At 50.1% G+C, this 51,651-nt stretch overlaps 1 protein-coding gene across 3 annotated transcripts; it reads right to left on the bottom strand.

Moving 5' to 3' along the window:
• Window positions 1-28,649: 28,649 nt before the first annotated feature.
• On the bottom strand, window positions 28,650-48,958 carry ABCB9 (ATP binding cassette subfamily B member 9; the record flags this gene model as incomplete). 3 transcript variants are annotated; one of them, XM_079717404.1, is made up of 11 exons in its annotated part: window positions 28,650-28,910; window positions 31,630-31,766; window positions 33,342-33,501; window positions 35,845-36,018; window positions 36,475-36,663; window positions 38,601-38,729; window positions 40,014-40,211; window positions 42,413-42,618; window positions 43,562-43,692; window positions 44,275-44,389; window positions 48,358-48,958. In XM_079717404.1, 11 exons carry the CDS (start codon window positions 48,956-48,958, stop codon window positions 28,650-28,652), a joined length of 2,301 nt encoding a protein of 766 aa, XP_079573530.1. The 3 variants fall into 3 exon arrangements, with proteins under 3 accessions (XP_079573530.1, XP_079573532.1, XP_079573531.1); XM_079717406.1 differs by lacking the exon at window positions 36,475-36,663; XM_079717405.1 differs by lacking the exon at window positions 38,601-38,729.
• Window positions 48,959-51,651: the final 2,693 nt, after the last annotated feature.

Genomic DNA, 51,651 nt, shown 5'->3' with positions numbered 1-51,651 from the left:
CTTTGTGTATAAAGATGTTTCTGCTCTGCCATCCATAGAACATAAGGTCTGAGTTTTCTGCCCATACATTAGACTGGGCTGCACTGACCTTTTCTTTCTCTCCTAGCCCCTGTGACTAAGGGCACACAATTGTAGAAAATGAGCAAAATTAGAGGAAGCATTTCATACTGTCCATAAACAAAAGTTTTTTTATGAAGTTCAAAAAAGGGCACACGGGACTTCCCTGGTGGTCCAGTGGTTAAGGCTCAGCGCTTCCAATGCAGGGGGCACGGGTTCTACCCCTGGTCGGGGAACTAAGATCCTGCATGCTGTGTCTCATGGCCAAAAAAAAAAAAAAGAAAAATGGGCACTCAGTTGTTTTCTTCCTTTGAGCTCCTGACACATGGTCCAAAAAGGTGGCTTTGAGGAAGAAAGACCACAATAAAGAGGAAGGGAATGTAGAAACTCAAGTTTATGGCCAGGGTAGTCACTCAGTTTTGTTTCGTTTTTTTTCTCTTCAGGAAAAGTATAAACCTGCCACACTGTGAATAGTAGCTATATTTCCAGGAAATTCTGATCCATGAGGCTTAAGACGTTGTCCAGAAATTTCTCAAATTCCCCACAGAAGGTAAGACTAAGGTTGGAGGGCAGGGCACTCCAGAACATAGAGGGATGAAGTAACTCATCCAAGGACACACACCAAGAAGAAGCCCGGTTCTGGATGGCACACCTGTATACAAGGGCCCCTAGAACGCGCAGTCCAGACCGGGTTCACAGCTCAGCCTTGCCCGGTCCTTCTATAAACCTTCTCAAACCTGCTTTCTGCCACCGACCTATTCGAGTCACACACCACTTCCTTTGTCAAATAGAGCAAACCACAGAAAAATCTTGTTTTCTCCTGCTCTAAAAATTTCTCGTGGCACTTAAAAGTGGTGGAGAGAAGAAACATAAGAAAATCACTGCATTGCTGTCAAACCCGTCGATTTAAATGCATGGGTGAGCTTGTACATCACCCCCCCTCCTTTTTTTCTTTTGTTAACTGATGTTGGGATTTCTCTGCAAACCTATGTCTGCCTGTAGTACTTGTGGGTTAACTAAGATTTTGCACCGGCAAATCAAGGGCAATGTATGTATGTGCCAAGGCTTCTGTCTCAACGGGAGCATTGTTACTACCTAGAAATGAGTCTCCTGTTGTACAACATGGGGAAATTGTTTGGAAAGCATACTCCAAAAAAAATACATAGACTTCACACAGTTGAAACTTAAGATCTTCTAGCCTTGAGATTAGAATTTTCTCTCTCTGATGGAAGTTAGTAGAATGATTCATAAATGTTTTCCAGTCTGAGGAGCTGGGAGAAAATATGCTGACTTGATGACAACGTATCCATAGCATATGCTATGCAGCTCTGTGTGGGCAGGAGAGGAATGATTCCCCGAGGATGCAGGTGGCACAGCCGTGCCCCTCTTAGGACACATAGCCTGATGGCACCACCACTGTCAGTGTCACCTACTGACACCTAAATGCCCAACGTGACCTAAGCACTACTCATCAAGAAGAAAAAAAAAATCATTTTAGACAGAGTCTCTACTTCGGAGAGTGAGGGAAGATATAAAAATATAGAGCAATACCTTTTTTTTTTTTTTTTTTTTGGCCGCATTGGGTCTTCACTGCTGCGCACGGGCTTTCTCCAGTTGCAGCGAGCGGGGGCTTCTCCTTGCAGTGGCTTTTCTTTTTGCGGAGCATGGGCTCTAGGCATGCGGGCTTCAGTAGTTGTGGCACGAGGGCTCAGTAGTTGTGGCGCATGGGCTTAGTTGCTCTGTGGCATGTGGGATCCTCCCAGATCAGGGCTCGAACCCCTGTCCCCTGCCTTGGCAGGCAGGTTCTTAACCACTGTGCCACCAGGGAAGCCCTAGAGCAGTACCTTTTAAATAATATTTAAAGTTGATGTTATTTTGGGGTGTTGTAAAGGTGGAGGATGCAGGAAGTTTGGTTATTTTAATTTGAAGTTTGCCTTTTTTTGGTTTTTGGATTTTTCTCTTATTTTTTGGTCCCATGTGGGGTTTATTTAATCAACTATTTCAGTCACACACACACACACACACACACACAAAAGAAGAAGGAGAGAGAAAAATATAACAAACACTCATGTGCTCACCTGATTAAAGACTAAACATCACAGGCACAATTGAAGCCCCTAGTGTCCTATCTCCCTTTCCAGAGGGTAGCTACTATCTTATTATTTTACCTTACATCTATATAGCCATAACCTTAATTTTACAATATACACATAATATGTGTGTATATATATACACACACGCACATATATATACACACACATTTGTAGAAAATGAGCAAAATTAGAGGAAGCATTTCATACTATCTGTAAATAAAAGTTTTTATCGAGTTCAAAAAAGGGCACATGGGACTTCCCTGGTGATCCAGTGGTTAAGACTCTGTGCTTTTTTGGATCAACAGTGAGTTTGTTTTGGGGTTGTTGTTTTTTTTCAGCCACACCTCACAGCTTGTGGGATCTTAGTTCCCCAAAGAGGGATTGAACCCGAGCCCATGGCAGTGAAAGCATGGAGTCCTAACCAGTGGGCCAGGGAATTCCCAACAGTGAGTTTCTGAAATGTATCCTTGCTGATTCCTATAGTTTGAAACATTCTTTTTTCACAACTGTATAGTGTGCCACTGTATACATGTATGACAATTTTTGAACTCCTTTCTTCTGTTGTTGAGGGTCATAGGGTATTCACATCTTCAGCTTTAATGGATGTTGCCAAATTGCTTTCCAAAATGGTTGTACCAGTAGTGTTTGTTTTATTGTGACCAAATATACATAAAATTTGCCATTTTAAATATTCTAAGTGTACGGTTCAGTGGCATTAAGTATATTCACACTGCAGTGCAGCCATCACCACCATCCATGTCCATGTCCACCATCCATGTCCAGAACTGAAACTCTGTGCCCATTCAGCAGTAATTCCTGTTTCCGCCTTCCTCCAGCCTCTCATAACCATCATTCTCTTTTCTGTCTCTATGAGTTTGACGACTCTAGGGACGTCACATTAAGTGGAGTCACACAATACTTGTCCTTTGGTGACTAATTTCACATAATGTCTTCAAGGTTCATCCGTGTTGTAGCATGTGTCAGCATTTCATTCCTTTTAAAGGATGAATAACATTCCCAGGTATGTATAGACCACATTTGTTCATCTGTTCATCTGTCAATGAACACTTGGGCTGTTGCCACCTTTTCTGTGTGTGAATAATGCCGCTGTGAACATTGGTATACAATTATCTGTTCAAGTCCCTGATTTCAGTCCTTTTGTGTATATACCCAGAAGTAAAATTACTGGATTATATGGTATTTAACTTTTTGAGGAACAACCATACTGTTTTACATACTGATTGCACCATCTTACATTCCCACCAGCCACGCACATGGGTTCCAGTTTCTCCTCATCCACATCAAAATTGTTTTCTGGAGTTTTAAAAAAATATATAACAGCCACCCCACGTTCTTTTGTTTCGCTTTCTAAAAAATATTTTGTGCCAAAAAAGTGAGCTTATATGCATCCCATCATCTTTCACTCAGTGCAGGTCAGATGTAGGATGTCTGAAAAGTTCCAGAAACCAATTATTATCTATAAAGATCACTTTTCTTTATCCCTACAAGCCAGGAGGTAACATGTAAAGAGGTTCTGGATGAGTAGAGAAATGAATGTTTTCAAATTCTCGGTCTTAAAATTAGCCACATCCTTTACATACAGAGACAATGAAAGAAGTGGGAAACAGATGGCTGTTAGAGACCAGAAAGGCACCTGGGGTAGCCAGCATCCTGATATTCACGCCCTCGAGTAGGCCTCTGTGGTTTTGTACCGGCGCTGGGCTCGGTCATCAGTAGAATATGGCAGTGATGCACATCACTTCCAAGGTTAGGTTTCTATTTCATGCTCTTCCTCTCTCACCTGACAAACTCTAGGGAAAGCCAGCTGTCATATCAGCAGGACATTCAAGAAGTACACATGATAAACTGAGCACTACCAGCAACCATCCCCAGGCGAGCCTCAGAGGACAGCAGCCTCATGAGAGACTCTGAGCCAGAATCACCCAGCTAAGCTGCTCCCAGGTTCCTGACCCTCAGAAACTATTTGTGAGATAACAAATGTTTGTTGGTGGGGGCTTCCCTGGTGGTGCAGTGGTTAAGAATCCACCTGCCAATGCAGGGGACACGGGCTCGAGCCCTGGTCTGGGAAGATCCCACGTGCCGCGGAGCAACTAAGTCCATGCGCCACAACTATCGAGCCTGCGCTCTAGAGCCTGCGAGCCACAACTAGTGAGCCCACGTGCCACAACTGCTGAACTCACGTGCCTAGAGCCCGTGCTCCGCAACGAGAAGCCACCACAGTGAGAAGTCTGCGCACCGCGACAAAGAGTAGCCCCTGCTCGCCGCAACTAGAGAAAGCCTGCGTGCAGCAAAGACCCGACTCAGCCCAAAATAAATAAATAAATTAATTAATTAATTTAAAAAAACAAATGTTTGTTGTTAAGCTGCTAAGTTTGGGTGTAATTTGTTCTGCAGCAAGAGATAACTAATGCGGCACATATAGAGTGGTCATAAGAGAGAAGGATGAATAAGGGACCATTATTATAACTTAAATGACCAACACTAAGAGAATGGGTAAGTCTGGGTGGTAAATCTGACCAATGGTATATTTAACAGCCATTCAAATAAGAAGCAGAAAGACTATGAAGCAACATGGAAGAACCAATAGGAGTTAATATTAAGCTACAAAGACAACATATAATCACATACTGTGATTATAACCATGAACAAGTCATGTTTGTATATAAACAAAGACTAGAAAGTCTTTTTTAAAAATTGTTGGTGGACAGGACAGACTAAAATTTTTTCTTATATGAGAGCTGGGTGTTGTTTTTTACAAGGATAATACTAATAAAAAAGATGACGTTCAACACACATTTATAACAATAATCATCAGTTAAATTTCATAGGAAACCAGGAATGGAAGAGACTTCCCTGACTCTGGAAAGGCTGCTTATCCCAAACCTACAGCAACACCCTACTGAATGCAGAAGTGTGAGCCTCCTCGTTTTATTTTTTAAGAAGCTGACCTGCACACCCAGGTCTGCCTGGCCCCAAATCTCACACTGTTTCCTGCAATGTCTAACAAAGGCTGAAGCATGGGCAGGCTCTAGGAGTTTTCTTTGGAGCAAAAGGTCCTTTCAGTTGATGAGAGTTACGTTAAACAAAACACTACTAGCACGTTGTCACCTTAACTAAAATAAAAGGGAGTGGGCTTCCCTGGTGGTGCAGTGGTTAAGAATCCGCCTGCCAATGCAGGGGACACGGGTTTGAGCCCTGGTCCGGGAGGATCCCACATGCCACGGAGCAACTAAGCCCGTGAGCCACAACTACTGAGCCTGCACTCTAGAGCCCATGAGCCACAAGTACTGAGCCCATGAGCCACAAGTACTGAAGCCCACAAACCTAGAGCCTGTGCTCTGCAACAAGATAAGCCACCACAATGAGAAGCCCGCGCACTGCAGCAAAGAGTAGCCCCCGCTCACCACAACTAGAGAAAAGCCCGCATACAGCAACGAAGACCCAACACAGCCAAAAATAAAATAAATAAATTTATTTTAAAAATAAATAAAAGGGAGAAAACTGATGTAGGTTCATTTTAGTAGCTACCGAAGACCTCAAAGTTTTACTGAACAATGGTACAAAGACCAAAATAATCACCAAAAACCTAATAAATTCCTCAAACCCAGACTTACTATGCTGAGCAAACCAACAACAAGTAAAAATGTGTTGGCTCATAAACCAGTTTTTACAGTCTGATTTCCTTTAAACTCTCTACTTTAGCATTGCTGAAATATTACTCTTCTCACTAATTATTTAAGAGGTTTTTTTAAAATGTTGTTTTTGCTTTTTGTACCTCTCACCAAAAACTGTTCTGCACCATTATTTCAAATTAAAACAGGAGGTAATAACGCTATTTTTTTTTAATAAGTTCATCCATTTTATTTATTTTATTTTTGGCTTCATTGGGTCTCCGTTGCTATGGGCGGGCTCTCTCTAGTTGCGGCGAGCGGGGGTCTCTCCTTGTTGCGGTGCGTGGACCTCTCATTGCGGCAGCTTCTCTTGTTGCGGAGCCCGGGCTCTAGAGTGCGGGCTCTAGAGTCCAGGCTCAGCAGTTGTGGCGCACGAGCCCAGCTGCTCCGTGGCATGTGGGATCCTCCCTGTCCAAGGATCGGACCCTCATCCCCTGCATTGGCAGGCGGACTCCTAACCACTGTGCCACCAGGGAAGCCCCAAAGCTATTTACTCTTCAACCTTCCCCTTCTGATCAATCTATTTCACAGGGAGGATTGCCTGTAAGATTACTTAACTTTTGCTTCCCTCAAGAACAATTTCACAGATTGTCCCTGGAGAGGACTCTAAATGTTTTCAAATTCCAGAACTTTGTTTTCCTCACCAAAATGGCCTTCAGAGGGACTCCCCTGGTGGCACAGTGGTTAAGAATCCACCAGGGGACATGAGTTCGAGCCCTGGTCCAGGAAGATCCCACATGCAGCACAGCAACTTAGCCCGTTGCACCACAACTACTGAGCCCGCGAGCCACAACTACTGAAGCCCATGCACCTAGAGCCCGTGCTCCGCAACAAGAGAAGCCTCCACAATGAGAAACCTGCACACCACAACGAAGAGTAGCCCCTGCTCACCGCAACTAGAGAAAGCCCGCATGCAGCAACGAAGACCCAATGCAGCCAAAACTAAGTAAATGAATAAATAAATAAAAATACAATCTTTAAAAAAAATGGCCTTCAGAAAGTGGTCAATGTTTTGCCCTGTTTTTCCTTGACACTGCAGCTAAACCACAGAGGCAATGAACAGTCTGTTCTGTGCATGTATACACTGCAATAAGCTTGACAACTTCAAAAACATTAAGTTCATGAAATTAATTCAGCTCTAAATTTCACTTCCAGCCCTGACAAGGTTTGAAAAACCTAACATATGAGCAGTGGTTATGACATTTAAGTTGATTTACATGTAGGTAAACTTAGAGAGACATGATTTCCAGGCAATGTGCTTGCAAATTCTCTAGGAAGAAACTGAAACTTTCTCAAGGTGGTATTTTCAAAAGGACCTTTTCAGGTTTGGGTTTGGGTTTTTTTTTCTTTAAAGTTATAAAAGTCACTTGCATCTTTCATTTCTTAACTGGGTGATGGGTTTATTATATTATTCTCTCTTTTGGCAAATTCGAAATACTTCGTAACAATATATACAAATTAACATTCAGATACTTAAAAATACTATTTGTCTACTGTGAAAACTTTCTGAATAGTAAAGATGTAAACTGTAATGTTAAAAAGAAATCCCATGGTGCTTCCCCGGTGGCACAGTAGTTGAGAATCCGCCTGCCAATGCAGGGGACACAGGTTCAAGCCCTGGTCCGGGAAGATCCCACATGCCGTGGAGCAACTAAGCCCATGCGCCACAATTACTGAGCCCATGCACTGCATCTACTGAAGCCTGCGCGCCTAGGCCTGGCTCCACAACAAGAGAAGCCACCACATTGAGAAGCCGGCGCACCGCAATGAAGAGGAGACCCCACTCGCCGCGACTAGAGAAAGCCCACGCGCAGCAATGAAGACCCAATACAGACAAAAATAATAAATAAATAAAAATAAAATAAATTTTAAAAAAATCCCATCAATCTCATATCCCAGAGGTAACCACAATGAGCAGTTTTGTGTTTTGTTTTCTAGAATTTCTCTAAATCCAGATAAACACACACACATGTAACATTTCATTGAGCACAAACGGGAGCTTACTACGTACTCTGCAACTGGAAGTTTAGTACTTTTAGCTACACCACATTCTTTTCAATGGCTATATAGTGTTCCAGAGGGCCTGTTGTGGGCCTCTAGGTTTCTAGTTGTCCACACAGTATGATGCAGTGAACTCTCTCATATACACATCTTTGCATACTTCTGTGAGTGTATATGGAGGAGAATTTCCTCTAAATTGAAATGGAACCACTTTTTAATTTTTTAATAGATTTTTAAAGAACAGTTTTAGATTTACAGAAAAAATGAGACAATAGTTCAAAAAGTTCCCATATTTTCCCTCATCCAGTTTTCCCTGTTATTAACAACTTATATTAGTATGGTACATTTGCCACAATTAATCAACCAATATTGATACCTTGTTTGTAACTAAAGTCATTATTTAGATGTCCTTTGTTTTTATCTAATGTCCTTTTTCTGTCCCAGGATCCCATCCAGGACACCCACCATGCTAGATTTAATCATCGTATCTCCTTAGGCCCCTCTTGACTGTGGCAATTTCTCAGACTTCCTTTGGTTTTGATGACCTTGATGGATTTGAGGAGTACAGATATTTTAGGTTATCTTCTGTTAGAATTTGTCTAGTGTTTTTCTTATGATTAGACTGGGGTTCTAGGTTTTGGGGAGGAAGGCCACTCTCATCACATCACATCAAGAGTATAGATGACCAGACATGATTTATCACTGCTGATGCTAACCTTGATCACCTGTGTAGCCAGTGGTTGTCAAGTGTCTCCCCTGTGGAGTTACTCTATTTGCCTGCTTTCCACACTGTCCTCTTTGGAAGAAAGTCACCAGCCACAGCCCACACCTAAGATGTTATGCTCCCTTTTTTTTTTTTTTTTTTTTTTTGTGGTACGCGGGCCTCTCACTGTTGTGGCCTCTCCCATTGCGGAACACAGGCTCCGGACGCGCAGGCCCAGTGGCCATGGCTCACGGGCCCAGCCACTACGCGGCATGTGGGATCTTCCCGGACCAGGGCACGAACCCGCTTCCCCTGCATCAGCAGGCGGACTCTCAACCACTGCGCCACCAGGGAAGCCCTATGCTCCCATTTTTAAAGTCATAAAATGTTATAAAAATCAAATTTAAACAGTTGACAAGGAGGCAAAACAAAAAACCATTGTTAACAGCCTTGTGTTTCCTTCCTAGAATTTTTTCAAGGGATAGTCAAGCAACTATGTTCTTGTCCACACTCCCATTCACTCCCTGCTCCCTTTTTTTAAAAAAGGGGGTTCATGTTCGACTTACATGGAATCTGTCATTTTGAAATCACGTCGCTAAAGAAGATAAATCAACGTGACTCTCTAATAACATTATCTGATCCGCAGATCCTTCCAGAAGCAATTGAAGCTCCCTCAGCAGACACTGCCTCCATTTCCATTTCCTCTATCAGCACTGAAAATGGTTTGAGTGGCTCTTTTTTTCTTTTAATTCCATGCTTTTTTAAAAAAGATTCTTCTCCGGCAGAAGGTGTTAACTCAGGCACTAAATCTGGAACATTCTAATCCTGTGAAGTTTTGCATGTCTCATCTTTGGCAGAAAATGTGTGAAGATGAGAGCTTATTCCTTACCCCACACAGCTCCCAAGGCGGCTCTGCGCAAGTTAATCGCCTTACATCCTCCCACATTTCAGATGCCTCCCACCTCCCGACCTCGGGTCCCTAAGCTTTGGTATTTCCAGAAGCTCACCTAGGTTCCCTCTCTTCTTTCAAGAGGGGCTGTCTTGGGCTTCCCTGGTGGCGCAGTGGTTGAGAGTCCGCCTGCCGATGCAGGGGACACGGGTTCGTGCCCTGGTCCGCGAAGATCCCACATGCCGCGGAGCGGCTGGGCCCGTGAGCCATGACCGCTGAGCCTGCGCGTCCGGAGCCTGTGCTCCGCAACGGGAGAGGCCACAACAGTGAGAGGCCCGCGTACCACAAAAAAAAAAAAAAAAAAAAAGGGAAGGAGGGGCTGCCTCAGCTGATGCCCCCCAAGTCTGCCTTCTCCTCCCAAGTCTCTCTCCTTTCACACATGTAATTTTCGGAATGTTGAACTGCACGAGTCGTGTGTGAGTCCTTCTGTATTCGTTTCCTTTGGCCACTTTAACGAACCACCACCAGCTTTAACACAAATTCATTCTCTTACCGTTCTGGACGTCAGGAGTCTGAAGTCAGGAAGTCCTAAGGTGAAGGTGTTGGTAGAACTGCCCCCTTCTGCAGGCTGGGAGGGGAGAATCCGCCTCCTTGCCTTTCTTGCAGCTTCTAGAAGCCGCCCGCTTCCCTTGGCTGGGGGTCACCTTCCTTTTCCAAGCGGATCACTCAGAGTTCTGATCCTGCTCTCACTGTTTCCTCCCTGACTCTGACCCTCCTGCCTCCCTCTCATAAGGACCCTGTGATGACATTGGCCTCACCTGGATGACCCAGGAGGCTCCCCATCTCAAGGGCCTGAACCGAACACACCCGCCAAGCCCCTTTGGCCTCATAAGGCAACATGACAGGTGCTGAGCATTAGGCTGTGGGTTTACTTGGGGGATTATGATTCAGCACGCCACACCACCCTCCTTTAAACATACATAAATCAGAACCTAAAGGCTCCTTTGACCACCTAACTCTGGTCCATCCTGTCTCCCAGGAGAGACCACTATTAATTCAACTTGGGGTGTCTTTTTCGAGACCATTTTTATTCTTTAACGTATGTACATATATTCACATAGCGTATTTATTTAGTATTGTTGTTGGTGGATTTTTTTAATTAAAAAAACCCAAGTGGCATCATATTATTCAACATACTTCTCTGTTTTAAGACCCAGCTCTATTAATATATATAGAACTAGTTCAGCTGCCACCATTTCAAACTATTTGCGTATCGTAGTAAAATATAGATAAATACATAAAATTTACCATTTTAACCACTTTTAAATCTGCAGTTCAGTGGCATTAAGTACATTCACTTTGTTGTGCAATCATCACCCCCATGCAACTCCAGACACTTTTCATCATCACAAACTGAAACTCTGTCCCCCTTTAAACAACTCCCCGTTTCCCCATCCCTCCACCCTGGCGACCTCTCTTCTACTTTCTATCTCTGTGAATTTGCCTCTTCCAGATACTTCATAGAAGAGGCATGCACACAGTATTGGTGCTCTCGTGGCTGACTTTGTTTCACTTTGTATGATTTTTTTCAAGCTTCCTTCACGTCCTAGCACATTATCAGCACTTCATCTGGCATTCCACGCCTTCAGTTTGCTCTCAATCAACCTGCACCTGTTTGCATTCTCTTTTGCAAGCCGTCTGCAACCTTTTCCACCTGGGTTTCATCTGTCCCTGCCAATGAACTGTAAACTAGGATCAGAAAAACCAGATGACCGTCCCCTCCAGAGTCTGCTGGCACAATGTCCACAACAGGGACTTGGGTGCTGATGTACTGTTTGAATGAGAACCGCCCGGTCTGGGTAACCGAGGCACCTGGGTTCTGGCAATTGCTAGGAGGAACAAATGACTTCCCTTCTTAGACCTCACTTTTCCCATCTGGAAAATGGGGCTAATTCCCGTTTCAGTTCCTTCCCTGCAAAATAGGGCATCATCTCTATAGAAAAGCCTGCAGGGGGCAGTTGTTGCCTCCTTGACAAGCCAGCGCCCCCGGCAGTTTGGTCTGGGTGGCCCGCGGTTCCCCTGATGCCTGGCAGGGGCTCGACTGAGGGAATAAAAACTACACAAACCCTTTCTAACCCTCTTTCCTCTTTCCCTCTCAGCGGGAGGGGCTCTTGGATGGTTTTCCTGGGCTTGAGATATTTGTCTTTGTTCCAGGAGAGAAAGACGGCTAAGCAGCTTGAGCTACTCCTCTTCCCTGAGGGGACAGTTTTGGAGAATCTCTGGGGTTGCAAGCTGGGCCTGTCACAGCTCAGTAGCTGGGCAGCATTCCTCCCCCTGGCTGTCTATTTTAGACCACACAGATAACCAGGGAGGCGAGGCAAGACGACAAAGGCTGAACAGTGGGTGAAGGGCATCTGGCACCAGCAGCCGGCAGCAGGCTGACGGGCTTTCAGTGACGTGGCCCGGCTCCCGCTGCCTGTGTGCGAGCCTGGGAGAGGAGCGTGGCGGGGCCTGGGAGGTGCAGGGGGAGCTCCCCATCCCTCCCTCCCTTCCCCTCCCAGCCATGCAGCTCACATGTGAGGGGAGGGCGGGGGCAGGGCACACTTATCAAGGAATCTTTCATTCACTTGTTCACTCATTCAACAAATATTTGGCCTCTTCTAGTCTGTTGACATCTTTTTATCAGTTCTGGATAACTTCCAGCCATTCTCTCCTAAAATGGTTTCCTACCCCATTCTCTCTTGCCTCTCTGTCTGAAACTCCAAACAAATGTATAACAAAACCCCCCGGAATCCTCACATTCTCATTTTTCTCTCTCTGGTATTTTCTATATTTTTGTCTCTCTCTGTTGCAGTTCTGGATCATTTCTTCTGATAGCTCACTAATCTTTCTGCTGTGTCCAATCTTCTGTCCAATACAATTGAGTTTATTATTATTATATATTTTTTTGATCAGTTCTGTTTAGTTCTTCATCAAATCTGCTGTGTTGCTTTTTAGAGCTTTCTATTCCTTGTAGCATTGTCAAGCTTGCTGATGATTTTGCTTTAACCAGGACCGATAAGCGTAAGTGTTTTAGACTCTGGATAATTGCACTCCCTGAGGCATCTGTGGGTCTGTTTCTGCCGCCTCTTGTTTCTGCTGGTTCTTGCTCATGATGTTCTGCTTCCTTGTGAGCTAGGTTTTCTTCCGCTGCGTGTCAGTCTTTGCCCTCGGAAAATTATTTGTGGGGATTCTCTGCAGCCTGGAATGAATGAGCTGTCCTCCGAAGAAGATTTACGCTGCTTCTGCTGGGCTCCTAAGGCACCAGCAGCTGGAGCCACTGCAGAGCAAGCTCCCTGGGCACTGATGTGTATCCATGGGCAGGTGAGCCTATAGCAGCGACTTCTTAGGAATTATTTTCTCTCTCTGCTCCTTTTTCTTTTTCCGGCTTGCTCAGCATCAAGACAGGCCATTCCCTGGGGTTGGGGTCGGTCATGTCCCCCAGTGCTGTCCGGGTCAATGTTGAGTAGTCAGCTATCAGGGAGGGAAAAAGCCCTGATTTGTAGCACCTGCTGCTCTCTGTGGTATAAATACTCTCAGCGTGGTTGGTTTCAGGTCACCAGCATGAAGTCACGAGAGTGGCATTTGGAAGACACCGTGAGCCCCCGACCCTCACAAGTCTAAACGGCCGGCTCCAGCTCATCACGCTTTGTTCTTAGCTGCTCTCTGCAAGGCCACTGCGCTGCAGGCTGTGTGTGTGGGATGCCAAATGCCCTTGGGATGAAAAAGGCTTTGGTGAACTTTTGTGGGTTCAGGGTTTCCCCCAGAGGAAGTGAACTTCAGCTGAGACAGTCCTGAATGAGAAGGGGGCGGCCAGGAGAGGACGGGTGAGGAGAAAGGGTGCAGGCAGAGGTAAGAGCCCTGCATGGGCCCAGAGGTGGAGACAACATTGGCATGCTTGAGGGAAAGCCAGAGGCCAGTGTGGCTGGCGTGGTGAGCTGGGGGAGGGGGGAGGGCCAGGCCACCCAGACCAGGGTGGCCAGCTTCATTCCAAGGGCAGGAGAGGTCACTGCAGGGTTTGAACCAGAGGAGTGAGAGGATCTGATTTAGAGGGGTTTTTTTTCTTTTTTTTTTTCTTTGGCTGCACCGTGCGGCTTGTGGGATCTTAGTTCCCTGACCAGGGATCGAACCCGTGTCCCCTGCAGTGGAAGCACAGAGTCTTAACCACTGACCTCCATGACTCCTGGGCTGTGCATAGAGGCTTCCTTCCAGAGAGAACAGTGTGGAAGGGGGGTAAAGAGTAACTTCATCGCGGTGATGTCACGTTGATAGTACGTACCTTTGACATGAGGTGACGACAGTGGCACTTGGTCTCTGTGTTTCCCCCCAACCACAGTCTGATCGTGAGAAAAACATCAGACAAATCCCAAGGAACATTCTACAAAATACCTGCCCAGTTCTCGAAACTGTCAAGATCATGAAAAACAAGGAAAGTCAGAAACTGTCACAGCCAAGAGGAGCCTAAAGAGATGTGACGGCTACATGTAACGTGGTCTCCTGGAGGGAGTCCTGGAGGAGAAAGAGGATATTAGGGGAAAATGGAGGAAATCTAAATAAAGCATAAACTTTAGTTAATGCTATATCAATATTAGTTCATTCACTGTAACATGCCATACTGATGTCAGATGTTAGTAATAGGGGAAACTGGCTATCTGTACTACATTCCCAATTTCTGTACTATGGTTCCAATTTTTCTGTAAATCTAAAACTGTTCTGGGAATTCCCTGGCAGTCCAGTGGTTAGGACTCTGCTTTCACTGCTGTGGGCCCGGGTTCAATCCCTGGTCAGGAAACTAAGATCCTGCAAGATGTGTGATGCGGCAAAAAAAAAAAAAAAAAAAAAAAAAAACTTGTGAAAAATAAAGTCTCGTTAAAAAAAAGAAAAGGAAGATCTTACTGGCTATTGTATGGAGAATGGATCATAAGGGCGGGGCAAGATGGGAGCTGAAAGATTTTTATGTTTTTTTTTTAATTAATTGTATTTTATTTTTGGCTGCGTTGGGTCTTCGTTACTGTGCACAGGCTTTCTCTAGTTTGGCAAGCGGGGTCTACTCTTCGTTGTGGTGCATGGGCTTCTCATTGCAATGGCTTCTCTTGTTGCAGAGCACAGGCTCTAGGCACGTGGGCTTCAGTAGTTGTGGTTTGGCTCTGGAGTGCAGGCTCAGTAGTTGTGGCACGTGGGCTCAGTAGTTGTGGCACATGGGCTCTAGAGCGCAGGCTCAGTAGTTGTGGCGCACGGGCTTAGTTGCTCCGCGGCATGTGGAATCTTCCCGGACCAGGGCTCGAACCTGTGTCCCCTGCATTGGCAGGCAGATTCTTAACCACTGCACCACCAGGGAAGCCTGGGAGCAGAGAGATTATTATCACAGCCCTGCAGGTAAGATGTAGCTTGGGTCTCCGTGGGGCAAAACAGATGGAGAAATAGAATCCTACTGGGCAGGTCGAACTGAGAGCCTGACAGGTAGGGATAAAGAAAGGGAGGAGTCAGTTATGACGCACAGATAGCACAGATATTTGGACTCGAGTGACTGGCAGATGGTGTTGTTAACTAAGGTGGAGTATATGTGAAAAAAAGAAGAAAAAACAGGTTTGGGAGGAAAATCTCCAGAGGCTGCATTTCCACCATGATGAGTCTAAGGTGGCTCTGGGACATCAGAAAGGAAGTATCGAGTAGGCTGGGAGATGTACGAATTCCTCTGGTGGTTAGGGTTAGAGCACCTGCTGTGAGCAAGGAGCACACCTACTATGTGGGGACCCAGGTATGAGAAGGCACAGGTCCTGCCTTTAAGAAGTTTCTAGTATGTTCGAAGAACAAGCAACCTGCCAGGGAAGCTTGACAAGTTAAATAAATGAGGATGAGTAGTAGTGAGAAATCCTGGAAGACTGCCTGGAGGCAGCAGCGGGGGGGGGGGCACAAAGGATGCCCCCGAAGCAGCCGTATTCTGGTTCTGGAAAAGCCTGATCTTGACCAGAGCCAGTCCACATCAGTCCAGACTTCCAGCCAGGCTCCCATTTGGAAATAGCCTACTCTTTCCCTAGGCTAATATCCAGAAAAGCCAGATAATTGAGGGTCAGAGGTGAGGGAGCTCACACCTGGCAGCTGACCAGGCCTCAGGGCTCATGTAACTGCCCTGAGTCAGTCCTTGAAGTCCTGGAGTCTCTAATTGCCTCCGAGCTTGTGCTGGATTGATGGATCCGGGCCAGGAAAGGTGAAGAGCCTCAACCGCTGTCTCTCTGGGGCTTGTATTGCTGCCCCAGGGCCTTTGCTGCCCCAGCAGAGCAGAAAACTCCTTGAAGTGTTTCTTGAAGGCCCACAACCCCTTCAGTTATGAATACCAGCAGGACATGCTGAACAAGGCCTACAGGAAGGCCCCATGATGAAACAATGGCTGCACCCCCCGTCCAAGGCTACAGAGTTGGGTGATCCCAGGCCTGGCTGCCTCGGGAAGGTGGGGGGCACCTGCCGCCTCCCTTGGCCCTGTCCACACGGAGCCAGAGGGTCAGTCATGTCACGCCCCCATCACAACCCTCCCGTGCTCTCCACCCTTTGCAGAGTCAGTCACACACCTCCCGAGAAGCCACACGATCCGTCCCTTCCTCCTCCTCCTTCACCTTCTCCACGTTCCGTCCCACTGCCCATTTCCTGCTGGGCCAACGTCCAAGCTTCTGCCTGCTTCGTGGTCTTGATACCCGCTCCTCCTTTGCCTGGGTCAGTCTTTTCCACCCGCTAATTTTTTTTTGTCTTTTAAAGAGGTGAAATTCACATAACATGCAATTAACCTTTTTTTGGCGGGGGTGGGCAGGTCCACACTAAGTCATGCAGGATCTTGGTTCCCCAACCAGGGATTGAACTCGTGCCCTCTGCAGTGGAAGTGAGGCGTCCTAACCACTAGACCGCCACGGAATTCCCCACAATTAACCATTATAAAGCATGCAAATTCATTGGTATTACTGTATTCACAATGTAATCATCGCCCGGTCTCGGTCTCGGGAGTTTCAAAACTTTCTCATCCTCCCATAAAATCCCCCCTCACCGTGTGAAGCAGTCACTGCCCATTGTTCCCGCTCCTGTGCCCTGCTAACCGCTAACCTGCTTTCTGTCTAGCGATTTGCTTATTCTGAGAATATCTTATAAAAGTAATCATACTTTTATACTTCTGTGACTGTCTTCTTTCATTAGGGTAATGTTTTCAACATTCATCCACATTGTGGCCTGTGTCAGTGCTTCATTCCTTTTTATGGCGGAATAATAGTCCACCGTCTGCATACACCACAGTTGGTTTATTCTTCTGTTAGTAGATGGACACTTGGGTTGTTTCCACATTTTGGCGATTGTAAATAGAGCTGTTATAAACATTCATGGACAAGTTTCTGTGTGGACACCCATTTTCATTTCTTTGGGGTCTGTACCTAGGGGTGGGATTGCTGGGTCACATGGTAACTCCATGGTCAACTTTTTGAGGAACCACCAGACTCATTCTTTGCCCCAGACATCCGGGGCCGGCCCTTCCTCCTCACTCAGCCCTCAGCTCAGACGTGACCTCCTCAGATCACCCCAGCTCAAATAGCGTCCCTCTCCCAAATCACTCTTGTCTTTTCACCATTTGGGGTTCATGATCCATTAGAATGTAGGCGATCCCGCACCTCCTATTTTCCGTGGTGACCCGCAGCCCCACACAGTGCCCGGCACTCAGTAAATGATAATCAGTTGTCGCTCAACAAGGCATTTGACCAACAGTCTTGGAAGCTGGACAAGACAGAGAATGTAGGTCAGGTAAATGTAACGTTAGGGAAATCCTCCGCTACATAAGGAATACTGATCCCTGCAGGTTTGACACTATATTGAGGTGATAGACCTCATGGCTCTATTCTTTGATCTGTGTATAATCAGTCACTGTGTAAAGATTTAAAAGGCATGTTTTCTAAAAAAAAAATAATAATAATAATCAGTCATTGCTGAATGACTGATCTCAGGTTGTCAAAGGTGAGGACTGCAACAAGGTGACGCATGTCAGTGTCATTCTAAGTCTGTTGGAACCACCCAGGGTGACTCAGCTCTTTTAGGGGACTACTTCCTCCTGCCCCGAGGGAAAAACTAAAAGCAGTGGAAGGAAGTCACTGCTGATGTTCTGTTCCTCCATCCCTCCTTGTTGGTGACTCAACACAGACATGTCTTCAGCAAGCCACAACTCCTTGGGCTGGAACAAGTAACCCTCAGCGACTAATTGCAAAGGGGAAAAAAAGACAAAGGTGGAAAAGAATATGGGTGGGAAATTGGTCATATCTATAATCTTATAGTCAGCCTGGTGAAATGGTTAAGGGCTCCAGCTGGGGGTTCAGGCTGCCAGGGTTCAAATCCCAGCTTTGTAAATTTCTGCAGGTTATTTAATCTCACTTTTCCTTTTTTTTTTTTTTTTTTTTTTTTTTTGCGGTACGCGGGCCTCTCACTGTTGCGGCCTCTCCCGTTGCGGAGCACAGGCTCCAGACGCGCAGGCCCAGCGGCCATGGCTCACGGGCCCAGCTGCTCCACGGCATGTGGGATCCTCCCGGACCGGGGCACGAACCCGCGTCCCCTGCATCGGCAGGCGGACTCTCAACCACTGCGCCACCAGGAAGCCCTCACTTTTCCTTTTTTTGAAAAATAGGGTTAATAGTAGTAGCTGCCTCATAGGCTTGTTGTGAGGATTAAAAGAGTTAATATTATATAAAGTGCTTAGAAAGCGCTTGTTGTGTTGAAAATGCTTTATACCAGAATAGTCATCATCACTATCATCCATCTCAGTACTGATATCTGCAGCTGGGCATTCAGATGAAAGGAGATAATAAATGGGCTTTTAAAAAGTTAAAGGGGGGCCCTTCCCTGCTGGCACAGTGGCTAAGACTCCGTGCTCCCAATGCAGGGGGCCCGGGTTCGATCCCTCGTCAGGAAACTAGATCCCACATGCTGCAACTAAGAGTTTGCATGCCGCAACTAAGGAGCCTGCCTGCCACAACTAAGACCCGGTGCAACCAAATAAATAAATAAATATTAAAAAAATAAAATAAACCTATTCTTATCCTCTTAAAAAAAAAAAGTTAAAGGGGGACTTCCCTGGCAGCCCAGTGGTTAGGACTCAGTGCTTCCAGGGCAGGGGGCGTGGGTTCAATCCCTGGTTGGGGAACTAAGATCCCGCATGCCGCACAGCGTGGCAAAAAAAAAAAAAAAAGTTAAAGGAAAATTATGAGTATGCTTAATGCCTCTGGGCAGTAAAATTTTAAATAGTTAAAATGATCAATTTTATGTTATGTGTATTGTACCACAATTTTAAAAAGTAAATGTAAACAACCTCTTTCTGAGCCACCTGCCAAAAAAAAAAAGGTAAGGAATTTCTCTGTATTATTATTTGAAATTATAATAGTTCTCCTACCTGGGGCCAGAAATAACCACCTCAGCAGAAATGGCTGTTTGGGTGCTGCATTCCAGAGTCCCTGCTCTGTGGAATTTTCTAGAATTTCAGGCCCTGGAGGAGGGCAGGATTACAGAGTGGATGGAGCTGCCATCAGTAGACGCTCAGGTCTGGGAGAGCTTCTCGGGCCGGACAGACCGGCTGGCTGTCGGGCTTTTCAACTTCTGTTTTCAGTAAATAGAAGTCAGAACAGCTGCTTTCCATCTTGTCCCAGGAAGTCTTCCGGGGCCCCTTTGGCGCTTGTCACTGGAGGGTCGGGTTAGTTTGTTCTGAGTGTTCCATCCCCCCACCCCCGGGGAAAACGTACACGCAATCATAAAACAAACACACGTGTGCCCACCGCTCAGAACCGACCATCATTAACCTTTTCTTCTATGTGCTTTGAATCTTGCTTTTATGCTTAACAAAAGAGTAAAGCATTGCATGTTTGTGGCCTTCTGTCTCCAATCAACAGAGACAAACTCCAGCATGAATGGAGCCTGTAGCCTCCCAGTCTACTAATAAACTTTGCACACATATTTATAGATCCAAGAAATAGATTTCATACTGTTTTGTGTGTATTAATTAGCACAAACAACTCAATCATAATATCTATTGACATCTTTCTGCAGCGTGCTTTCCTTTTTATGTTTTTGAGATCTTTCCAAGTTAACATGTATGGATTCAATTTATGCCTTTTCCTCCCACATAATATTCCACCATATGTCCTGTAACATAATTTTTACAACCAAATTAAAGACGTATCAGTTGTTTCTAGTGTTTGCAAATGCGAACCAGGTGGCTACAAACGTCCTTGGGCTAATTGCTCCAGAACAGTGTTTTTCAAATTGCCTGAGGCATGACTAGGTCATGAAATCAGATTTTTCTTAAATAATATAGGATAGAATAACTTGTAATGAATACTATTCCTTGGTGAAGCTTGTGTTTTGTGTGCACGTGTACTTGGTAGGGAGGTAAAAGCGCTTTTCTTACTAAGGATTGTAGTGAAAGCAAAGTTTAAAAAACATTCCTCACCCAGCGATTCTACCCAAGAGAAATGCAATGTATAGCCAAAGTACAAAAACGTGTACACAGATGTTCACAGAAGCTCTATTCACAACAGCCGAAAGGTGGAAACAACCCAAATGTCCATCGACAGATGAAGGGAAAAACAAAATGGGATCTAGCCATAAAATAGAAAATTATTCCACCATAATAAAGGATAAAGTACTGACACATGTTCCAACATAGATGAAGCTTGAAAACATGATGCTAAATGAAAGAGGCCAGACACAAAAGGCCACAGACTGTCTGATTCCATTAATATGAAATGTCCAGAATAGACAAATCCACAGAGATGGAAGGCAGATCAGTGGTTGCCAAGGGCTGGGGGTTGGAATGCAGAGTGACTGCTTAATAGGTACGGATTTCCTTTCGGGGTGATGAAAGCGTTCTGGAACCAGATAGTGATGATAGTTTCACAACATTGCAAATTTACGAAAAGCCACTGAATTCTATGCTTTAAAATGGTTTAAATGATGAATTTTTGGTTATGTGAATTTTACTTCAATTTTTTTAAAAAAGGAAAGCCACTCCTGCAAGGCATACTAAGAGCAGAATTGTGGGACGTAGAGTTTGCTCTTTTCAACTTTTTTACTAGACGTGGCAAATAGCTCTCCAAAGCAGTTGCCGCAGTTTGCACTCTTACCACAGTGAATGAGCGCTTCTGTCTCTTTACATCCACACCAACACCTCATACCCAAGAGAAGAATAAGAGAGAGAATAACTCAGAGTTGAATTGTGGGTATAAACCAGAGGTCACAATCTAGAGGCCCAAGGACTTGTTTTGTTTGGCTTGTTTGTATTTTTTAAAGTTTGAACTAGATACCTACTGTTAAAGTTGACAGATCACAAAATGTGGTTTGCCCACTTCCTTTGCAACATTGGAAGGCCTGGCCCCATTTCATACACATTTCCTTGTGGTGACAGCGGCGAGATGAGCCCCAGGTGCCCTCTTTAAAGGAGGAATGAGGTCTTCATTTCACCACAGTCCCCACCGCTCCCCAAAGTCTTACAGCTGGTCCCATTTACTGTTTATGTTTCCCCTCTGGCCCATGTACTCCTCTGAATGCACGCAGCCTGGTGTAAAGCTTTGAGCTCCATCTGGGGGCTCACCCTCACAGCTTGTGCAGGCCACAACCTGCAAAACTGTACCAGGACAACCCTGATGAAGAGGAGGAGGAGAGATGATTTCCAAGCCCATCACCTGTGGATGTTTCCTGAGATAGGCGAGGTCTCAGCCAGACATGGGGAGAAAAGCAAACGTGGGCGCTTGAGGGGGAAGGTGGGGTCAGCGCCCTGGGATAGCCACCACGCAGGGGATAGGGGAACAGGCCATGGAGGGGCCATCATTCCAGCGTCCACTTGAGGATTCTCGGCCTCAACGAGCCTGCCTTCAGAATCCTCTCCAGCTCTGCATCCAGTGAGCAACCTCCCGAGTTCCTGCGTTTCTGTCCTTGGAGCTGTCAGCTCTGACCGTGACCCCAAATCAGATTAACAGCCTCCTCCCAACACACACAGGCTCTGGGTCAGAGTCTGCGGAGACCAGCCGCTTGGAAGAGCCCATCTGCTGACTAATGCACTCAATTCTGCTTCAGGGGCCAGCTTGGAAGAGGGAGGGGGCAGCGGGAGGGGAGGGGGTGACCTGCAGCAGGTGGCTCTGGGGGTGAGAAATGCCCAGGGTGAAGATCTAGGGTGGCGGGTGCTGGTCACAGAATTCTCCGTGTTTTTTTTTTTTTTTTTTAGAAGATGTTGGGGGTAGGAGTTTTTATTAATTTATTATTTTTTTTAAATTTATTTTGGCTGTGTTGGGTCTTCGTTTCTGTGCGAGGGCTTTCTCTAGTTGTGGCAAGCGGGGGCCACTCTTCATCGCGGTGCGCGGGCCTCTCACTATCGCAACCTCTCTTGTTGCGGAGCACAGGCTCCAGACACGCAGGCTCAGTAGTTGTGGCTCATGGGCCTAGTTGCTCCGCGGCATGTGGGATCCTCCCAGACCAGAGCTCGAACCCGTGTCCCCTGCATTGGTAGGCAGATTCTCAACCACTGTGCCACCAGGGAAGCCCCTCCGTGTTTTTTTAAATATTTAAAAAAAAAAAGCCCCTTCCCCCAGATGCCGAAGATGCAGCTGTGGAGGGAGGCTTCCCTAGACCCCGCCTCCAGCGCAACAACTACCTAGGACCAGCTCCATAATTTGCAGGGCCCGGAGCAAAGTGAAAATGCAGGACCCCTTGTTCAAAAATTAAGAATTTTCAGATGGCGGCCACAGAGCTTTAAACCAAGTGCAGGACCCTACTGTGCCCTACTGTGCCTGGAGCCCCCGTGGGACTGTCTGGGTCGCACCGCCGTGAAGCCAGCACTGCCTCTAACCCTCTCACTGCCCCCAGATCCCCGCGCCAGGATTAAGCCTGCTCGGGATACCCATGGCCCCCATGCTGTCTCCGCTGTGTCTCATTCTTGCTTGTTTCCTTGCCTGTTATACGCCCCCCAGAATATGCTTTTCCCAAGGGCCCAACTGCCATGCTTTGCCCCTGATTGCCTAGCAGAGCGCCTGGGACAGAGGAGGGCAGCTATATTTGCTAAATGAATTGTAACAGAGAAAAAGTCCCCTTCAACAATGATGGCTCTCCACTTTATACCCACTAGGATGGCTATAATCAAAAATAAATAAATAAAAACAGAAAATAACAAGTGTTGGTGAGGATGTGGAGAAATAAGAACCCTCATACTTTGCTGTTGGGAATTTAAAATGGTGCAGTCGCTGTGGAAGGTAGTTTGATAGTTCCTCAAAGTGTTAAATACAGAGTGATCATATGACCCAGCAATTCTGCTCCTAGGTATAAACCCCAGAGAATTGAAAACATGTCCACACAAAAGCATGAATATTCATAGCAGCATTATCCACAAGAGCCAAAATGTGTCAACAACCCAAGTGTCCATCAATGGATGAATGAATTAACAGAATGGGGTCCATCCATACAATGGAATAGTACCCAGACATAAAAAGGAATGAAGCACTAACACAGGCTACAATGTGGATGAACCTTGAAAACATGATGCTAAGTGAAAGAAGCCAGACTCAAAAGGCCACATAGTCTATGATTCCATTTATATGAAATGTCCAGAACTGGCAAATTTATAGAGACAGAAAGTAGACTGGTGGTTGCCAGGGGCTGGGGGAGGGGGCGTGGAGGGTGACTGTTACTGGGGACAGGGTTTTGGGAGGGGGTGATAAAATGTCCTGGAACGAGATAATGGTGACAGTTGTACCACACTGTGAATGTACTAAATGTCGTTAGTGGTAAATGTTATGTATATTTTATCACAGTGAAAACAATTTTAAAAACCTGTCTTTAAATGCAATGTGGTACCCTGAATTGGATCTTGGAACAGAAAAAGGACATAGTGGGAAAACTGGTGAAATCCAAAACAAGCTTGGCATTTCATTGCCAGCGCTGTGCGAGTGTAGGTTTCTTAGTCGTGACAAATGTGTCACGAACACGTGAGATGTTAACATAAGAGAAGCTGGGTGAGGGTATATAGCAACGCCCTCTACCATCATTGCAACTTTTCTGTAAATCTAAAATGATTCCAAAATGAAACATGTATTTTCAAAAATCATATATGCCTTCTAAAAAGGGTCTTGCTTGGTCTCCCGAAGGTTCTTTTGTCTAACTAGGGCCCACTTTGCCTGCCTAGGGCCCACTTTGCAATTCAGGGAGCTGGAGCTGACTCTTTGGCATGGGAGAGGGAGAAGAATCTGGAGCTCCCAGCTGGGAGGGGAGGGATGAGGTGAAGAGAGGGGCAGGTGGGAGGGGTGAGGGAGGCACCTGGGCTGGAACGGGGTTGGGCCGGGGGGTCCCCCACGGCAAGTGGAACCGCTTTGCTGGGGAAGCTCCAAGGACTGTGGAGAACAGGAATGTCCAACACAGAGGCTGCAAATGGATGATCCACAGGCTGAAGACTAGAGATGCGTTATATTTACCCTTACTTTTGTAAAAATAATTGAGTCAATCTCACATTAAAATTGGAAATTTCCAACTTCTCTGGAAACATCCGAAGATCTGCTGACTCAAGGCCACCTTCCTGCATGGCCCCAAAGGGCCAGAGCCAAGTCCCAGGCAACCCCTTGAAGCGGGTGTGAGCTCTCCCATTTGCCACGGTCCCCACCAGCCCCTGTTGTCACCAGCTACTGACACCGGGCCTCGGTTGCTATTTATCCTCAAGTTTGCACCATATTCTACTTCTAACGGAACAGATTTTCTTTGCACCATGTCAAAAGTGGAAAAGAGAAACCAAGATATTGTCTGACTTTTCTTACACCTGGCTGGCTTCACTCGCCTATGATATCTACCTGGTTCCTAGAGGCACTTTTTTTTTTTTAACATCCTTATTGGAGTATAATTGCTTTACAATGGTGTGTTAGTTTCTGCTTTACAACAAAGTGAATCAGTTATACATATACATATGTTCCCATATCTCTTCTCTCTGTCTCCCTCCCTCCCACCCTCCCTATCCCACCCCTCTAGGTGGTCACCCTAGAGGCACTTATGTTCGAGAACTCAAGTCTAATGTTTGACCTGCAGCCTTTGCTGCAATGTCAACATACCCTCCCCAACCCATGCCCTTAAATCTTCACTCTCACGGGTATTCTGTGGTTGGGGTCAAACACACACACTAATTCTTGGGTGTGAATCCTGGTTCTACCCCTTACTAGCTGGGTGGTCTTGGCCAAGTCACTTAACTGCTCTGTGCCTCAGTTTCTCCAGCTGTAAAACGGGCATGACATTGTACCTACCTTTCAGGGGTTTTGTGAGGATTAGGTGACGTAGCCCATGCAAAGCATGTAGACCTGAGCCTGGAACAGAACAAAAGAGGCAGAGATTTCAGGGGGTGACAAGTGCTGTGATTAACAGATCCGGGTGACTAGGGGAAACCCCACCTTCAGTACTTGTTGAGGAGGAGGGGACATGTGAGCTGAAAGAGGGATGAGAAGGAACCAGCTGGGAACCGAGGGGAAGGAACAGTGTGTCAGGCAGAAGGAACAGTCAGTGTAAGGTTTCAGAGGCAAGACTGAGCTTGGCTTGCTCGAGGACCGGAAGGAAGAAGCGCAGTGTGGCTAGAGCACAGCAACCGAGGGTCACATGTAAGGCTGGAAGGCAGGCAGAGGCCTTGCAGCCACGGGACGCCGGGGGAGGGTTCTCAGCAGCCAGAGGCCAGACTCTGACCGACGAAGGGGCGCGTGAGCCTGGCAGAGGCGGGCCAGTCCAGCCCGGAGCCTCTACTTCCAGTTCCACGATCCCCATCACAACCAGCCTGACCCAAGCCTGGCTGTCCTTGCCCTCCGAGCATCGAATCCCCCCACCCCCCAAAAAAACAAACAGGAAGTCTTGAGGTGGTCCTGGGCCAGCTCAGTGGCCCCCGGGTAGTGGCAGCGCAAGGGATGCAAAGCCACTCGGATGAAAGGCTGCAGGGTCCCCCGCAAGAGAGACCCACGTCAAATCCCTGGAACCTGTGAGTGAGAACTTACTTGGAAAAAGGGCCTTTGCAGATAAGATTCAGAAGCTCAAGACGAGATCATTCTGGATTATCCACATGGGCTTAAAACCCAATGACAAATGTCCTTATGAGAGAAAGGCAGAGGGAGTTTTTTTTTTTTTTTTTTTTTTTGCGGTACGCGGGCCTCTCACTGTTGTGGCCTCTCCCGCTGCGGAGCACAGGCTCCGGACGCCCAGGCCCAGCGGCCATGGCTCACGGGCCCAGCCACCCCGCGGCACGAGCCCGTGTCCCCTGCATCGGCAGGCGGACTCCCAACCACTGTGTCACCAGGGAAGCCCAAGAGGGAGATTTAAGACGCACAGGGAAGAAGCCCACGTGAAGACGGAGGCAGAGACAGGAGGGATGCGGCCACAAGCAAGGAATACCTGGAGCCGCCAGAAGCTGGAAGACGCCAGGAAGGAATCTCCCCTAGAGCCTTCGGAGGGAGCGCGGCCCTGCCGACACCTCAATGTCAGACTTCCGGTCTCCAGAACTGGGAGAGAATACGTTTCCGCTGTTTTAAGGCACTCAGTTTGTGGTCATTTGTTATAGCGGCCGCAGGAAACCAATACTCGTCCGCCAAGCCCCCGCCCGCCCCGCCCCGCCCCGCCCCGCCCCGCCCCCGCCCCAGGCAGGAGGTTCAATCTCTCCTTCCATCCTTGCAGCACATGCCCCTTTCCAGGTGAGAACACTGAGGCCCAGAGAGGGGACGATAAATGGGGAAAGCCCCTTACAGCGGTCTCAACTTTCCTCCTGCCTGAATTGAACTCACCTATGTATCTTGTTGGGTTTTTCACAGCATTTTAAAATTTGTATTTATTTTTATTATGGAATGGTTAGCACAGAAAGAGTCCCCATAGCAAAGCCCCGCAACTTTTTCATTCCCTACTCTTGGGGGTTTAGCTGTGGGGTCTTGGCGGTGTGGCATAGGGAAAAGTAACCTCTCTGAGCTTCGGATTCCTCAACTTTAAAATGGGGAGAGGGACTTCCCTGGTGGTCCAGTGGTTAGGACTCCGTGCTTCCACTGCAGGGGGTACGGGTTTGATGCCTGGTCGGGGAACAAAGATCCCGCATGCCACACGACACGGCCTAAATAAATAAATAAATAAATAAATAAATTTAAAATGGGGACAGAACCGGTTGTTGTGAGGATTAAATGAGAATGGATGAGAAACACCTGGTGTCTCTCCGGTTCCACCTGAAACCCCAGCCTGGGCCCGAGCAGGTTCTTGCTGTGGGACCCAGTTCTCAGGCTCATGATGGCTTCTTCAGGTGGGGAGCCAGAGGGTCCTCGATAAATAAGATGCTCCAGGCAGGCCCAAGCCCCTGAGGGCAAGCAGGGGACCCAGCTGGCAACAGTCTGGGTCTCAGGCCTTGGTTTAATTGGCAGGAAAACGGGTACACGGCAGACATGGAGCTGGTATATGCAGTGTGGCTGTACCAGTAGTTAAAATATTGAAATACTGCTCTACCAGTTGGTAAAAGCCACTGCCCGCCCCCCTCCCGGGACCCCAGACTTCCACACAACCCAGCAAGTTAGAACCACCACCAGGAGGACTTCCTGTGTCCCGTCCTAAGCCTCTCTTCTGATTGAGCTGTTCTGCTGGGTAATATTTCTCGGCGCCATGGGCTGGTGGGCGTGGGGCGCCCCGTCCCTGATGGAAAAAAACAGGTGGCATTTGCTGGGTCTCGGCTTTCCCGGGAGGTACAGAAGCCCCAGGGATTTAGAGGAGACAGGTCTCTGTTATCCCGCACAAGCCCCATGGAGGCAGACAGACAGACATAGATGTCTGCGCTGGGGTCCTGGGGATGTGAAGGGGCTCCTGGACACTGGGCCGAGGCCCTAGACCACCCAAAGTCTCCCTACAACTACACCAGGCAGGGCCGGGGGGAGAGTTAGTGGATGGAGAAACCTAACCAGGCGATGAGGCAGACGGCCCAGGAAGAGGTCAGAAGTCAGGGGTCAGAGGTAGTCTACTTTATTGACCGGGTTCTCCCAACATCTCGCAACCCCACTACAAAGCCAGACCTGGGCTTTGCCCGTGTCCCGTCCACTGGACACGGAAGAGAACGCGACTCCCAAACGTCCAAAGGGCCTCAGAAGAGCAGAGCGGCAGGGTGGGTGTGGGAAGGGGCCGCCAGCCAGGGGCGGGGCAGGGGGAGGGGCTAGCGCTGGGCGCTGGGCCAGGGACACCCCGAGGCTCCGCCAGGCCTGGCCAGCCCCTCACTCTCCCACTTAAGGGCCGTAGTGGTTCACAGTGAGACTGGCTTAGATTTGGGAGGGCGGAAGGGGTGGGGCAGGCAGGTGCCTTCCACTCCCCACCCACCTTGGCCTGACTCACAAAGCTGGGAAGAGGGAGAGACAGGAAGTCCCCTCCCCGTGTCCCCCCACCCGCACCCCGGGACAGGGAAGCCCCTTCTCTCCAGCGGCAAAGGGTAGAGGCCTAGTTCTCCCTGACATCCCCCAGGCTCTTAGGAAGGGTCATTCGCTCCCGGCTCAGAAGTCTCTAGAACATCTCAGTGAACTCGCCCATCATTGCTCCCAATTAGAAAAATGTTTTTGAAATCTAGGAGATTGGGGCCCATCAGAACCAAGCGGTAAAAAACCTGGTTAAGATCTTGGTTTAAAAAGGTAAGCTCTGGGCTTCCCTGGTGGTGCAGTGGTTGAGAGTCCGCCTGCCGATGCAGGGGACACGGGTTCGTGCCCCGGTCAGGGAGGATCCCACATGCCGCGGAGCGGCTGGGCCCGTGAGCCATGGCTGCTGAGCCTGCGCATCCAGAGCCTGTGCTCCGCAATGGGAGAGGCCACAACAGTGAGAGGCCCGCGTATCACAAAAAAAAAAAAAAAAAAAAAAAAGGTAAGCTCTACCTTCACTTAGAAACCTTGGGAGACCAGCTGGAGATACCAGTGGTGTCTCCACTGCCCAGACTGGAGGGGGTCGCTCATGGCAGCAGGGGTCTGGTGGTGGCCCGGGGAACAGGGTGGGAACCGGGGGCGAGACGCAGGAAGCGGGGACACGTGGGACAGGGCAGCTGGCCCTCCAGTGCCGTGGACCTGGGCTCAGAGGGCAGCGGGGGTGGCCGGGGGGCCCCCGTGGGTACATCTGCCAGGTGGGCAATGGAGCCTCTGCCCCACCGGGAGAGGCAGGGCCCACGGTCAGGCCTTGTGACCGCCGTTGCCCGGCGGCTCCCTGTGGCCGGCTGTGCAGTCCGAGGCGGGCTCAAGCCCCAGCATCTGCCGCTGCACCAGCCTGGCATAGAGGCCGCCCTGGGCCAGCAGCTGCTGGTGTGTGCCCTGCTGCACCACGCGGCCCTTGTCCAGCACCACGATGAGGTGCGCCCGCTCCACCGTGCTCAGCCGGTGCGCGATGATGAGCACCGTGTGCTTCTGCAGGTTGCCGTGGATGGCCTGCTGGATCTGTGGAAACAGAGAGCAGGGCCGGAAAGTTGCAGGCTCCAGGAGGGCGCCGGCTCGCACGGGCGTCTCCGCCGCCACCCACTGCCCCGCCCGGGCCTGGCGGGGACCCCAGATCCACTGCGTCCTACGGATGCTCAGGCTCTCTGAGGCTTCCTCACTTGTAAAGCAAGCACAGGACCTGCTTCCTGGTTTTTGTCCACGGGGGATGGAGCTCAGAGCCTGACACAGGGCAGCGCCCGGCGAATGACAGAGGGGCCCCTAATGTGGTCGTCTTCTGGTCTTCCTGCTCCTTCCCCTAACCTTGGCCTTGGTTAACGGTCTCACCGTCAGCCCCGAAGCTCATGCCGACAAACCCAGGCATCACCTGGTTCCTCATCCTTCCCATATCACCCGAATCCAACCCCTCGGCAAGTCCTGTAGCTCCATCCCCCCGGCGTGTCTCTGTGCCATCTCTCCACCTCTGTCACCATTCCTTCTTGCCTGGAGCCTGCGGCTTTCCTGCCCTGCTGCCATCCGTTCCCCACGTGGATTTAACATTTTTAATCAGTTCTTGTTGAACTCATGCTCCAAGCCCTCCAAGAGCTTCTTGTCCCATTCAGGATAAAATCCAAACTCCTGGGGAAGTTTTAGGGCCGTGCAACTATTCTGCATAACATGACATTCTGCATTTGTCAAAACCCATAGAAGGGGCCTCCCTGGTGGCGCAGTGGTTGAGAGTCCGCCTGCTGATGCAGGGGATACGGGTTCGTGCCCCGGTCTGGGAGGATCCCATATGCCGCGGAGCGGCTGGGCCCGTGAGCCATGGCCGCTGAGCCTGCGCATCCGGAGCCTGTGCTCCGCAACGGGAGAGGCCACAACAGTGAGAGGCCCGCGTACCGCAAAAAAAAAAAAAAAAAAAAAAAAAAAAAAAAAAAAAAAAACCCATAGAAGGCGCAACACAAACAGTGACCCCTTATATGAACTGTGGCCTTGAGTTAGAAATAACGCATCAATGCCAGCTTGTCAACTGGAACCAAGGTACCGCTAATGCAAGATGTTAATAACAGGCGACACTGTTCGTGGTGCGGGGAGGGAGATATACGGGAACTCTCTGTACTTTCTGCTTAATTTTCTTTAAACCTAAACCTGCTCTAAAAAAATAAAATAAAAATCTATTAATGGAAAACAATCCAAACTCCCTTCCAGGGCCTGAGCGGCTTGTGTCCCCCTGTGACTGTGTCCTTGCCTCACCCCACCGCCAGCCACGCTGGCCTTGGGGCTTGGCTGTGGACCTGCTCTGGGACTTTGCCCCCACTGCCCCCTCTCCCTGGGACTCTCTTACCCAGCCCCCCTCTGGCTGCCTCCTTTCCCTTCTGGTCTCAGCTCAAGTGGGACCTGATGACCCTGGTTCTGTTGGCATGAACTGCAGGATTCTTGGCACGTGTGACCCCATCCAAACTCCGCACCAAGATGGCCACACTCCAGGGGGCTTCTGCAGCTCAAGGCCTTGTTGCTAGGATGACCCCAGCCCCTAAATGCCCAGTGCTGTCAGGAGAATTGACTTCTAGACATCACCTGATGGTGGGCCCCAGAGCTCCCTTTCTTAGAGCCTTGACCAAAAAGGGCTTATAACTGTAAAACCTTCCCCTGTCCCCTGGAGATATATATGCAGATCTCCTAAAACTCAGGAATGTTTTTCTCTGGGACCTGAATGCCATCTCATTGTAATCATGGGAAGGAGAGGGCCCCCGTAACCGCTGCTGGCCAGCAGCCATGGGGACTGATCACACTTGCACTGCCCAGCCCTTTGTGAGTTTCTCCTGGTCCCCCACTCTTGCGCCCTCCCTACATCCTCAATCTCCCTGTGAAAGGCTCCGTCACCACTGTCACCCCTGCACAGGCATGGGGCTCAGCTCTTTTCCCTACTGACAGTAGCTACTAATAAAATCTGTTTTCCCAGCTTTAACTAATGTCCAGCAGTGTTTCTTTGACAGTAGTGACCCTTCCCTCAATCTCTCTATCACATGACTGTTTCTTCTTCTTCTTTTGTTTTTTCTTTTGGCCGCACTGTGCGGCATCTGGGATCTTAGTTCCCCAACCAGGGATCGAACCTGCATCCCCTGCCCTGGCCAGGGCAGCACGGAGTCTTAACTGCTGGGCCGCCAGGGAAGTCCCCACATGACGGTTCCATTTTCTACATAGCACAGGCCCCAGGGTGAACTCATGCTTATCTCCTTGTCATCTGTCTCCCCCCTCTGGACTGGAAACACCTCGGGAGCAGGGGCCGCTGTAACCCTGGTGCCTAGAACAGCGCCTGGTGCCCGGGAGGTGCACATTAAATACCTGTGTAGTAAATGAATTGATCCATGGATGGACTGAGGTAGCTGGTCCTCTTCAAATACACTGTGGGGCCCTTCTTTCTTTACCAATGAAATGAGACTCAGGGGGTAAGAGACACGCGCAAGCCACGAGCTGCAGGGCGGAGCTCCTATCCACGTCCCACACCTCCTGACCCCTAACCCAATTCCATATAATTTCAACACCTAGAGCCAGAGGCTGGGCCAGGGTGGCCAGGCCCTGGGCCTCCTCTGCCCCTGCTCCCTGCCCTCAGCTCCGGAACACCCTAGTCCAGGAAGCTGACGGCCTGGGAGAGCCCCGGCAGCCGTCTGCGGGGGGAGGGAGGGCTCTGGCCACCTGGAGCTGCTACTGCTCCAGCATCGCCCGTTACCCCGCGACTCACCAGGAACTCGCTCTCTGCATCCAGGGCGCTGGTGGCTTCGTCCAGGATGAGAACGGGTGGGTTCCGCACCAGAGCCCGGGCCATGGCCACCCGCTGCTTCTGGCCGCCTGACAGCTGGGCACCCTTCTCCCCCGTCTCTGCATGGCAGAGACACAGGGGCAAGTGAGCGGGAGGTGAGGCCGGTGGCCCTGGGGAGCAGCGAGCAACCCCCGCCTCCGCCTTTCCCTGCTGCCACAGGAGCTCTGTTCCCCAGGAAAAGGTGGGGCTAAAAGGGCCCCAGGCTGGAAACCTCATGAAAGGATGCTCTTCCTCCCTGTTTGTAAGAGGCATGCAAATTACAGCTATGTGCGATTGGTACCAAGATACCAACTTTTACCTATTAATCTGGCACAAATCCACACGTTTGATAGCACACTGTGCCGGTGTGGCCGAGGGGAAAGGGCACTCCCTCCCCTGCCTGAGGTGCTGCTGGCGCGGGCCCTGTGCTGCTGTGCACACACCGCTGTGTCTATCCGGTTGTGCTGTACAAGTCTACAGAGCACAATTACAGAGGCACAACCCTTGGACCAGCAAACCCATCTCTGTGAATATTTCTTACAGATTCACCTTCTCATGCACAGTGACTCACAGCGCTGTTATTGCAAAAAAAAATCCACAAAGAAACAAACAAACAACCAAATATCCATCAACAGGAAACCAGTTATTTTTGAGTAAATTATAAAGCCACACAACAGAATACTATGCAGTAGTTAAAAAAAGAGCAGCTTTCTAGGTATCAATATGGACAGGTCACTTAAAAAAGCCAGGGGGCAGAATAGAATGTGCTGGGTTTTTTTCTGTAAAAGGGTGGGAGGGAATAAAAATACATATTCATATTTGCATAAAGAAACTCCAAAAGGACATGTAAGAAAATAATGAAAGATGTTTTGGTGGGGGCAGGGGGGACCTGGCAGTGACCAGGATGAAATAAAACTTTGCATTGGATATCGTTATGTCTATTTTTTTAGTTTTGAATTGTATGAATAGTCCCATTGCGAGAGTTAAAATTTTTTAATATGTTAAATAAAACCTATAAGGTAATATATTGTTCAACTTATTAAATTAAAATATTTACTAATATAAAATTAAGTCACTATAATTAATGAATATAATACATATATTATTTTTAAATAATAATATTTCGGGGACTTCCCTGGTGGCGCAGTGGTTAAGAATCCACCTGCCAATGCAGGGGACATGGGTTCGAGCCCTGGTCCGGGAAGATGCCACATGCTGCGGAGCAACTAAGCCTGTGCGCCACAACTACTGAGCCTGTGTTCCACAACTACTGAGCCTGCGCTCTAGAGCCCATGCTCTGCAACAAGAGAAGCCACTGCAATGAGAAGCCCCCGCTTGCCACAACTAGAGAAAGCCTGTGCGCAGCAACGAAGACCCAACGTGGCCAAAAAATTAAAAATTAAACTAATTAATTAATTTTTAAAAATAAAGAAAAAAGTGTCTTTTTAAAAAAAATAATGTTTTGGAACTAAACAGCGGTGGTAGTTGTAAAGCATTGTGAATGTACTAAATGCTGCTGAATTGTTCACTTAAAATACAGTGGTTAAGTTTATGTTATGTGAGTTTCAGCTGGCAGAGGGCAGTGCATAACTCAGGGTTGCATCCCTGAGGGTGGACCTCCAGGCACGGTGGAGGTGATGCCCTGGGCTCTGTACCTGTATTGTAGCCATCCTGGAGTTCCATGATGAAGCCGTGGGCATTTGCCTTCTGTGCGGCCTCCACCACCACCTCGAAGGGCACGGTGGGCAGGCCGTAGGAGATGTTGTCTGTGATGGAGCGCGCGAACAGCACTGGCTCCTGGCTCACCAGGGAGATCTGCGGAGGAGGAAGGATGGGCTGTGAGAGGCCTGGAGCACGTCTATCCAGCTGTCACCAGGAACCTCGCGAGCCCTGGGCCTGAGTGACGCCGGGAGCCTTGGGTCTGAAATCTGATCAGGGCCCGCGGCCGGCAGCTGCATTCAGCTGCCCCTCTTCTTTCCGAACAGCAGAGTCCACTTTCTGCACAAGCTCTCAGCCTCCCTGACCAGCAAACTGGGGCCCCGCTAACCTTGCCGCTCTGGGCCCAGTCAAGCTCCCTGACCTCCAAGACGGAGCTCACTGGCTGCCCCTGACCTGGAAAAAAAGAGCAAGAGCGTGGAGTGTAACTCTGTGAGTCAGCCTGTCCCTGGCAGGAGGCAAGAGGGCACAGCAGACCCAGGCCACAAGGACCTCCCTGGCTGGTGCCCCCTCCCTGTAAGAGAAAAAATGAAAGGAGCTATTGTCTCATGGTCTCAGTTTTAGGAATTTGTATGTAGTTGGAGGATATCATTGCAACACTGTAAATAGCAAAAAAGGAAAAAGGAAAACAAAACAAAACAATCTAATTCTCCATAAATAGAGGATTGGTTAAATGATTACAGTGCACCCATAAAATCAAACTGTAATATATATATCATATTTCTATTTTTGTTTCAAAAAAGCATACGTGCCTTTATATATAGATATGTTTATATAAAAGTAGGAAACACGTTGGAAAGGATATTGACTAAACTGCCAATGCTGGTTCCCGACACGGAGTGGAATTCAAAAGGTGAGGTGGAGTCACCTCAGGTCTTTGCTATAAAATTCTCTGAATATATGGGAATACGGTTAGGTTGTTGAGTTTTACTGCTTTGGGTTTATGAAAATTAAAAATTTAAATTTATAGAGAAGGTATTCACAAAAGAGGAAATCCAAATAACCAATAAACATATGAAAAGGGACTTAATATCTTTAGTCACCAGGAAAATGCAAAAGACCTCTACACTGAACTATCTCTAAATACCAACTGGTACAGATTCAGGACTGGCAATATTAACAGTCTGAGAAGATTAAGTGTCTGAGTATGTTAACTAGTGCAAAGCCTAAACAGCTCTTTCTAGGAGCCACTTCCAGAACTCTAGTGGGCAGCACCCTGGTGGGGGCAAACCTGGGACCACTTCTCCACCATCTGTCCCTGGTTATATACACATAGGTGGGAAGATTTCACAATCTGTGGCCTCCACCAGCATCTACAACTGGCCAGAAGTTCTGGAATCTCTGTGCCAACTCTCAGGCTCCCATATATCTTAATGTATGTAGATAATGCAAATAGTGTCTGCTTAATAGTCAGTGTTTCTTGTATAGTGTGCAGCCTGAACAACCGTCCAGGGAATCCCTGCTCTTATGCCAGCACAGGATCAGGTGTCAAGTCTACTTTTCTGAGAGTATTACCCAAAACTGTAAGGTCATGAATAGCCTCCTTTAAATACTGGAGATAACTTAAATGCGGAACAACCTGAACTCTCATCCACAGCTAGTGGGAATGTAATGTGTAAAAAAAAAAAAAAAAAAAGTAAACCACCTTAATGGCAGTAACTACTAAAGCTGAGGCTCTGGGAGAACCTACCCATCCATGGGCACCGTGATATGGACTAAACTGTCCATATCGGTATTGCTGGTAATAGTAAAAAAACAGGAAACAACCGAAATATCCATCAAGAACAGAATGTATAAACGGACTGTGCCATGTTTACACAGTGGATTATCTTCCAGAAATGAAAATGAGTGAACTACAAACACAGCCTCAACCTGGAAAACTCACAAATAACACTGAGTGGAAGGAACAAGACACAAAGAATACACACGTTACGGTTCCAGCCAGACGGAGTTTAAAACTAGCAAAACACAGCTGCGCTGTTCGGGGAGGCGCAGAGATGGGAACAAAAGAAAAGCACGGAAATGACGATCGTGAGCGTCAGGCAAGACATTGCTTCTTGGGGGGAGAGTGCTGGAATGTTCCACTTCTTGAACTGGTGATAATTCTTTGAAATGTATGTGTGTCTTTTTTTTTTTTTTTTTTGCGGTACACGGGCCTCTCACTGTTGTGGCCTCTCCCGCTGCGGAGCACAGGCTCCGGACGCGCAGGCTCAGCGGCCATGGCTGACGGGCCCAGCCGCTCCGCGGCATGTGGGATCTTCCCGGACCGGGGCACGAACCCGTGTCCCCTGCATCGGCAGGCGGACTCTCAACCACTGCGCCACCAGGGAAGCCCTGTATGTGTATCTTGAGCCCTCTTCCCTGCACCTGTGTGCGTGCTCGCGGGAGAGAAGGTCAGACAAGGAAAGGGCGGAGGAGGGCAGCAAAGGCCCACGCACGTACCACTCGGTGCAAGTACTTGTGGTCATAGGCGCTGATGGGCTTCCCATCCAGCAGCACGCGACCCCCTTCCAGGGGGTAGAAGTTCTCCAGGATGTTGACACAGGAGCTCTTCCCACTGCCCGACGGCCCCACGAGCGCTGTCACCTTTCCTGGGGACAGGCTGAAGGAGACATTCTGCAAGGAACACGCAGACACGGTGTGGGGCCCCTGGCTCATATGCTCTGGCCTCAGACGCAGGCGGGCATCCTTCCCAGCCTGCCCCACTGCCGGCCCCCAGAATGCTCTCCTTTCTAGGATTTGGCAGCACTTTTATACTTGTCTCCTTTGCCTGGAATGTTCTTTCTGCAGAGAGCCGTCGGCTGGCTCCTGCTCCTTGTTTAGGTCTCATATCAAATGTCACCTCCTCCGAGAAGCCCTCCTTGACTGCTAATACCATCTCTGCAGACTACCCCTGACTTATTGCCTTCCTAGCACTTCTCCGGGAATCCTTTTGTTAATGATCTGTCTTCAGTGTTCCTGGCCTTTCATGTTCCTGGCTGCACTGCCATGGCCTGGCCTGTAGGAGGTGCGTGAGAGATGGGATGAGGGAAAGGATGACTTGGGGAGCGGGGGGCTTGGGCCCTCTCTCACCTGCAAGACTTGGGTGTGGGGCCGAGTGCGGTAGGTGAAAGTCACGTTCTCAAAGTCCACCCGGCCCTCCAGGTGGTCGGGGGCCAAGCTCCCATCATGCACCATGGTTGGCTGCCGGTCAATGAACTCGAACACCTTCTCCGCAGCCCCCACTCCTTGCATCAGGCCGCTGTAGACGGAGCCCACGGACTGCGGGGGGAGTAGACACACGTTCCTGACCCATCGACGTCCCGATCCTGGGACACCCCTCCCCCCGCCACGGTGCCAGAGAGCTGAAGCGGGTGAGGAGAGAGCCAAGAACACAGCAGCAGTTCTGGGGGCGGGGTGCCCACAGGAGGCTGCTGGAGCCCCACCTGCTAGTACAGCAGACCATGACGACAATGAAAAAATGAGGACAGCAATAAAAAATACTGGTGCCTTGTGTGTTATAGCTAAACCTCACCACCGTCCAGCAGGGTAGGTGTTATCACCCCCCAGAAGAGGAAACGGAAGCACAGAGAAGTTAAATGAACTAAGCAGAATGTGGCAGAACAGCAATCGGACCTTCCTCTTTCAGCTGTCACAGAATTTTTAAATTTCAATTTTAAAAATGGCCCTTCATTTATACTATACACCTCCTTGGGTAAAAATATACACAAGTATAAGCGTGAATAATGACTCATTTTACTGAGTACTTATATACGTTACGAGGTAGGTTCTATCATTATCTCCTTTCTGGTGATACGGAAACTGAGGCACAGAGAGCTCAAGTAACTTCCCCCAGGTCACACAGCCAGGAAGTGGCAGAGCCGGGATTCGAACCCAGGCGCATCTGGCTCCCGAGTTCAGGCCCTTACGAGCTGTGACTGCGGGTCCTGGTTGATGAAGTGGGGGTGATATTAGTACCATTGTCATGGTTCCGCGAAGACAGTGCTCAGCACATAGTAAACCCCCAACACACCACAGCTACGGCTATCATCGTAACATCTGGATATAATTATTTCTATTAAGATACACGTGCTGTGTGTAAGTTGTCTTTCTTGCTTCATCCCAGAGGTGGCCCCGGTTATCCGAGCACTGTGTCTTTCGAGTCCTTTCTCTGTGCTTTTACAAACACATGCACATGTGTAATTAAATCATTTTGAGATGAAAAAAAAAACCCACAGGTGGGATCAGACCATCCTTATGACTCGGGGATTAGCTTTTTCCAAACAGCACGTCTTAGGGTTCTCTCCATGCCAGTGCACACAGCTTTACCTCATCTTTGTGGCTGCTGCGTAGTTTTCATAGCACAGATGGATTGGATTGTTTCTAGAATACAGATGTACTGTATTCACCCAATCGCTGGTTGACAGGCACTTGACTTTTCACCATTATAAACGATGCCGCACTGAACATTCTGGGACACATGTCTTTGCCCACTAGTGTGGGTATTTCTGAAGCACGGATTCTGAGACGCTGATTCAAATGACACTGCATGGATGACGGTAGCGAACGCAAAGTGCCATCTGCAGCAGAGGCTAACCCGCCCCTCCGCTGCTGCATCTTTGAGCTTTATCACTGCAGGACACAGAGGCTCAACCTCAGTGCCGGAGGGCTTTGTGGGGGGAGGGAGGCAGACCAGAGAAGCACTCCAAGCATCCTCCAGCAGTGACTGATCGCAGCATCATCGGCACAGGCACGCCAGCTCCCTAGCCTCGGGACCTGCTGGTGGGGGCAGCCGAATTAAGACATAATCTATTAAAAAAAAAAAGAAACCCACTCTGTTCTTTTTCCATGGAGCTACTCTTTAAAGTGGGTTAAAATAAAGTCAGACCATCTGGCTCTGAATTCGGTTCCCTTACAAACATGGTGGGCAAGTCGTTTAACCCCTCTGAGCCTCAGCTTCTTTATCTGGGAAATGGGGACTGGAGTAGCACTGACTGCGCACAGTGTGCTCAGGAGAACCTTCTGAAATAATTGCTGTCGTTGCCACTTTGCTCCATAAACGGAGTTGCTGCCACTTGTCTGTAGTACTCTCTTTATTAGTATTATTGGTATTGTCACGTTCTTTAGACAGAAATACCGCCTCCCGTGAACCCTGGAGCACCCCATTTAGATGCCCCTCCCTCCTCCCCGGGGCCCCCCTGCCCCCGCCGGCCCCTCACCTCCATACAATCTCCCAGGACAAACTCGTAGATAATGAAGGAGATGAGATTGCCGCTGGTCATCTGCCCTGAGATGACGAGGTGGCCCCCGTAGTAGAGGATACTGACCTGGACCACCAGCAGCGTGAGCTGGAGGGAAGCGGGAAAGGGGCATCTGAGTCGTGGGGGCCTTGGCTCAGACCTTCCCCCCAGCCCCGCAGGGGAGGTGAGAGCAGCTGTGGGCGCCTCACTCACAGCCACAGGCTGAAACTCCAGCCCGCAGCAGGGATGGCCTCCCACAAGCTGGGGCCCTTCTGTCACTCATGCCCTCCCCGCCCCCGCCATGGAGTTTTTCCCTGCATAAGGCCCCCAGCTGGAACAGGCCATGAGCCTGGCTGGGAACAAGGCTTGCTTTGTAAGGCCCTGGCACACATACACAGCCCCCAAGCGCCTCAGCGAGGCCAAACTGGAGCTATTAGTCTTCTCCTTATTGGGAAGAGCATGGTTCAGAGAGGCTGAGTCCACTGGCTCAGGTCACACAGCAAGCCAGGCAAAGCAGACGAGGTCTGTGTTTCCATGAAGGAGGGGCTGTGTCCAGGGTGTGCTTGCCTCCAGCCCCCTCTGGTGTCTGGGGGAGTGGTCTGCGAGAGGAGTGGGACCTGCGTACCCATGACAACCCACTGGGTCCCTATTTGCCCCTCCCCATCCCAAGCCAGCGACGCTGGGTCAGAACTAGATCAATGGCTGGACCACAGTGCCTTTGCACAAGCGGCAAGAGGCGCCCCTGCTGGTGGGCAGATTGCCAAGAGGCTTGGCTAGCTGAGCTGGATTTCAGGCCCTTCCTCTCCTTGGTTGGGCACTTCTGAGGGGTGGCCCACCCTGGGGGGACCCAGAAGGTCCTTATTCCCTGCTTTCCCTGTAGGCCACCCTCTCATTCCTCCCCCTAAACTCCAAACCCTCCTCATTCCTACCCCAGCTGTTCCCCAACAGCCCACCCCCAGATGTGGCCAGCACACAGTGACAGGACCCAAGTGTTTCTTCTCCAGGAGGGGCTATAACTCACCCCCAGGGAGTGAGCTGGACACTCTAATGGGGGAATGTGTGTGGTTGTGACACAGGACCTGCAGGGAAGCGTCCGAGGATGGGTCCCAGCTGGCCTTGGGGTGACTCCCTACCTTGGCAGGGACGCTTCCCTAGCTGGGAAAAGAAAGCTCCTACCCTGCCACCCCACGCCCAGGAGAGAGGGAGAGAGGAGGTGCCCTGTTTGAGGACATGCCCCGAGAGGCTGAATTCCTTTCCAGAAAGATTCTCTGAGGACAAGCAGAAAGTTGGGACAAAGTCAAGTGTCACATCAGCATGCCTGGACCTGGGCTAATGTCCTGATCTAGGGGTCCCCCATCTTTGTGTCAGATCTGCCCGGGACGGGGCACGTACCCCGCTGCCCCAGACGTAGTACATGTAGGCCGCAGCCTCCTTCCTGTTCAGCTTGTAGACCTGCTGCAGCTTCCGTGAGTACACGTCCGCCTCCTCCTCCTCGTTGGCAAAGCTCCGGACTGTCTTCATGGCGCTGATGGTCTCCTCGGCCGTGCTGCTGGCTCTGGCCAGGGCATTCTGGACCTCTTTGGAGAGCCTCTATGGGTGGGAGGGGCGACAAGAAGGAAGAGACCCCAAAACAGACAGTCTCACCCTCTGCCTGAGCCCCCAGGCCTCTCTGGTGTTTTCTATCTTTAGTTGGTGCCAGCTCTGTGCAGGGAGTTCCAGGGACAAGGGGACAAGGCCCAGCCCCCCTCCTCCCCCATTCCCTTCTAGCTTGATTTGCTGAACTCAGAGAACAGACTCCAGCTGGGCTCTTAGGGTGAGCTCCTGAGGCTCTAGCTCCTGAGGCTCTAGCTCCTGAGGCATGGGGGTGCTGATCATGAAGTCATCTCCAGTATTCAGAGGAGGTTATGCGTGACCATACAGTTTTGGGTAATCCTCTGAGAAAAAGAAGTCTCAATACCTGATTCTGTGCTGGCATAAAAGCAGGGATGCCCTGGATGGTTGTTCAGGTTGTACACTACACAAGAAACACTAACTATTAAGGAGGCACCGTTTACATCCAGCAACATATATTAAATTAGGTGAGAGCCTGAGGGTTGGCACAGAGATTCCAGAACTCCTAGCCAAGTTCTAGATGGCGGTGGAGGCCACGGGCTATGAAATTTGCCCTCATCCTGTGCTTATAACTGGAGACGGATGGCTGAGAAGTGGTTCCAAGTACATGACCACCAGGCTGCTGCCCACAGAGTTCCAGAAGCCGCCCTGGGCCACGCTATTCAGGCTTTCAGTAACCACACTCAGAATCTCACACCAGCCAGGAAGGCTGCCCAGGAGGCTGAGACAGGCTCCTCCACAGGCATGTCCCATGACCTGCGAGTCATGCCCAGGCCATCGGAAGCATGCAGTACACTCAGGCATCCTGGGAGAAGCCAGGCTCTGCCTTGCGTCATGTCTGGCTGCGGGCGATGTGTGTGGCTTGTGGCGATGTCTGTAACCTACACCTTCGGGTACAGGTACGAGACCTAAACAGGGCTTCCTTGAGGTCCTGGCCGGTTGAACCTAAAGGTGGGGCCTGAGGTGTGTGCACAGGCGGGGCTGGTGCAGGCAGCCCCAGGGTTTCCTGCCTCCTCTCGGGGGCGGGCAGGAAGGCAGGAAGGGTGGTGTGGAAGGGAAACGGCTCCAACTCCAACTCATATATTTACTTTTTCTACTCAGGGAGGAAAACAGTGAGGCCGGTGACCCAGAACTGCTGGGGAGAGGACCCTCCTGGGTGGTGGGCTCTGCCAGAGGTGACACATTGGACTGTGGGGAACGGATCCATCTGGGGGCTGGCCTCAGGTCATGGGCACCAAGGGTTCCGACCAAACTGGGGACCCTGAGCTGATCACGTGTCCAAGCCCCTGCTCAGGAGTGTCCCTGCCCCCGCAGGCCTGGAGCACTGAGGAGGGGCCGCCTACACTGTCTGAACCCAGCCTGGCTCCGTTAGGGCTCAGGGGCACCCACCATCGCAGGAAGCAGGAGGAAGGTGAGGCAGGGGCCTAGCTTACAGGCTGACCCTTCTGACAGAGGCAGTGCCAAGGGGCGGCCTGAGGGGACTGCTGCCTGCCCATCACTGCATCGTGGGTGAGGGACCCGCTCCCGGGGACCTGAGCCCTCCCCCCCGACACAAACGTAAAGAAAGAGAGCAAACTTTGCACTCAGAGTGAAAACCAAACTTCCCACAAAGGCCGACACCGTCTGGCCACCGTCACCTCCCTGCTCTCCCCTCACTCCTGGCTCTGGCCTCACCGGCCTCTCTGAGGCTCCGCAAACACGCCAGGCACATTCCCACCTCAGGGCCTTTGCACTGGCTGTGCCCTCTGCTTGGAATGTGCTTCCCCGAGCTGTCCACCTCTTTACTCAAATGCCACCTTCTCAGAAAGATTTATTTAAAACTGGCAACCAGCCCCAATGCTCCCCATCTCTTCATTTTTCTCTTTAGCAGTTATGATCTTTTACTGTATTATATATTTTCATTATTAGCATTGTTGTTATTTACTGTCTGTTTCTCTTATTAGAATATAAGCCTCCTGAAGGCAGGGGCCCTGTCTGTTTCATTGATATATCCCAGTGCCTGGGACATGGTAGGTGCTCAATAAATATTTATTGAATGACTGAAATGAACCAGTGAATGAATGCAAATGCAGCCTTACGATGAGTCCTTCACTAGCCCCTAGTGGCCCCCTGAACCTGGCTAAGGGGTCACTCAGGAGCTGCCAGTGCTCAGACCCCAGCAGGGACCAGGCGGGTCCTACCTTGTAGTACTTGCCGTAGATGTCAGACACCATCATGATGATGGGGAAGCCCATGAAGGTGACCAAGGAGAGCTGCCAGGAGAGGCTGAACATGAAGACCACGACGCCCGTGACCTTGACCGTGTTCCGCAGGAAGATGTTGATATTCTGGGAGACCAGGTCGCTGACCATGGTGGTGTCCGAGGTGAGGCGGGAGATGAGGTCCCCTGGAACACAGGCAGCTCAGCTCCCGCTGTGGCAATGGGGTCACTGTGGGCAGCGGCAGGGGACCCTCGGGGAGCTCAGGCCTTCCCCACCTTCTGGGCGGGGTGGGGAGGGAAGGAGAGCGGATGCCCCTTGAGGGCTGCTCTGAGCCCAGGCCTTGTCACCAGCATCTTGCTTCAGCTTCACACCTCTCAGAGCACAGAGGAGGCAGCTGAGGCTCAGGAAAGGGAAGAGGCTTGCTCAGCACCACACAGCGTGTCCGTGACTGAGCCAGAGCCGAGCCCACGTCTCCTCCCTGTCACTGGCAGAGGGGCCACTCCCCTCTTCCCTCACAGAAATAACAATCTGGGCTGTGGAGGAGAGAGGAACAGAAAGCCCTTTACTGACTGCTGGATACTGGGCTAAGAGTTCCACAGCAATCCCACAGGGCAGCTACCGTTATTGTTCCCATCTTACAGAGGAGAAAACAGAGGCTCAGAGAGGGGAAGTTAGTGACAGAGCTTGCACCCAGGCTGGTCTGCCTCCGAGCCTGGATCTGGGCCGGACGCTGTAATGTCTTCCCTGCTCTGCCCTGCGTGTCCGCCCTGCTCACTCCCATAGGAGCTGGGCCTCTCAGGCCACAGGCCTGGGTGGTCCCGGCCCTTGTGCTTCCCACAAGCCAGTGGGAGGTGAGGCCTGGTTGCTGCAGGGACTTCAGGTGGCCTAGCGAGGGGCCTATAGTGGCCGCAGTTTACACCAAAACCTCAGCCAGCAGGCCAGCTCCCCAGGGCTCAGGCAGGGCCAGAGGCCCAAGCCAGCCTCCCGGGGTGTCCCCATCCAGAACTGGACGGCAGGAGAAGCCATCAGGACTGAGACCATGGACGTACCCACTTAAATCCTCAATGCAAGGCAAGCCCACCTGGCCGGGCCCAGCCCCAGGTCCCCCGAGGCCCCAGGAGGACCAACCTGTGCGATTCTCGTCAAAGAAGCTCGTCTCCTGAGATACCAGCGAGCGGAAGAGACGGTTCCGAAGGCGAATGTTCAGTCTGGCAAATATGAGGGTAAAAATGCCGCCCCGAATACCTGCGGCAAATGAGCTAATTGCAGATAAGAGATGTTATATATAGCACGACGTCCTTCCGACAACCAACCGCCACCACCCGCCACCCCCCTCTGCTGGCAGGCGTGGACCCCTCGCAGGGCAGAGACCGGGTGGCACCCCGACCTCGAGCCCACTCTCCGGAGCTGGCACCACCACGGGGTTTCCCTCTTCCCAACAGGAGCACCCAAGGTGAGGGCACAGAGGGGACGGCGTTTACTGTGGGTGAAGGACCCAGCTCCGCCAGCCACACCCCTCCCCCTTCCAGAAGAGCACAGACAAGGCTGGTCCTTGTTTCCCGCTTGGAAAACCACCGGGGGTGGGAGGGTGCTGGTGAAAGGGGGAACCCTGAGGACTGAAGCCATTTGTAGGGACAAAAGGGCGTTGCTCTAGGGTGTGGCTCAACCAAAGGGGCAGAACTAAGCCAGTTGGGGTGTTGGTTACCACGGGGACCAGCTGAGGCACAGGCTCCCCAGGGGCATTTTCCGGGCCTCCCTGGCCCCTTTTCCTCTCGGGAGCTGGCCCTGCCCTCCTTCCCCGCGGCAGGCCTGGGAGGGTGGGGGAGGGCATGGGCCGCTACCTGCCGATGGCCAGCACACACATGACGATGACGGCCGTGCTGAACTGCTCCATGCTCTTCTGGATGACGATGCCATCGATGGCCCGGCCCGTATAGTAGGGGAGGAAGGTCTCTCCTGTGGGGACAGGGCGGCTCAGGGGGCATCTGCAACCGGGGGAGCCTCTGTCCTTCCTCCTGAGCCTCTGGAAGCCCCCACACCACCCACAGTGCTGACTCCACCGTGGGGTTTTCTCTCTCGGCAAACTCCTGCTTCTCAGCGGGGCAGGGGGCAGGGAAGGGGTCCCACACTGCTTAATGCCCTCTCTTTTCAGAGAGCGGGAACACGGGAAATGTGAGTTACTTAATCTATACAGACTGGGTCGTGCTATCGTGAATACTGGCGACCGGGCCTCGAGCCCACAGAGTCGAGGGGCTCCTGTGTGACAGTTCACTCCCTCTGCACGTGGACTCTGAAGTCGGCTCTGTTACCACCCATTGTACAGATGAGGAAAGTGGAGCTGAAAAGATGAGCTGACGCTCGCTCAGCCACACAACTGGTGGCTGACAGACGCCAAAGTTCACTGCCTTCTTCTCTTTGGCCGAGGGTTCAGAGTCCAAATTCTAGACCCTCAGAGTATCTTGATATTCTGGTTCTGAGCAATGCTGTAAATTGCCACCCCGCCCCTCTTGATGGGGCACTTTACAGTTTGTCAGAAAATTTCTTACCCATATGTCCTGCTATATCTTCACAACAATCCTGGGTGGACGTGGGGAGGGGGGCACTGGGCAGGGACGTCACCCCATTTCACAGAGGTGGAATGGGAGACTCAGAGAGGCTAATTCGCCCAAGGTCCCATAGCAATTAAGAGGAAGGCCCAGGACTCAAACCCAAATGAGCTCCCAACCTGGGGGCTCGTTCCTTTGCCTTCCCTCCCAAGAGCCCAGAATAAATGCCCGCTCCCATCTTATGGAAATGACGGACACGGAATAGAAGGTGGTCAGACCAGGCTGTGTCCCCTGTTTTCACGGCAGCTCTTTCAGCGGCCAAAGCCTGGCTCAGGGCTGGGCATACAGGAGTCACTCAATAAAGGTCAATGAATGAACCCTGGGCAGGTGGAGGTGGGGCAGCCCTTCCCTGGTCAGCTCTACAGGACTGGCTCAACCCGGACAGTGAGGCCTTCCATGGCGTTCTGGCGCCCTCTGCTGGTCTCAGCACAGGGACCACAGGGCGGCAGCGGAGAGGGCCTCTGTCTCCCCTGTGTCCTTGGCCAGATGGGGTCTCCAGCCACCCCTGTGAAGTTCTACCTCAGCTGAATCTCTGCCTCAGTTTACCCACAGGGAAGTAAAGGGCGTCAGCGAGCTCTAGCAGCATTATGATTCCAGCAAGCACCAGTGATGATATTAACCACCATGGACGTTTATGGAGCCCTTGCTGGGTAGGGTGCTGTGCTAAGCAGGCACGCAAACTCTTTTGTCCAATCTGCCCAAGAACCAGGTGAAACTCTCTGGTCCATCAACAAATCCTGTGGCTCCACCTTCAAACTATTTCCAGAATATTCTGCCTCTACTGCCCCACCCGGGTTTGTCAACCTCCTTTGGACTCTATCTCAGCAAACCCCTGGTTCCCCCTGCTGCCACCTTTATCCTCATCAGCCTGTTCTCCACTCAACGGACAGCGGGAGCCTGTGAAACCCAAGGCAGATCATCTCATCCAGCATCAAAGTCAAAGGCCTTACAGTGGCTGACGGCACCCTGCACGACTGGGCCCTGCTACTGAGCTGCCTCATCTTCTTCTCTCCCCCCACTCCCTCTGCTCCAGCTGCGCTGGCCTCTCTGCTTTTCCTTTAACAATCAGGCACCTTCCTGCCTCAGGACCTTTGCATGGGCTGTTCCCTTTGCCTGGAGCACTGTTACCCCAGATAGCTGCTCCCTCATCTCTTTCAAGTCTCAAATGCTTCCCAATAACCCCATAGGTGGTCTACTATCATTCTTCCCACTTTACAGATGAGGAAACTGAGGCTCAGAGAGGCTAAGTCATTTGCCCAAGGTTATTGTAGTTAGGTTGCCATGAAATCCATATCTCAAGGGGAGATACTCAGCACTAAAAGAAACCATTTTTTTTTTCACAATGGGTGGTTGTTCTTTTAGATGATAAGGTTTCAGAAAAAGCTGAACCCTACTGGATGCTTGCTGATTGAAAAATAATTGTTCATAATCACAGTACCTAACTTTTAGGAAGAAGTACCTAGTTTGCCAGGCCCTGTGCTTCACCTCATTTAATTTTCACAGTAACCTGAAGAAGCCCTCATTGCAGGATGAGAAGCCAAAGCTTGGCCACGCGAAGTAAACTTGATTAAAATTACTGATGAAGTCGGGGGGCCTGATTTCAAGTTGAAGCCCATAACCTTGACATAATCCTGCAGGCTGGTGCCATCTGCCCGGCTGTATTTTAGGACATCTGTATTCCCTAAGCGCACACCAGCTGACAACAGCACCCTGGGAGGCAGGGGAAACGAGGCCGTGGGGGCAACATCTGCCGACACAGGCAGGACGGTCATTCATTCATTCATCCATTCACTCAGTGAGTCTGATTCTGTGCCAGGTATCAGGGGCCCTGGATGAGTCAGACCTGGCCCCTGTCCGCAAGGGGCTCAAAGCCTGGAAGGGGAGAAAGGAGAGTGGACGCGTGACTTTCATGTCACCAATGCTGTCATTAAGGGCCACAGTCGGCAGAATCTGAGTGGGGTCTCAGGAGCAGACATTTGGGCCTTGAAGCACGAGGAGGAGAAACTATCTGGTTAAATGAAAAGGGGCCATCCCAACACTCACGGCCACTGAAGTTTACTGGGAGCTTTCCATGTGCCGCGAGCTGTCCTAGGCGTCTTACTCGGATTACACAACCCCGCAACTGCTGCTGCCCATTTTACAGATGAGGAGATGAGACTTAGAGAGGTTAAGGAACTTGCCTAAAATCACACAGCGGTTAAGGGGCCGGGACCGAGAGGGTGGAGGATGGATGGTACGAGGAAATGGGCTCTGGGGTTCGCCTGTCCTCTCTGAGATCACTCTGGCTTTGTGGCTACTCCCAGACTCTGTCCCTGGGAGTTAAACACGTAACGACTCATAGCAGCTAACAGTCCTGTACTCATCATGCCGTACCAAGCTGTGTACCTGTCCTTCTCCTCTCTGTCTTTTTATTCAAACTTTACAACACCTTGGGATAAGGAGGCTCCCAATCCCTATTTCACAGAAGGAGGAAGTGAGGCTCTGAAAGGTCTGAGCACTTGCCCACAGTCACACAGCCAGGCCCGGAGCAGGACTGGGATTGGTACCTGGGCCTTGTCACCCCCAGAACCCGTGGAGTTTCCACCCTGTGAGGTCCCTTCCCACCCACGTTGCTGGAGTGTTGCTTTCAAACTGTTTGGACCAGATCCACAGTAACAGATACAATTTACACCACCAACCAGGACACACACACAGGCGCACACAGCTAAACTAAAAGTTTCACAAAACAATACTTAATCTTACCACAGACTACATACCCCGATAGCTCTATTCTATTCTGCTTCATTACAAAAAAGGCTTTGAACCTATAAATGCCATTTCTAGGAACCTATCCTACAGATATAGGCACATTTATATGAAACATGTATGAACAAGAGAAAAAGACTCAAAACAACCCAAGAGTCCAACAACGGGAGACCGACTAAATAATCTATGGTACAGCCACACAGTGCAGTATTACACGGCCAAATAAAAGAATGAGATACTGATTGGAAAAATTCCGGGATATATTGTTAAGTGAGAAAAGCAAGACACAGAACAGAGCGTAAGAGGTGGGGAGAGTGACGTGTACTTATTTGCTTGTAGCCGCATAAGGAAACGCTGGAAGCGTATACGAGAGAGGAATAAAAGTGGTTTCCTGCCCACTTGGAAGCTTCCGGAACCTTTGTCTGTAGTTAGCCCTGGGCACCGGGATCAGGGTAGTCAGGGGTAGAATTAGGAGTGAAACTCTCCGTGTTTACCTTTACGTATCAATTTGATGCCTGAACCACGTAAGTAAGGTGTTAAAATCTGAGAGGAGAGAAGCGGGCCCTCACTCACCCAGAGCTGCCATGATGAGGAAGAAGGAGGCGGCCACGAGGAAGGCGATGTCGGGCTTGGTGTAGGACAGCAGCTTCTGCAGCGTGGCCCCGGAGGCCTGCTCGGGCGCGGGCCGGTCCTCCCCAGGGAGGCCCTCGGCCTCGGCCCCTGCTCCCCGCTCGAGGGCCTTGGCGTCCGGCTGCACTGTGGACAGCAGCCACCAGAGCAGGAAGGACGCAGCGAGTGAGATGTAGGTCCACACGAAGAGGGCCCAGAACCACGGGTCCCGGACCGGCTTGCGTACCTCGGAGAAGAGCAGCAGCTTCACCATGGTGTAGATGCCCGCGAAGAGGCACACGAGGGCGATGACCGTCCACGAGGCCCGCAGCCGCCGGGGCCCCAGGGTGCTGTTCTTGGCCACGCCGATGGTGGCCCCCAGCAGCAGGCAGCTGCGGTACAGGCAGGCCGCCCAGAGGTCCAGCACCGAGTCGAAGATGTTGAAGTGCCGGATGTCCTCCAGCAGGCTGCGGTCCAGGTGGCTGAGGACGTAGATGGCCGTGGTCATGCCGACGTCCAAGCTCATGAAGGCCAGGGTCACCACCACGGCCTTCCACAGCTGCATCCTGCTGGCGGGTGGTGGGCAGGCACCGAGGGGCAGGCGCTAGCTCATGGGGGCAAGGCCATTGTCTGTGGGGCGAGGCCAGACCTGCAGGGGCAACAGGACAAGGGGTTCAGGTGTGCTACTTGCTGGCTGTGTGACCTTGGGCAAGTCACCTGACAACTCTGAGCCTCAGATTCCTCATCTGTAAAATGGCAGTGACAAGAATACTGATTTCACAGAGGTATTGTGACAGTTCCACTCATTCAAGGAACACTGATTGAGCACCCTCTGTGGGCCAGACTCTGTTCTTTGCACTGGGGATTTAACAGTGAACAAAAATAACAAAGACCCCTGCTCTTGTGGAGATGAGACACTCATGTCAGAGACAGATAATAAACCTAATAACTAAATGATACAGTATGTTAAGAGATAAGGCTGGGGTGTGAGGAACGAGGGGCCATGAGGGGCGGTGAGGGCAATTTTAAATAGTGGGCCAGGGCTTCCCTGGTGGCGCAGTGGTTAAGAATCCGCCTGCCAATGAAGGGGACACGGGTTCAAGCCCTGGTCCAGGAAGATCCCACATGCCGCGGGGCAACTAAGCCCACGTGCCACAACTACTGAGCCTGTGCTCTACAGCCCGCGAGCCACAACTACTGAGCCCGCGTGCCTAGAGCCTGTGCTCCGCAACAAGAAAAGCCACCACAATGAGAAGCCCGCCCAACGTGTCCCACGTTGGGTCCTTCAGGCCTGGACCAGGGCCTGGGAGATGCCAGGAGCTGCAGAGACACGGAGGGAGGTGGGCCCAGGGGCCTGAGTTTTGGAGTGGGGCTTGTCCAGGGCAGGACTGGGACCAGACTGGGTGTGCCCCTGAGTGCCACCTCATGACTTGGGTTCATCCCTTTCTCCCCTGGGGTCTTTGTTGTCCCGTCTGAAAAATGGGCAAAGCTCTGGAGTCCCCAGCAGAGGGGAGAGGTGCAAAGCAAGTGGAGGGGTGACTGTGAGCAGTGACTGGGAAGGGGGCCAGGCTGAGAGAGCCTCTCCCCCCACAGCTCCAGTGCTCAGACCAATGTCAGAAACCCCACACAACCCCATGAGGCCGCTGCTTCCACATTCCCATTTACAGCTGGGGAAACTGAGGCACACAGAGGCAAAGGCACATGGCCCATATCACTCAGCCAACAAAGGCCCAAGCCAGGACTCGAGCCAGTGTGTGAAGGGTCCCAGCACCTGGCTCGCAATCTCGGTACCACATGCCTGACACACAGCAGGTGCCCAATTACTACAAGCAAACAGTTACGCAGCACAGCCCTTCCTAGCAGCCCCACCCTTTATGTGGGTCACGTGCTTTGTATGTGTCTGCTTACTTAATCCTCACAGCAACTTTGCGAGATTTACACTACTATCATCCCCATTTAGCTGATGGAGAAACTGAGGCCCAGAGAAGCTAATAACTTGCCAAAGATCACACAGCTGGTGAGCAGCAGAGCCGGGATTTGAACGCAGAGCTGTCTGGTTCCAAGAGCTGGGCTCTAAACTGCTAAGCTAAAATGCTTGTCAATATAGAAAGTCCTTACTCACAGCAGCCAAGACATGGAAGCAACCTAAATGTCCATCGACAGATGAATGGATAAAGAAGATGTGGTACATATATACAATGGAATACTACTCAGCCATAAAAAAGAATGAAGTAATGCCATTTGCAGCAACATGGATAGACCTAGAGATTATCATACTAAGTAAAGTGAGTCAGAAAGAGAAAGAAAAATACCATATGATATCACTTATATGTGGAATCTAAAATATGCCACAAATATTTATGAAACAGAAACAGACTCACAGACATAGAAAACAGACTTGTGGTTACCAAAGGGTGGGGAAGGGATAAATTAGGAGTTTGGGACTAGCAGATACAAATTACTGTATATAAAACAGATAAACAACAAGGTGCTACTGTATAGCACAGGGCACTATATCCAATATCCTGTAATAAACCATAATGGAAAAGAATATGTATATATATGGATAACTGAATCACTTTGCTGTACACCAGAAACTAACACAACATTGTAAATCAACTATACTTCAATTTAAAAAATATATATATATATATATACATATAGCAAGTGCTAACAGAGAGTATTCACTGAAGGAAAATAGAGTCTATACCAGAAGGGGCTCAGCTAAGAAGCAGAACTGATGACACACAGTGATAACAATGACAAGGACAGCAGCAACAGTAACAAGAGCTGACACTTATTGATGTTATCGTGCACCTGGCATTGTTCTGAGTGATTTACATGCATTCATCCTCACAAGAATCCTATGAGGTATGTTCTGTTATCATCCCCGTTTTCTGGTGAGAAAATTGAGGCACAGAGAGGTTAAGTAACCTGCCCCAGGTCACACAGCTAGGAAGTGGCACACCTGGGATGCGAACCAAGGCCTTCGAGTTCCAAAATCTGTGCTCTCAACTCCAAAGGCATAATTCTTCAAAACAGCATCTCAGGGGTAGGCAAGACCTTTAATGATGCTCAGGAGGGTCTCAGATGCAGAGGGGACCCAGGGGCGTGACAGTCCCCAAGCCTGGACCCTGCTGTCACCACAGCACTTCTAGGAAGACTCAAGTATATCCTAGAGAAGACAGTTGCTTTGTCAGCAGCTGCCTCTCCAAGGGAAGCCAGGGCTGACTGGGATCAAGGGCAGGGGAGGGAGTG

This window comes from Hyperoodon ampullatus, assembly GCF_949752795.1.
Source record: "Hyperoodon ampullatus genome assembly, chromosome: 13".
Classification (NCBI taxonomy): domain Eukaryota; kingdom Metazoa; phylum Chordata; class Mammalia; order Artiodactyla; family Ziphiidae; genus Hyperoodon; species Hyperoodon ampullatus.
Note: the sequence above shows the minus strand (reverse complement) of the source record. Positions and strands in the feature narration are given on the sequence as shown.